This window comes from Lycium barbarum, chromosome 2, assembly GCF_019175385.1.
Source record: "Lycium barbarum isolate Lr01 chromosome 2, ASM1917538v2, whole genome shotgun sequence".
NCBI lineage: Eukaryota > Viridiplantae > Streptophyta > Magnoliopsida > Solanales > Solanaceae > Lycium > Lycium barbarum.
Window position 1 is genome coordinate 119291697 of NC_083338.1, and position 72089 is coordinate 119363785.

At 36.4% G+C, this 72089-nt stretch overlaps 4 protein-coding genes and 1 long non-coding RNA gene across 13 annotated transcripts; 3 read left to right on the forward strand and 2 right to left on the reverse strand.

Moving 5' to 3' along the window:
* Positions 1-17056: 17056 nt before the first annotated feature.
* On the reverse strand, positions 17057-18642 carry LOC132628815 (uncharacterized). The gene is made up of 4 exons (XM_060344579.1): positions 18028-18642; positions 17926-17946; positions 17749-17846; positions 17057-17609 (listed from the first exon to the last, which is right to left on the reverse strand). The coding sequence occupies exons 1-4, from the start codon at positions 18640-18642 to the stop codon at positions 17057-17059; spliced, it is 1287 nt and encodes a 428-aa protein (XP_060200562.1).
* LOC132628816 (uncharacterized) lies at positions 18639-21181 on the reverse strand. Its single transcript, XM_060344580.1, has 4 exons — positions 21125-21181; positions 19696-19903; positions 19391-19558; positions 18639-18931 (listed from the first exon to the last, which is right to left on the reverse strand). Exons 1-4 carry the CDS (start codon positions 21179-21181, stop codon positions 18639-18641), a joined length of 726 nt encoding a protein of 241 aa, XP_060200563.1.
* On the forward strand, positions 19074-26290 carry LOC132626919 (uncharacterized). 9 transcript variants are annotated; one of them, XM_060341950.1, is made up of 6 exons: positions 19074-19996; positions 20662-22723; positions 23193-23267; positions 24316-24862; positions 24942-25492; positions 25591-26290. In XM_060341950.1, exons 4-6 carry the CDS (start codon positions 24817-24819, stop codon positions 25936-25938), a joined length of 945 nt encoding a protein of 314 aa, XP_060197933.1. In that variant the 5' UTR covers positions 19074-19996; positions 20662-22723; positions 23193-23267; positions 24316-24816; the 3' UTR covers positions 25939-26290. The 9 variants fall into 9 exon arrangements, with proteins under 9 accessions (XP_060197933.1, XP_060197936.1, XP_060197931.1 ...); XM_060341953.1 differs by having other exon boundaries at positions 20662-20688; XM_060341949.1 differs by having other exon boundaries at positions 19075-19631; positions 20662-20688.
* Positions 21254-22030, forward strand: LOC132628817 (uncharacterized). The gene is made up of 2 exons (XM_060344581.1): positions 21254-21778; positions 21857-22030. The coding sequence occupies exons 1-2, from the start codon at positions 21254-21256 to the stop codon at positions 22028-22030; spliced, it is 699 nt and encodes a 232-aa protein (XP_060200564.1).
* A 13314-nt stretch (positions 26291-39604) lies between the features above and the next one.
* LOC132621631 (uncharacterized) lies at positions 39605-52436 on the forward strand. Its single transcript, XR_009575626.1, has 3 exons — positions 39605-40033; positions 50802-50852; positions 51842-52436. It is a non-coding gene; the product is annotated as an uncharacterized LOC132621631 (long non-coding RNA).
* The last annotated feature ends 19653 nt before the right edge of the window (positions 52437-72089 follow it).

A 72089-nucleotide genomic window follows, 5' to 3' on the forward strand; every position in this document is an offset into this window, starting at 1 on the left:
TACTTCTTTTTATATTGGAAGAGTTTTATATATATGTTGTAGTATGTGGGAATGAATGTAGAGTATGAAAATTTTGTGTCATGGGTATGTGTGTGTGTGGCCGAAAATGGGTGTTGATGGAGAGGAATGATCAAAAATTTTATTTACTATGTTAATTGTGTTGTAATGACCTTTTAATGCAAATGGAAGAATTCTAGTTCAAGTTGGCATGAAAATTTTTGTTAAGTTGTTGTAGGAAATTTGGTGATTTTATTGTGGATTTATGTAATTATGGAAATGGAATTGTTAAAGTGTAAATTGTGGTTGTTGTTGATGAAATGGGAAGACGAAAAATGTGTTGTGAATGTTGTGTCGAAGGCTGGAGATTTCAGATGAATTCTAGTCTTGGTGGATTTTTTGTATATTTTGTAAAATGGTATGAAATGCTTTGAATTGCACTTGAATGGTCTTGAATTGGTAATGAATGTGTAAGTGTCGATATTGGCTTGAAAAATTCGTAATTGAATGGAATGTCGGTGAATTATGTTGAAAGGAAGGGTACTAGTGTTGGAATGCATTTTAAATTGGTTTTTGATGTTATTGGTATGGTTGTTGGTATTGTTGGTATGGTTGTTGATGAATTTGGCCAAGTTTAATTCTCGGGGATGTTGAATTTACAGGGGAGGTGCTGCCGAAATTTCGGTAGACAAATACTAATTAGAATTAAAATTCTAAGTACTTGTAGCTAATTTTTGGAAATTGATAATATTATTGTAGATATTGGAGAGCCCGAGACTTGAGTCGGGATTTGTTTGGCGAGTGATCGAGATTTGGTAGTGAGCGATCGAGGTATGTAAAACTTACCGTTCTTCCTTTTTGGCATGACCTTTATGAAATAAATGAATGACATATATGTATGCTCCAAAGAAAAATTCTACTCCTAGAGCCACTAGGATGGCCTATGTCTTTGATTTCCATAAACTATTCCATACGACTTGTCACATGCCTATGATGTTTGAATATTAGTCGATACGTTTCCAGATGTGGTTTGAAAAATATTTGATATGGCTTAAGTTTGGATATGTATATTTCGAATATGTGCATATGATTCTAAGACTCCGTTTGAAGAACCCTATAATGTTATTTGAAAGTTCCTCAATATGAATGATACTAAATTTTCAGAAAATGACCTATGATGTGTTTTTCGAAAGTTTTGTAATTTGGAAGTCCGTAACTTTTGTATACTAATTTCCGATGGACTCGATGCCTACCTTGAGCCTTCTAATATTAGTATGTATATGTATTTATCCGTCGAGTCTTGGATTTATTTAAATATGTGTATGCATATGGTTTCCGCACTACTCCGCTCGTGCCTACTACTATGATATCGTTCGCCGGATCCCGGGCCGGTTTTGTGATCGTGCGCACTATGTAACATTCGGCAGTATGATGTGTTACGGTTCCCGAGGCCTCGCTATAGGGCCGGGTACTGCTTATATACGGCGTTATGATGTGATATGATTTATGACATGTTCTGGCGTTGTGATACGTTATGATGATACGATATGTTCGGGGTTTGTACGGAGATCTGAAACTTTCTGGCGTATGATGTGTTGTGGCGCCAGCGTCGGAGTGGCGACCACATTCCTGAGCCTTATGCACGATTTTTATTTGCATGATATATATATATGTCTTCTGCACAGATTTTGATATATTCTTTCGGTATCCATATTCTGCACTCCTCACTTCGGTTATGATTCTGACTTCAGTATTTCATGCTTTACATACTCGGTACATATTTCGTACTGACCCCCTTTCTTCGGGGGCTGCTTTTCATGCCCGCAGGTACGGACGTTCATTTTGGTGATCCTCCAGTAAAGGATACATATTCTGCCACTTGGATTGCTCCTTTTGATTCAGAGCTCATATTTTTGGTACATATCTTCTGTTATACACATTCTGTATATATGACTATTTGGGTACGGCGGGGCCCTATCCCTGTTATACCCCGTCCATTTATACGACGAATTATCCGCAAGCAAATCGACTCAAGTTAAAGGCGGAATTATTTTCGGATACGAAATAGAAATCGTTAATTTTCAATTTTAATTAAAACATAAATTGTGTATAAATTTTATTGGTATAAAGATATTATTGGAGATTAGGGGCAAATTAACTATGATTAGATTATTAAGTGGGATTAAAATTTAAATCACTTCATTAATTAATTAAGCTTAAGGGGCCATGTGGGCCCCACCCGAATAAAAAAAAAAGGGGGGGGGGGGGAATCAAATCTGAAAATTAACAAAACAAGGTGGAATGTTGAATCATCAAGTGGGGGTGTACGTGTAACATGGTGGGAAACCATATACATAGAATAAGGCAAAGTGCAAATGACATTTTCCAATGCATTTGTTGGATATCAACTTTCAAGAACAAGAAAGCATATGCATGACTTCTCACGGCCAGATTGAGTTTTTTTTTTTTTTAAAAAAAAAAACAGTTTGTAGCTTAATAAAATTCTAAGGAGAAGACAAGGAGAGAGAGGTGGAAAAGCAAGAACAAGTATAAAGATTTAAGACACAAATTGGGGTCAAGTATCCAAGGTAAGAATTGGTTATTTCTTTTACATTTAGAATGAGTTGGATGCATTGTGAATATGTATAAAATGGTGCATGTTGGTATTGAATGTTGTTGAAATTTAAAGTTAGCCGTGTGAAGGGCTTATGTGAAGTAATGTTTGAATTTCTTGTACATGTATTAAGGATGGTTTGAATGATGTAGTGTGTTTGAAAGGAATGAAGATTATGGAATTTTGTATGTGGTTGTGTTGAAGCCGTGTAGGAGTTGATTTAAGGAGTTAATGGACTGTTTTATGTGATACTTTAGTTGTTGATTGTTATGGACATAGTGGTGTATTGTTTGCATTTTAAATATGTGAGTTAAGTTGTAAAAGAAATGATATATGTGGAAGTGGGAAAAACAGTCCAACCGTGGACTGTTTTATGTAAATGGATGGGCTAATTTAGTTTGAATGTTGATTGTTGTTGTCATGGGTTCTAAAATAAGAATGAAGACATCGATGGTTAAAAAGTGGAGTTGAAGTCGTTATGGGCTGTTGTAGGAGTTAGTATGCTATTAATATAGTCTCTTGCGGTTATATAGACAATGTTGCTAAACGTGTTATTGTTGTTTAGTTGGAGTTGGACAATTGCAAGTTATTGCGATTTTTGTAAACTTGATAGATAAGTGTTGATCACAAGAAATTGTAAATGGTAATGTTATGTTGCTGTTTTGGGCCGTGAGCAGGAGTTATTTTTTATCAAGCATGATAGTTAATTTTAAGTAGAATTATAGTTGTTGTTGTCCCGAACTATATGGCGAAAAGATTGGAAAGTTAAAGTTGGAATTGTGTTGATACAATCATATTGTCGCCTTTTTTTTTATTGGATTGAAGGAATTGAAAGTATAAGTGTGCCCATGTATTGTTGCTGGTATTTCTGTGTCTACAGGAACACAATTGGAGATTTGGATAGGTGAACCTATAAGGGGAAGTGCTGCCGAATTTTCGCCAAAATGCTAGATAATAGAATACTTAAGTGAGAACATATATATAGACTGGAATGTAGGTCCTATAGAAGAATGAACTATAGAGTGGCGAACTAGGAAATATAGTTACTAACGATAACGTCACTTTTATATAAATAGGCGAAAAGAGCAACGAGGCAAAAGGGATTCACAGATAGTCGTCGACAGGTATGTAAAGCTATCCTTTTCTTTCTCTTGGCATGTCCTAGATGTACTGGGTTTGAAATTGAACCTCGGGGGATATTCTGTTTATAGCAAACTAAATCTGAAAATGTCCATTTTTCATTCAATAGAATTGAATCCTATAAGTACGTTTTGTTGAAAGAATTTGGTAAGTTTACACAAATTGCTTGGAAAGTTAGGAGATTGTTCGAAGATCTCCAGGGATGACTCTATAGACTTAATGTACGTAAATTGAGCCTATCACTTTAGTTGACCCGAGGTGGGCCCACTATGCTCGATTTCACTCTTATTGCATTTTAACCTATTTTGAGAAGTTTTAAAGGAAACGTCTTAACTACTCTTCTGACTACTAAATGACACTTGTTTAAGTTATTCTATTAAGTCTTATAAATTATTTTGGAATATGGAAATGATCCCAAGAAGACTATTATCACATAATCTATTTTTGTTATCCGAAATATACGCACCGTGACTATCGTGCGGTTTCATTAATACGGTTGTTTTTCGGAATACTCCATCGAGTCCTTGTAAAATGTATTATGTCTCATATTGCATTAGTTTCTTACTACTCCACTCGTGGATGTCTCAATGTTTCCTTCACTGAGCCCGGGCCAGGTTATGTTGTCAAGCGTATTCCTCTGCATTGTTCGCCGTGCCTCGATGGTGAGGGGGAAGGTATACGTGTACATGGGTTGTGGAGTATGCTGTGCCATATACACTATTTTGATATGATATGATATGATCCGATATGGCCATTTGACATGACATGCTATGTTATGGGGTTATCTCCTATTCTGATCCTTATGTGTTGTGGCACCAGCGTCGGGAGGGTGACCACGTTCTGTCTACCGAGTCCCTTGGCGGGGGCCGGACATGATATGGCATATGTTTCTGTACACATTCCTTATGTTTTGAAATATGCATTTGGTATTCTGGATTTTTGCATTCCTTTCTGTTCGTTCTGTTTCCGGTTATGATTTTGGTTTCTCTACTTCACGCTTTACATATTCAGTACATATTTCGTACTGACCCCCTTTCTTCGGGGGCTGCGTTTTCATGCCGCGCAGGTACATACGACAGGTTCGCTGATCCGCCCGCTTAGGATCTTATTCCGCTGTTCTGAGGCGCTCTCTTATCCTGAGCCTATATTTTTGGTACAGTCTCCTGCTATTGTATAAATGTACGTCACTCAGGGGTACGACGGGGCCTTGTCCCGTCATATGATTCTGTCGGTCTGTTTAGAGGTCTGTGGACATGTTTGTGGGTTGGGGGTCTTCCTGTATGAATGCGTGTATATGTTGTGTTTGGGCGATCCCATTCGCCGCGGCGGCCGGTCCGCATATGTTTAAATGTTGCTTTGTTGGCCCTGTGTGACCTTTGTTGGTATTTTCTGTGCGCAGGGTATATTGGATAGTCCGTAAAACAAAGGAAACTCTACCAAAATTTTTCTGGAAATTATCTAAATTTAAAATATAGTCTTGTCGGCTTCTACTATATACTAGAATGCGGTTAATAAAATCTGAGATAGCATCTGATAGATGTGTCTGGGTGCCCAGATCGGGCACTAGTCACGGCCTACGGGGTTGGGTCGTGACAGTCCCGTCATATGTTTTGTTATGTTTTGTAGAGGCTTGTAGTCATATATGTGGGTCATGGGTCATGTTTGTTCGTTGTGATTATGATCTGCGTCTTAATGCGGCCCCGTTTACTATTATGGCCAAAACGGCCCATTTGTCTGTATATGTGTATATATCTGGCGATGTGTATTCTGCCAATCTATTGGATTTGGATATGATGTTTCTGTACGGGCGACCGCTTAAGATGATATTTGCTTTCAGTACTTGCTTAAAATGACGTATGTTAAGTTTGAATGAATTTTGGATATGTCGATCTGGTACGTAAGTCTGTTTGGGTGTCCAAATAGGGCACCAGTCGCGGCCCACGGGGCTGGGTCGTGACAGAACATCATCAAACATTGTTCTCGTCTCTTGAGGACAAAACCATCGTTTCTGGTAGGATTGTCGATCTTGACCTTATGCTCTCTCTAAGTTGTAAGGTTAAACAATTATTTGTCTATCAAAGATGGGAAAACTTTTTTAAAACCCCTCCTCATGTGTATGAAATTCCTGTTCGTATGTTCTATGCCAATATTAGGTCTTCTAAAGCTGATGAACTCGAAACATTGGTTCTTGGCACTCACATTGTGCTAAATTGCTCTATTCTTGACTCTATTTTTGGTTTCACCTACTCTATTATTTCCGAACTACCCAAAATTTTTTGGCATGAATCTCTTGAAGTGTCTTTTGACGATGTTAAGAAAACCCTCTCAAATTCCACCTCTGTTCCTGCTCAAATTGGTCCGTCCAATATCTCGTTTGAAGCTCGTGTGCTTGCTCATATGGTTGCCACTACCATTGTTCCTCGTGCTGGGTCCTACTCTACTATCTCCCAACGTGATGCTATTTTTGCATTTTGCCTTCTTTCCAAGAAAAAAATAAATGTTAGAACCCGTATTTTTGTACAGTGGAATAATCCGGATTTATTTATGATAAGCTAAGGACAAAATTATTTTGGGATACAAAGTCGGGATTCTTGACCTTCGAATTTATTTTGAGATATAAGTTGTGCATGAATTTATTGGTATGGAACAATTAGGAAAATTTGGGACCAAAGGTGATAAAATTTGAAGTGGAAAGTCATCCACAAATTCCATGTGGTGCCCACACAACTTTGTGTCACCTTCTAAGTGGAACAACTCATTATGTGGGCCAAGGCACCCTTGACTAAGTCTTGCATTGTTAAAAAGATGACCACTTCATTTCACTTCACCCCAACTCTTAAAAAAAAGAAGGAATTGAAGAGCACCACAATAAGGGGGCTCTCGGCCAGCCCAAGGAAAAATCCACCCCCATTTCTTGCTCTTCCAAAATTATTTTCTTGGTACAAACCCACTATTTTGAGGTCCCTAAGTAGCGTGGGAGTGTCGTTGGAGCGATCAACCCATTATTTTTCATCCATTGGAAACCCTAGCATTTTGTGGAATTGAAGAGGATAGGTAAGAGTTGATCTTGCTTTTGTGTTATAAAGGTTGTTTGTATCTTGTAGTATGTTATAATGGAGGAAAATCATGAAATATGAAATGTTGGAGGTGAGTTGTGTATGTGGAGCTTGAGCCGTGTAAATGGATGTTGTTGTGCTGTGATTGAAATTATGAATTAATGCCTAGTTAGTTGATTATGATCATTCTAAGGTGAAGAACAATTGAGAATCATCCATATATGTATATGTGTAGTGTTAGCCGAAAATGGGTCACCTTATCTGCCAAGAATTGAATTAGTATCGCTTATTGTTTAGCCGTCGTCGCCATGAATTCTATGTTGGAAATGAAAGTTTATTGACTCAAATTGATGTTGTAAATATTGCGGACTGATTTGGAAGTTGTTGTACATTTAATGTAAATTGTGTATTGATGAAAATAACATTGTTAGAATGTAAATTGTAGATACGAACCATGATTTGGAAATGAAGAAAAAGTTAGGGGGGCTGTCTCGGTTAGGGGCTGTTTCGGGTAGCTTTGGAAAATTTATGGATTGTTGGAAAAATTGTATAAATTGCTTAGAATGTCTTGAAATGTTTTTGGTATGGGTTCGGGTTAGTATGTGAGCGTATAAGCGTCGATTTTGGCTTGAAGGTAAGTCGTCGAATTGAATTTATGAAAGTTGATGAATGATGGAAAAGAGAGCTATTATTGTTGTATTACCTTTCGGATTGATTATTAATGTTGTTAGGTTGGTTGTTGTTGTTGTTGTTGTTGTTGTTGATTGATACGGCCGAGTTAAATTCTCGGGGTAGCCTATTTACAAGGGAAATGCTGCCCAAATTTCTGTAGAATTAAGGGCGAAATTGGAATTTAATGCCCAAAGAGTCTTTAGCTAATGTTTGGCATTTTATGGCTTGTTTATAGATCGTGGGCAGCCCGAATCATAGGTTGGATTTAGCTTGAGTTTGGATCGTATTGGAGAGCGTTTGAGGTATGTAAAGTAACCTTCCTTCTTCGGCATGCCTTAGTTAAAATAGGCTATGATATAAGCCTCGAGGAAACTCTATTCTCACAATCCGAGCATGTTTATGAATCGCATTTGTTCTTTGGCATCCTTGCCTTGTCATGGCAAAACATTGATCCTTATGTTCTTGGAATCCATAATTTGTAAAGATTACATGAAAGCTGATTTTTGTTTTAAAGTTCATTCTTTAGCGATTCCAAAACTTCAAACGCCCATAATTTCCTCAGAAAAGCTCGGATTGCTTTGAAATTTTCGTAGGAGTTTGTATGATATAAAATGAGTATGCTTTTCATAGGCGGGCTCAGTTCGGGTCTATACTCGTCCGTGGGTCCCGCGACGCCCTTTTTGAAATTCGACAACTTTGAAACAAAAAGTGATAATTATTATTCCGATTTCGAATATGACTATTTTACTTATCCTTCAGATTTATAATAATGATTTTATGCATATGATTCCTCACTACTCCGCTCGTGCTTACTGTGACATCGTTCACCGGTTCCCGGGCCGGTTCTGTTGTCGTGCGCTTTGTGATACATTCTGGTGTTATGCTGTGATTATGGTTCACCGTGCTCCTCGCTCGAGGGCCGGGTTCCACTTATGTTTGGCGTTATGCTGTGTTTGGCGTTATGATGTGTGACGGGGATTCGGAGATTTGAAACTTTCTGGTGTTATGCTGTGTTGTGGCGCCATCGACAGGCGGGCGACCACATTTTCCTGTGCCCTATGCATAATTTATACTTTGGAAATAAACATTTTGATATTTTTTTTTGATATGTATTATTTTCTATATATCTGATTCGATTATTGTTCAGATTTATTTCTGTACCTTCTGCTTTGCATACTCAGTACATATTTCGTACTGACCCCCTTCTCCTGGGGCTGCGTTTCATGCCCGCAGGTACGAACGCACAGCCTGGTGATCCACCTGTTTAGGACACCCTTTCTGCTATTCGGAGTGCTCCTCTCTTTCCGGAGCTTATACTTTTGGTATATATATTTATTAGTGCATTTGTATATATTCGTTCATGGGTACGGCGGGGCCCTGTCCCGTCATATGATTCTGTCGGTCCGTTTAGAGGTCTGTGGACATGTTTGTGGGTTAGGGTCTTTCTGTATGGATAGGTGTATATGTTTTTTGGGCGATCCCATACGCCGAGGCGGCCGGTCCGCATATGTTTATACGTTGCTTTGCTAGCCCTGTGTGGCCTTTGTTGGTGTTTGCTGTGTACAGGGTTATTTTGGATAGTCTGTAAAACAGAGGAAACTCTGCCGAAATTTTTCTGGGAATTGTCTAAATTTAGAATATAGCCTCGTAGGCTTCTGGTATATACTTGAATGCATTTGATAGATGGGTTTGGGTGCCCAGATCGGGCACTAGTCACAGCCTACGGGGTTGGGTCGTGACAATAAATTTGTCCTCCATCATTATCAATTACATGATTGAGTGTGCTTCAAATCCTTCTAGTCTACCATATGGCATGCTTATCTCCCGCATACTAGAAGTCCACAAAATCGACTTAGTCGACTATCCCGTCACTCTAGTTAAGCAATGCTACAACTCTAGGGCGTTTGGTAGCATGGGATACATCTTGAACAATGATTCCTGTTTGTTAAAAGATGTATATGAGGCATCTCAACCTGGTCCCTCCACCAAAGGGAAAAAAATCAAATCCTTCTGTTGTCTCCACTGAATGCTATGAAGAACTTCTCGCCAAACTTTCGTCTATGGATGAAAAAATTGAGTCCATCAAAGACTTAATGGCATCCATATTGTTACAAGTAGAGAAGATTCATGATGTGACTAAGGAAACAGGTGCTGATGTCTCTAAGCTGCGGCTGAAACTGGATGTTGTTATTAAGGAAGCGGTCAAACTGTCCACCAAGCCTCAAGCCAGTGTTGCCGCCATGCCTGAACGTCTTACTACTCCGTTGACTGAAATGAAGGATGCTATTGTGAATACATTAGCTTACTTTCTTCGTCGTCCAGTCTTCCGCCACCAAGAATAGTTCTTAGTTGGCTGTTTTTTTTAACTGTTTAAACAATGTTTTTGTGGGACTTATGTTTGGTTATGCTGCTAGTTGCTATTTGCTATTTCCTAGTTGTTCTTTGTTTTAGTCTGTTTTGTTGTGTGGTTCTTTGGTTTAGCCTGTTTTGTTGTTGGTTGTTTGCTGGTTCTTTGCTTTTGTTTTTTGAGTGATGCCAAAGGGGGAGAAGGATCGTCAACTGCTCAAGGGGAGCCTACAAGGACTAGTCGACTAGTCAGGGGGAGCCTCCACCCATTCAGGGGGAGCATCCGCTACAGGGAAGTTGACTACATACTTTCTAAAAATTGTCATCCTAAAAAAGGGGGAGATTGTTAGTGTCAAGTTTTTATGATGACAATTTTACTTGTGCAGGTATAGTAATTAAATCACATAAGGAATATATGTGAGCCCACAAAATAGCACCAACAAAATAGAAGCCCACAGAACAGCCCCAACGACCTGGGCTCACTCGAGAAATGGCTCCACAGCCCTAAAGGTGCAACCAGCAGTACCTTTCAGCAGTACAAAATCTTTCAAGAAAGGAAAAGATATTTGCAAAATAAAGAAGCAATATTCCAACAGCATCAAATCGTTTCAAAGAAGGAAACGTCATCTTCAATATTAAAAGGCATATCTCATGAAGAGTAATAAATCTGATGCTGCCCCGACGCACAAGGAAAGCAACAAAAGCTCAGTCTTATTTTTGTAAATAGGATCCTTAATTCCATTTCCAAGGATCAAATCCCTTGGGTTGATCTCTCTGCGTGAAGAGCCTAAAACACTATAAAAAGGGCTGCCTCACAAACACAAGCTTTTATGCAACAACCTCATTACCTCCTTGCTCTGCTTTACTTTAAATAAACATTGTTAATCTGAGTGATTCATAGTGTAATAAGAGAGAAAAGAAAGTTATAGTTTGTGAGGCTTTGTATCAAAAAGAATAAGAGTGGTTTGAGTGTAGACGTAGGAACTTCATTTAAAAACCTTCATTGTACCAAACCTTATAAAAGAGCTGGAGGGATCACCCTTTCAACCCAAGGGGGCTGGACTAGGATTCACATTAAATCTGAACCAGTATAAAGTAGGTAGTCGACTGCTGGCTCAACCTAGTCGACTAACAGATCGAAATTTTTGAACAATTCACACCCCCCCCCCCTCTCTTGCACTTTCATAGTTCCCTAGAAAATTTCGAAATGTTTGCAGGTCATTAAGAAGTTCAACACATGCTAACTAAATAAAATGTGCATGTGAACGAGAGATAATGATACGAAGTGTTGGCATAGGTACACGGGACTATTGATGATTGACAAAGTAAATGTTGGCACAGGTACATGTGAGTTTTGATGATTGACAAAGTAAATGAACAAGATACATATGCAAGACCAGGGTGATTGAAATAGGTCTATGGACATGTTCCATCTCAGACCCTGAGGCGATTCAGAGATGGATGAGACAGATGCTTGAACCAGGTCCAAGAACATATTCCAACTCAGAGTCCTACTGTGAGTAGGGTTTGTGATTTATGGTAAAGACTTGGCGGACAAGTTTGCAGGATTTCTGTCCATAATTATCAAGATACTTCATACTCCTACAAGGACATTGAAGCCCCATGAAGGCAAAAATCTCAAGTCAACTCAAACTCTAACTCTCATAATGGGCCTTACCATGTAGGGATTGAGTTCTCAGCCGACTTGATGTAAACCTAGTACTACATATATCCAAGTCTTGCCATGAAGAAGTTTGACGCACTCACAAAGAGAGAAAATCAGAATATCAAGAAAACACCGTCAATGCAATAGTTGAGAGAATTCTGATTACTGAAGTGCGCCCTAATACAAAGAAGAAAAATGAAACCTATTCCACAGAGTTTATGTTTTACAATCTTAAGTCTAGATTCGTATATTAAAATTTGCTTATCGAGTTGTACCTTTATCAACTTTTATAGAAGCAATTAGCATAGGCATAAGCGTTCGTTAAATTCAACTTCAAGTTGGTATAACCTAGAGTGGCCTCAATAGTCTGGGGGATATTGTTGAGATAGGAATTAAAGTTTAGTTCCTAGGCTGCAGAGTTTGTAACTTGAATTTGCAAGTCTCACAGTTATAGTGGAGCTTTGAGAAAAAATCTTCAGAGGTTTAGGTTATGGTTTTTTCACCCTTTGTGAGCTGGGTGGTTTCCACGTAAAAATCATTGTCTTGACTTTTACTGTTCTTTATTATTCCGCAACGCTAGCTTGAAACAAGTAATGTAACGTGGTCCATCCTTAGGAGAAAATCTGGTATAAAGTAAGATTGGCAACGAGTAGTGCAACATATCACGAAGAATATCACATGGACATGATGATAAGGGTACAAGGTATATTTGATAAGATCTTAGAGTAAAGGAGAGCCCTAGGGCGAAACCAAGTTGGAAGTATACTATGGACTAAAGTTTCAAATGAGTGTGCACAATTATAGTCTAATTTGCAGAATATTTTTGCAATGCAGTAATTAATTTTAGTGGCGACTAAAGTCGCCACATTATGGCAACCCATAGAAGTTGTCATTAGACGCAGTCAGTTCCGAAATTACTTGTAGCAACCTAATGTCGCTAGTAAAAAGATTTAATGGCAACTTTCATGGCTTTGTAACGACTTTAGTCGCCACAAAAAGTCAAAGATCTTGCAGTGCAAGGCCTAACTTTAAACAAACATAACTCTCAATATATAAGGTGTTATGATTTTTACTATATATCAAATTAAATCCCTTTGGGTTAGGTTCCAACGCCGTAAATCATCGCTATTTGGAAATTTGTTCACAAACTTATGGCCTTTTTACTGAAGGGTAGTAATATAATGAAGTAGCAGATGTTCTTACCAAATATGCCACACCTATTCAAGAACAAAAACTATTATACCATGAACATGAACTTCCCAGTGAAGCTAGAGGTTCCTTGAGGATGAACAAGCTTTAACTTCCCAACTTTAGAAAGAAAACAAAAAAACATTCCACTTTCATGGTTCTTTGAACCCCCATGATTCAATATATAAGAGTTGTTTTGGTGGCTGGGTTGGGGGGGGGGGGGGGGGGGGGGGGGAGGAGGAGGAGTCACAAAGATAGATTCATCGGGAAAATTTTGAAGTGCCATGAGATCCTCATTCACACAGTTAGATTCTATCAAATAGTAATTTTTAACTGCCCCAATATATGTTGCCATCATTGGGATCAATATGGTTTGTGATATCGGTTATATCACTGGTTCATTGCTGATTTGATTTGAAAAAGTTGGTATTGATTTGTATGAAAGCTTAAAAAGCTGAAAAGAGACAGATATATAATGCTAGTCATTTCTTATTTTACGCCTGAGGCAGAGGAACTGTTTAGGATGAGAATTCATTGTTCACAAAAATTTACTTCTTCCTGCTTTCAGTGTCTTGAGCAAGGTTTCTAGGGGAAATCCAAGCAAAATGCCAGAGAGTTGATGAATAAGGTACTTATCTAACTATTGTCTCTACTGCCTTCGAGGATATACTTGTTTTTTTGTACCTCACACCAGCACTACTCTTTTAGCTTCCTTGATTAGAAGCTATCTCTTCATTGTTCTGGTCCAGTCACCAAATGCAATGTTACTATCTGTTAGTAAAACTTTAGGCATGTTAGAAGTCTAAGGTGCTATAATTTAAGGGGTATAGTAACATCATCTTGCATTTTTCTGTTAGCCAGATAGATCACGGTCACCTCCTTCTTTATGTGTGGCAACTCCTTGAGAGGAATGCTTCTTACATAGGAAATTTTGAAATTAGAAGTAATGGAAATGATTCATGAAAGGTACTACTATATTGATTGTAAATTAAATGCAAACATAAAATGTATAGCAATTTGAAGATGAATATAATTTTATAAGAATTTTCAGGATTGTGTGATAAGTTATGTAAATTCAATGTGTTTAAAGATTTTTTTTTTTTTTTTTGTAAAGATACATGCAGAGGTACACCTATATGATAAACTCATTGTCTCACTTTGCTCATATATCAAGTGTGGAACGTATTGAAATCAGGGGAGAATTTATGTATAAAAAATGGGTAACGTGAACACATGATCATCCGAATAAACTCGGTATATTATGTGTAAATTTTTTATAAATATATCTAATATAAACTGAAGGAACACATGGTCAAACTAAACTGAATGGAGCACTGGTTAGGCAGTAGGCTCAAGTTTGAGGGATCAAATCCCTATTGACCTTTTGTTGCACGTTTTGTTCCTTTTATTCCTTCATTTCCCTTCTTCTAATGCAAATAAAATGTAGTGCTTGAGATTTGAACTTGGAACCTCCTCAAGGTAAATTTTGAAGCTCCTAAACCACTGAGCCAACTTCTAGTCTTGGGCTTATAGGATTTTTTTTTTTTCAAATTTCCCCAATTTTCCTGGGAGTGTTGTATTTCATTCCTTAAAAGTTCAAAATTACAACACAAGGATAGAGACTATCCTACAAAAAAAAAAAGGGCTACCAGCAAAACCAACTTATTGCCCATTCTACTACTATACAAGAGGTTAGCCTAACAACATAGAAGTTTGCCTTGTCAAATTTAGATCTAATGCTAGGAACTTGTCTCTTATCCATGAGAAAAGGACCCTTTGCACCCTTTGGTAGTTGTTGGGCTGAGAGATATGTGTTGCTAGTCTGTGAGTTCATTGCCATTTTTGCCAGCCAATTGGCAAGTTGATTGGCTTCCTTATATCAATGTGTGAACTTGACAATAGCATTGCTTAGCATGACAGAAATGTCTTCAATAATTTTGTTCAATTGGAAACTGCTAGCTTTCCTATCTCTGAGCATTCCAGTGATAAGCAAAGAGTCCAGTTCTATGTTGAGATTGTTATAGCCATTTTGAATGCACCATCTACATCCATACCATGCTGCCTTTGCCTCAGCTATATTGTGACCAGAACACACAGCTAGAACTGAAGTTGAACCTTCCCTTCTTCATCTCTAAGAACCCCACCAAGACCTACCTTGCCATTACCCAAGTTGAAGCTTCCATCCGTGTTGAGCTTGAGAAGGCCTGGTTCTGGTTTCTGCCAGCATACCACTTAGGAATATGTTGTAGGTTAACCAGATTGTGACAAAAGTATTTCCAGGGGAATGTTAATTTGCATCCGGGATGTGGTTGCTTGCACTGTCCAGTTCACCTGGTGCTCTAGTTTGTATCAACTGAATTTCTTTTGATTTCCAAGTCTGTAAGAACAAGTTTCCTTCCAAATAGCCCAACAAATAATAATAGGGATTATATGCAAAATTAATTTATGAACATCATTTTTTGCACTTTCCTGCCACCATGAGTTAGTTACATGTCAAATAGGGTGATGAAAGTGCTTAATACCAAGAGGAGCACCAACAAAATTCCAAATATAACTAGCTGCTTTTCCTTGACTGAAAACATGATTCAGAGTTTGTTCATGCTCAATTGGACAACAGTTACATTTGGAATCCATATGTTTAATAATATCCTCAAAAGGAAGCTTTTCTTTCCAAATTCTCCAAGTAAGAAAAGACATTTTAAAAGGGATAGAAGAATGCCATACCTTGTTGATTAGAGGTTGTTTAGCTCTTTTTGTTCTTACCAAATTCCAAGCAGTTTGTTAGAATACTTACTGCTTTCTGTGAGATCCCAAAACACCTGATCATCCTTCTCAGAACTGCCAATCTCTATTGTGCAAATATGTGCACAAATATGACTCAGCAAAATTGTCCTGGGTTTTTCATAATTCCAGTTTTCATTATTGATGAACATTTTGATTTGAAGTTTAGAGCTCTTAGGAGAAGCTAGAGCTGGGTAAGCTAGAGGACCCTTACAAGTCCAATTATCCCACCAGAAAGAGCTAGTACCTGAGTTGACCTGCCACAACATATGTTTCTCTGCTTCTTCTCTGACCTGAAGCATATGCTTCCAGGCATAAGAATTACCTGAGGCCCATTTCTTACTTACCACATGAGCTCTGATGCTGTACTTCTGTTCTGACAAAGGGGGCCTGCAGAGAATTTGAGGTTCTTAACCTCCACCACCTTTTCATAGCTAAAGTATTGCTAAAATCTTGCATGCTTCTAATATCAATACCCCCCCCCCCCCCCCCTCGTCACAAGGAACACATAAGTTTAACCAGGAAATGCAATGGTAGTTCTTATGATCCTTGCTACAGCCCCAAAAGAAATTAGCCAAATGCTTCTAAATTAACTTAAGGGTACCATGGGGAGGAGTTAAAGCAAAGAGAGCATTGATTGGAAGAGACTGAAGCACGCTTTTGATTAAAACAATTTTCTCACTACATGAAAGTAACTAACCATGCCAACCATTCAGTCTTTTAGCAACTTTACTAACCATATAATCAAAGTATTCTAATTTTTTCCTACCAACATACAAAGGGCAGCCAAGGTAAGTAAAAGGAAAATTCTTATCCATGAAGCCAGTGCATCTTCTAATCCTATTAATCTCGTTTGCAGAAGTTTTAGGAGCAGGAAAAAAGAAACTCTTATCTCTATTAACCAGGTGACCAGAACTAGTTTCATACTCATTGATCGGATTCATAATGAGTCTCATAGTAGAAAATTTACCACTACTAAAAATAACTATGTCATCAGCATAAGCCAAGTGATTAATAATAGGGCAATTAGAGGGAATAGAAAAACGGATGAATCTATCATGACTAATCAGATTATTTAATGATCTAGATAGCACCTCAGTAGCCAAGATAAAAAGGTAGGGGGAAAGAGAATCACCCTATCTTAAGCCTTGAGAAGAAGATAAAAAATCATATCTAGAGCCATTAATAATCACAAAATACCAATTTTCATAGATAAGACTATAGATCATGTCAGTCGACAACTTAGAGAAACCAAACTTAGTCAAGACTACTATAACAAAATACCAAGACAATCTATCATATGCTTAGCCATATCGAGTTTAATAACAACATTGCCACTCCTGTTAGTCTTTGAGATATTTTGAATAATTTCCTGGGCTAACAGAATATTTTCAACAATTAGTCTCTTGTTAACAAAATCACTTTGATTTGGTGAGACAAGATTTTTCAACAAAGGATTTAATCTCAAAGAATATATTTTGAAAAAAAAAAAATTGTTTGTGAAATTTGATAGACTTGTAGGTCTAAACTCACCAAAGCAGCTAGGGGTGTCAATTTTAGGAATTAACACTAAGCAAGTGTGAGAGAAGTACCTGGTCAACGTTTTTCCTCTAAAGAAATCTTGAACAAAGGCAATGATGTCCTCTTTGATAATATCCCAACAGCTCTGAAAAATGTTCCATTATATCCATTTGAACCTGCAAAACTCAAAGCACTAAGGCTGAAAACAACCTCTTTAATCTCTAATCCATCTGGCATAACACACAATAGAATGTTAGAGTTAATAGAAGGGTGTGGAAGATTGAAAAGGGAATGAAAATGTTTTACTGCTGCCCTGGAGATTTTCTCGTCTCCCCTGATCCATTTGCCTCTCTTGATCTTTATTCTGGACAGAATCAGTGTCCTCCTCGTCTCCCGGAGTATGCTATGAAAATATCTAGTGTTACCGTCTCCTTCTCCAAAATATTTGCCTTGAGATTTCTGAACGAGGATGGAATCTTGCAACTTCATCCATTGTATGTATTCAGCATGGGCTCTGTTAACTTCGTGCCTACTCTGATCAGTATTCACTTGAATATCTATTTCTACTAGTGTCTGGAGCTTTGCTTCCCATTTGGAAGCATTTTCATATAAATCACCAATTTGCTCTCTTGACCAAAGACTATCTTTTACTCAGAATCTTCAGTTTTGACTGCAAAATCAACATAGGATTCCCTTGAATATTAGTTCCCCAAACATCCCGAACAATGTCCATGGATCCATCTTAGTTCACCCAAAAATTAAGGAACCTGAAGTAAGTGATATGAGTAGAGTTGAAGCTTTGGTATTTCATTGACAAAGGCTTGTGGTCAGAACCTGTCCTAGCCAAATGTCTAATAGTACAATTCTGAAACAGTTGATCCAGAGATCATTGATACAAACTCTATCTAGTCTCTTCCAAATTCTCTTTCTGGGGCTTCTATTACTGCACCATTTGAAGTTAGAGCCTGTGAATCCAATGTCTGTCAAGCCACAGTTGTCCAAACAGTTTTGGAACTCCAAACTCTTGATCATTCTATGTGGTTTGCCCCATACTTTTCAGTTGGATCCAAGATAACATTAAAGTCACCCTCAATGCACCATGGACCATCAACCTTCAGACTGTCTTCTTCCAAACTATCCCAAAGATCTCTTCTTTCAGCTGCAGTGCATTTAGCATAGATAGCAGAAATAAAGATGTCCTGATTATCATAAGCCTTTTTCATATTGATAATGACATGCTGATCATTCTCTGAAATAAGATCAGCTTGAATGAAGTTTCTACAAAAACACCAAATTTTCCCATTTAAATTAGACAGGCAATGTTGATATCCAAGGAATTTTCTGTAACCATCTATGTTTTGCTTTGCAACAAAAGGTTCGAAAATAGCTACAAACTGTATATTGTTGATGAGAACCAAGATTTTTGAGTCTATGAGTGGCCTTTTTTTAGACCTAACACCCCTTATACTCCAAAAGAGTGCACTAATCATAATAATTGTTTGAGGTGTTACCATCCTTTTGTTTCCTCTTTTGAGAGGGTTGATTTTTGTTTCTTTGTTTTTTTTTTCCAACTTTTCTGCCCTTGCTTCTTCCTCTATTTTCAGTGGCTGGTTCATCGGAATCTGATTTTCCAGTAGCACCACTGTTCTGGCTGTTATCATGTTCTTGAAGGGTGTTTTTTCTGTCTGTGGGCTGTTCTAAAGTGCTCTTGCATCTTAGACTGCACCACTGATTGTTCTTCCACATTATTAGTTTCCGGATGAGTGTCTGGAGTTTCTTCAACATGTTCAACAAATCCCAAGTCAACTATCAGATTTATACCTGACAGTTCTCTTATTCCAGTAGGAACTCTTGATGAGCCTGATGCACAGTCTGGCTGATTGGAGCTGCTTCTCTGTTTTTGGCAATCCTTGTTGTTCATCTCCTCGCTTGAAGCCTTTGTGTAATGATCTGAATAAATGAGCTAAATGGAGAATACAGAGAGGACGAATAGAATTATAACACGTGGACGCACGAGATTAAATCTGAGTTAATGAAGCAGACCGGTTGTGATTGCACGATAAAATCTCCTATAACTAAAGTCTGGGAAGGTGAAACAGGGGTATCGATCAATTTGGGTTTTTCTCACCTCTTCAATTCTCTCTCAACTCCTCTCCTCTTTCCTCACGTGTTCTTCTCCTTCCTCTTCTCTTCTTCTTTATCTTCTAAATCTTAACTTCTTCTTTCTTCTTCAAGGAGATTCATGATGACATTGGTGGATTTTCCATTTATCTAGTATCATTTTATTAAGCTTTCAATGTCGTTGTATTTGAGTACCATTTAGTGATATAAAACTGAATATTGTCCCAAAATTCATTTACTTTTCGCAATTTACTTAGTTTGAGTTTAGATCCATATCTGGATCATTACACTTTGTTTCCAGATTTTGATCTTTATCCTGCTTCATGGTCTGATTTCTGAGTTGATAATTAGCCAACTTTTCACGTTCATCTGTCTCATTTGTTTTATCCTTTGGAGCCTGTTCCTCATGGCTCTCCTCTTGATGAACATCGTCGATTTGGAGAGTCTCCTTCACCACTGCAATAGTTTAATTTGTTCATTTTGAACTGACTCTGATATATTGCCTTGCTCATCCTGCCAGGAGTATCAGGTTTGAAAGTAATCTTGTTTCTTTGGCATCTTCTTAGTTTTTCTTTTCTTGGTTTTCCTCTTACTGGTATTTGTGTGTTTGGATGTATAAGCTTTCTCCTCTTTGTGTTTGATATTGTGTTCCTGATCATTCATTGCCTCTTTTCCCTTAATATTGTTTTCATCTTCTTCACGATTCTCCTGACTTGCCTCCTTTGCAGCTTGTTCAACAGCATGTTCTTCTTCCTTTTTCTTTTTTTCCTCTTTTGCCTTTGTCAAAATTTTTCCATAATTCTGCAGTTCAACAAGTTATGTCCAATCTTCTTGCAATGTTTGCAGTATTTTGGGATACCCTCGTATTCCAACTTTCGAGTAAACCCTTTAGAGGTGAGTTTTCATCCTCCAATCCCACCCAAATACTTTCCTGGATTCGCCTCTGATTGAAATTATTATTCCCTCTGTTTCAATTTATGTGAAACTATTTTCTTTTTAGTCCGTGTCAAAAGGAATGACTTCTTTCCTAATTTGGAAACAAATTCACTTTAATAAAGTGATTTACAGCCACACAAATATTCAACACTTATTTTGAACCACATGTTTCAAAAGTTTTCACTCTTTCTTAACACTCTGTTTGGAACGTTGTTACCCATTGTATTGTATTGTATTGTTACCACAAAAACAATGTTTGTTTTTATTGTTATATAAAATGTATTATATCATATTGTTAAATTCCGTCGTTACGTAACAATGAAAAGCCCCATTTTATGTAACAACCGATTTGGTGTTATCCCATTGTTACCTAATTTCTTTTTCCAATTATGTCCTTACTTAATATTTCATAATCCTATTTTACCCTTTACCTTATATTATTTAACTCCACCCAAAAATCCTATACCCTAAGTCTTCTACGTAACTCTGTCTCCTTCTAGGTTTGGTTTATCTGCTCCCTACGTCTTCCTCCTTCTTCTATCTCATTCTACGTTTTTTTTTAATTGTCCTGCTCCCTGCTTTTTCTTCCTTCTTTTAATTTTATATATTTGCTTTTTGTTTAGGTTTCTGCCATAGTTTCAAAGTTACAGGTACTTCTTGTTCTCCATGACCATCTTTTTAAAACTTCTTATCATTCTGCCGTTTTTCAAAATTGTAAGTTATTATTTGTATTGCGCTCCTTATTCACAATCATCATTAATTTGCTTGCTTTCTTGTTTTATTTTTTTGCATAGAATATTTTGCTTATTTGTTGTGCTTTCCCATGCTTTTGTTAAACCATGACTCTAGAATTGTATAATACACCTGTATGTGAATGCTGGTTTACTTTGTGGAAATTTCTCGTATTGTTCATGTTGAGTTAAATGTCAATCTGAAATTTTACTTGTTGAAGCTGCTTGTTCATTGTTCATCTATGTGAACAATGTATTTCTTTTTAAAAACCGAAAAAAATCGAAAAAACCAAATAATCGAAAAAACCAAATAATCGAGAAAACTGATAAATCCCAAAACGATAAGCTAGAGTACGTGATTTCTGTGAACATGTTGTTGCCTCCTCCTAATAAAGGCATTTTCTGTAAACATGTTTATATTCATATTTATTTTAGCATCTTACGTAGTTTAATTAGTTGTGCATCTCACTTAATTTTGTTATAGATGGCTGATCAGAATAATCAAGATAATAGGCAAATATTGGGACAAGTGAGCTCTTTAGCATCATATAATGCTCTCTTAGCATTTATTTGGTTTTGGAATTATGCACGTGAAATTGAAAATGATCGACGTACGATCACACATGCCATACGCCCTGAAAGAGAGCAAGTTAGAGATGAGCTATTGAGTCATCTATTTTCTTCAGAACTTTGTCGTAATATTTTAAGAATGACCCCTTCGGCTTTTACCAGTCTCTGTGAGATGTTAGTTAGAGATGGAGGTCTTAGACCAACACTTCGAGCTACAGTTGAAGAACAGGTTGCGAAAACACTTTACCTGTTAGCACATAATGTGACAAATCACGAACTATCTTTCATCTTTCGACGATCGGGGGAGTCGGTCAGTCATCATTTTCATGTTGTCCTACGAGCTATATTGGGGCTATACGAAATATTTATTAAACAACCTGATGGATCCCAAGTTCCTTCTGAAATTGCCAGCAACCAAAGATTCTACCCATATTTTAAGGTGAATAGAGTTATGATTTTACTCAAACTTTAGCAATGTCAAGATTGTTTGCATGTTCATTGATTATTATAATATCAGGATTGTATTGGTGCAATTGATGGAACACACGTACGTATTAAATTTTCACAAAGTGAAGCCCCAAAATACCGTGAGAGGAAAGATTATCTGTTGTACCTCGCGTTTTCAGAGCATGAGTATGACATGTACCTCACCATAGTAATGGGGTGTCGGAGACGTCCCATGACGTTTTGAAAGGCGCAAGTCATGGAAAGTACGTAACAACAATGAAAAAGGGTGAATTACGATCTCGTAAGTCGTAATCGGGAAAGAGTATTTTGAAACACGAGAACATGGCCATTATTAGTATAATAAGTGATAAATATCATGTATGGAGAGTTTCGGAATATTTCGAGATCGAGCAAATTGAAGAAAATAAGTTCGACAAAAATTTGAGAAATGCTGGAAGGATTTTTTGTCAACTTTGGAGGGTATATCTCCATGTATATTAGGATTTTTAATGTGAAACAAAAGCCTAAAATGTAGTTCGTCGAATCTAGTTTATAATGCAACAAACCTCTTGTCGATAGGACATCGGAGTAGAGAATTACAGACGTTACAAACTGAGCTGTCGACGCAGAAACAGAACTGCTACAGTACTGCTACAGTGATGCCGACCCAACCCACTATAAAAGGGATTAAAATCCCATTTTCTTCATCAAAACTTGTCCAAAACTTTCCAGAAAATTCAGCAACAAAAAGGGGCTTAAATCCCACATAAAAGTGAGGATTTTGAGTGAAATTCAAGCTATGGAATATCAATCGAGGTCCAGGCAACGCGTAGACGCGATTATAAATTCGTTTTGTGTTGAAGTGAGTTTGGGAACAAGTGGGTATTGAAGATCTTGTTACTTGAGTAAAAGATCTTGTTACTTGAGTAAATACAAGGTATGAATTGTTGAATCTCTTTCTTTATCAATATGGATTAAGGAATAATTGCAAGAATAAAGTTTATATTTTGTTGTGTTGATGTTGTTGAATTATGGATTGAGGTTTGAAGAGAATTTTGGATAATATATATATATATATATTTATCTTGTAGGATGTTGTTATTGATGTTGTTGGTATTAATTTTGGCTTCTTTACGGAAATAAAGTATTCAAATAGTCGTATCACAAATTGGTTAGTTGAGAAATTTATAAAATATCGTGTGGGATGTTTTAGGAGATATATTGGCATGGATAATGGTATTGAGGATGTTCGTATTGTTGTTGTTGATATTATGATTTCGGGCTAGGCATATAAACAAGGGAGATGCTGCCCGAATTTCGACAGAATCTAAAAGGATTTTAATTAAAGTTTCGAGACGAGCGTATGATGATGATTCTAATAATATTATGAATGGTTCTATATGTAGATTACGAGGCTATGAATGATCTTAAGTGAATTGCAAAACTGGAAGTAAGTCGGAAGTCGAGAAATTATTTTTCAGGTATGTTAAGGCTAGTCCCCTTCTTTCTAAAGGCATGATCTTTCCGTTATAAATCTCTGTGTCGTATCCCTAATATCATTGATCCCGCAAATGCTAGAAGCCCGCGAATTTCGTGATCCTTATGAGGTTCTTGAATTTATAAAAGCATGATCTTTTCCTACCAAACTATGTATGAATCCCATAAAAATTTTCATTTCTAAGAACGCTAGAAATTCATGATTCTTAAAGTTTTTATGATGGCAAAGATGAATAATTCCTTATGATAACCATGATGATGATTATGAGAGATTTATTTATCCAAACTCCAAGGTATACGGATTTCATGTTATTATGAGATAATTTTTCATTCATAGAGATTTCCATGTACACGAGCTTTACATTATTATGATGACTATGATGAGAACGATTTTATGTTCAAAGGTTCCAAGTTTATGATTTCAATGACGATATGAGAATATTGAGCTATCTTTTGACCTTTCTTAATTTTACTCATTGTGGTTGATCTCACCTTATAATAATTTTTCTTTCAAGGTGAGACAAAGTGACGCTGATTATTCCATAACACAATCGGAGGTTACCGACCTTACGTCACTCCGATGTATTTATAGCTTTTACTTGGCTCTCATGCATGCTTTATATATATGTATGTATTTTCTCACACCACGCCGCGCTATAGTCGTCCGGGAAGGCACGTAGATGTGCACACCACTGCAGTGGGCATGTTATGATATTGCCCCGAACGCGGGAGGCCTGGACGCTGGCTAATGATGATAACACCGAGCCTTGATGGCCGGGCATGATATTATATATGACACCGCTCCTTAATGGCAGGGCATGTTACTATGTATATATGTAAAAATGTTTTTTTTTTTTAAAAGGCTAAGCATGCATGACATTCGCCTTACGAGGCATTCAGATGTACATGTTATCTTTCTTATTGTTTGTTACTTTTCATATCTATGTTATGTTGTTACTCATTCCTTACATACTCAGTACATTATTCGTACTGACGCCCCTTCTTGTGGGCGTTGCGTTTCATGTCACGCAGGTGTATACAGATGAGTAGAGGATATTGCTAGAAGATGTTCCAACGGGATTGACGAGCTCCATTTCTTTCCGGAGTGTTGCCAAGTCAGAGCATGTGCGTTATGATATATTGATTTATGTTAGAGACTTTGCAGACAGAGTCACGTATATAGCCTGCCAGTCTAGCAAGCAACTATTTGAGCCGATGTATTCAGTATGCATTAATTTACAGATTTCATATGATTACAGTTTTACTTGGTTTAAGAAAGACGAAAAGAATATTTTTCTGAAAAACTTCCATTATGCATTTCAATTCATGACCTGAAAGTCTAGTGAGATTATGAGTATAATGAGAGCCAGTGGGTTCGCTCGACTCTAAGTAAGGGTCGGGTGCCCATCATGCCCTATCAGGATTAGGGTGTGACATTATCTAACACAGAATGTATTAGCTGCATGATCATTTGATTTAAAATTCACATATGTGTTAGCTGGGTGGGAAGGTACAACATCTGATTCAAGAATTATGAAAGAAGCACTAAATGGACAAGACCCATTAAAAATTCCAGAAGGTAAACGTTATATAAATTTGTTTAGACATAGATATACGTGATGAACAAATAATTGAATCTTTTATCTATTTATTTTTAGGAAAATACTACCTTGTTGATGCTGGACTCATGTTAAGAAGTGGGCTTATTACACCTTATCAGGGGGAGCGATATCACTTGAAAGAGTATTCAAGAAATCCACCTCGAAATGCTCGTGAATTATTTAATTTGCGACACGCTTCTTTGCGTAATGCTATTGAACGAGTATTTGGAGTTCTTAAAAAGAGATTTCCTATAATTTCTAGTTCAACGGAGTCCTCATATTGTACTGACACCCAAAAGCTTATTATCTTTGCATGTTGTATTTTGCTCCACTACTTAAGAGGTGTAGATCCAAATGATGAGTTACTTGCTCAAGTTGATGCGGAGCATATGAATGATAATGATGTGCATGAAGAACTTCCAAATCATCCTAGGGAGAGCACTGAGGAATATAGAAGAGGGGAATTGATTCACAACCGAATGAGAGTAATTAAAACTAAATTTGCCAAATGCTATGACACATTTCAAATGGGGATGAGCGGGTTTTCATGGGATCCCATAACAAATATGTGGGATGCTGAACCTGAAGTATGGGACCAGTTAATTCAGGTAAATTCATGCATTACTAGTTTATTAGTTTTGTTCTTATTTTCGTAAGATAATGTTCATATCATTTTCTTTAGTTGTATTCTATTTTTTATATATAGGCTAAGCCTGCAGCTGCTGAGCTGAGGACCATGTCAATTAGAAATTATGATAAACTAATAATACTGTATGGAAAGGATCGAGCTACTGGAAAGCATGCTGAGACTGGACCAGATATGTTAAAAAGAGGTGCTCGTAAAAATTTGAAAAGATCAAGTACTAGTTCGTTGACTATTGATGAGGTAGATGAGATGATTTTAGTGAATGCTGCTTCGTTGGAAAACACCGAGGAACATGGACAGGATAAGCAGAATCAACCAACTAATGGTGAACCTACATCGAAACACCGACTCCTACCAGAAATAAGAAGTCTAAACATTATCATCTTGACGAAATGGATGACATGTTGAGAGGTGGGACGGACAATTTGGCTCATGCAATTAACCGACTTTCAACTATGCCTCCTATTCCTGCGAATGAGATATGGCAAATGGTAAAGGAGATGAATTTGGAATGTCACATGAGCAATAAGGCTTATATAATTTTTTGTAAAAACGCAAATATGTGTTGCACACTGATGGGATGTCCGCAAGAAGACTGCAAAATTCTTTTATTGACCATGATGTCACCCGAAGATTAAGTTTAGAATAATGTTATTTAAATTTTAAGTATTTATGATTTTGTGGACCGCATGAATACTTCGTTATTGACACTTATTTCGTTATGCATTTTAAGCTATGGATTATATGAAAAATATAGGCATCGTGAGAAAATCGTTTGTGGCGTGTCTTCAAACTTTCTATACCAGTGAAATTTTAAAGATTTTGAGTGGTTAATGACGTTTCTTAATTATTTAGGATTGAATTTGAAATCTGAATTTGTAAACTTATAGTTTAGGGCATTTTAGTAAACTTACCAATTAAAATACAGCACGATACATTCAATCCAAACAAAAAATATGTTATTACACAGCAGCAAACAATACAGTCTATCCAGACATTGTATCTACAAAACAGCACAGTACAATACAATACAGTACATTATGAAACAATGCGTAACAACGTTCCAAACAGAGTGTAAATGTCATGCCCAGTCAATTTGGTTCACATAATTAAAACGGAGGGAACATATGTTTTCTCAAATGATTTAGGCTACTGCAATAGGAATATGCGGTAAATGTCAAGAATCTCCAGGTCATTATTAGTAGCTGCATAACGATGAGTTAGATGGAATAAGATTCATCAAACATTCAAACTAGAGCTGCTTAACTTGGCCTTTGTAAAGATAAAACTGATGAACTGAAAAGAGGAATTAGGGGACGTTTTAATATAACTATCAAAAAGCAGGTAAATGCCAATCAACTTACAATGATGGAAGCATCTACTTGTATATATGTGTCGGATCAAATATGGTGTAGAGAGAGGATCACAACTAAAAGAATCTGAATCTCATAATTAGTGTATGTGCTTATTAATTAACTAGTTTCTGGATACGTGCATTGCACGTGTATTTCATATCAATTAATACAAATATGATAAAAATATTTTATTATTTAAAAATATGTATGATGTATAACACGAGATTTGGAGGGAAAAAAAACAAGGTCAAACATAGCAAAGCCTATTTGATCTCCCAAAAATGATATATTGTTACTTCCAGATTAGTGTATCTTATTTTCTTAAAATTATATGGAACAGTTAAGTTCTGCAAATGTCCCAAAATAGCTTTAATACTCCCCTTAATGTTATTCGAAATTATTCCCATTTATCAAAACGTTAGCTAGGTTTCTTGTACTATGCATTCTACATAGATATCATTTACACAGAGGTAGCATCAAACGGAGTTAGTACAAAAAATCCTAGTTGTGGAAGTACATAATTTGAAGAGAAAAGTCTCCAGAAACTCCACCTATTTCTGTCCACAAATTAAGCTGCGCGTACTTTATATGCGGAGAGAAAGACATGAGACCAGCGGCAAGTTGGTCACCCTTTGTTTTCCTGCTCTACAGAATTGCATGTGTTCTACAAAATAGATAATTCTCCCCATCTTTCTCATCTTGTTAGCACCTGCAAACTTGCAATAATATTTGTTACATTAATTTGCTTGAAGAACGATAATTTACATGATAAAATGTATATATGTTACTACAACAAGAAGGAACTGTGATGTATAGCACGAACAATAACAATAAACTTCTTGAAAGATAAGTAAGACCTACTGCACGTTGATCGAGGAGGGAATTGGGATTGAACATAGGAGTCTTAAGCAACATCACTAAGGAAAGAAGGAAATGGGGAATAAGAACACTAACCTTCGTTTTTTTCGGCACATACTACACTGGCATCTAGGTTGTTTCAATCGTTGGCAACATCACTTGCTTCTTCTCCGTTTTCAAACAAAAAAAAAATTGAACAAAAAACACTAGAAATATCAAAAGACAAAACTCGTTGTGTATTGGCATTATATACATATAGATAAAATATTTGATATAAATGAGTCATATATTTACCTCACAGAACTGGTAAAAAGTAGCGGACATATACTTTGAAAATATCTCATTTTGGTGAAAAGATATTCGTTTATTTTTCTTTCTGATACATTTTCTAGCGAAAGAATGACATAATCAACAAAATTCTAAAGAGTAATATTCTCAATTTAAATGTAAAAAGGCCTGAGGTAGGAGAAGAGTCGCTTTGGAGGTTTGAAACTCTTTAATATCATTTAATTAGGCAGCACAAGTTCATGAACAAGTAGTAGAAAAAAACGGTTGAAGGAGGGGAGCAATTTCAGGAGAAGAAATAAATGATGATGATGAGGAAGGAGAGAAAATGACTCTTGAATTAGGCAACACATGTTCATGGACACTCTTTTTGATCCGGAGGGAGTACTACTTTAGTACCTGAATAGTCGTGAAATCTGATTCCCTTGACAAAGTATCTTCAATATACTTTCATCAGGACATCTGATAATTTTTCTGTTCCTCAATTGCTATCGACTAGCATGCGATCTCTTCATCCATGACATTCGTTGAGAATGGATACAGGGAAACATAAAAATGCTTCTATTAGTCTCTTTAGTAGAAGTTGTAGAATTGAACTTCCTCACAGTACTCTCTCTTTGTTCCGGTGGAAATCTCCAACCAGTTCTCCTTGATGCATTGCAAAGCTGTTTTCTGTTGCTTTAACACCTGTGGAATTTATACTTCGTGCCAGTACTGTAAGTCAAAATAGGAGATTTTTATAGTGTTGCACTTTCTGTGTGGATAGCAGAACGCTACGCTTCTGTTCGCCTCCTCCTTGTGATTAGTGCTAGATGCAACTTATTTCAAGTAGGACACTTCTAGGCAGTGATAAACTTTGTCGATATTAGACTTAATCGTCGTCTTGATCTATTCTTCGTGCCTATTCTCTGTTGTCTTCATAAATTTATTTCAATGCTTGGTTGCTTACTTTAATGGAACATACATGGTGTGGATTTATCTCACTTTGCTTTTATATTCAAGATTAGTTTGCATTGGTCTTTCATTTTTATGATGTCAATAATTGGTATACCAAAGTTCATGGACTCCCCATAATGTTGTGTAATATATTTGAGGAAATTCAAGGTAGACAATTTTGAATTCCTCCATGTACCTTTACTATTTGTGTTCCCCCTTAAAGAAAATTTAGCACGTAGCAATCCTGGGATTGTTGGGCTAAAACAGCTCAAAGATACTCTTAACATGATGTGATATTATCCGCTTTGGGCCAAGCCCGCACAGTTTTCCCCAAAAGGTCTCACATCATTAAGAGTATCTAACTCCTTATAAGTAGCTCCTTTTTCTTTCAGCTACCAATGTGGTACTTTGTTCGCACATCCAACAATCTTTCGCTTGAACTGAGTTCCAAATGACTCAATCTCCCTCTTGAACTGAGTTCCACGTGACTCATTACGGGTCAGAGGTTACAAAGGGCAAAGGCACGAAGCCAGGCCCCACGCCACTCTCCGCCATCTTTATACTCGTCCCGCCAAACCATTGGCTCTGATACCAGTTGTTGGGCTAAACGACCCAAAGTTACTCTTAACATGATGTGATATTGCCTGCTTTGGGCCAAGCCCACACAGTTTTCCCAGAAGGCCTCACATCATTAGGAGCATCCAAAACCTTATAAGTAGCTCATTTTTCTTTTCAGTTACCAAGTTGATACTTTGTTCGCACACCCAACAGGTATTACGTCCTATAAGGTTGCTCTCTGATTCCAGTAGACTTCCTACTGATGCTTCTTCTCTATTTTATTGACATTTCCATTAATCTTAGTACTTTTTCCATACTGCAGAGTAAGCTCATCAAAGACTCCTGTCCGACCACGTGCTTCTAGCTCGCTGGTACACTGAGAAATCCGTTTGTGTTCCTCATCTGATCTTATATCTAAATACATATGTAGTTACATTCATCACCGACTAATACCTTGTGCCAGTTTGTCTTTTAGTTTATTGAAGGTGTCTTTTGTTAAATCCCTGAAGACGGTAATGGTGCTCCTGGCCAAATGTATTCAACTGCCTCTTTATATCTAAAACTCCAACTATGAGGTGATGGGGTATCGTAGACAGTTCATGTGGTTAATAGCATAAACTTGACACTTTAATTTCAGTAGTTTGGTGCTTTGAAGTTGCCGACATTCCAATAATTAATTTAGTTTGTGCCCATTTTAGTTTTTTTTTTTTTTTTTTGGGCGCAAATATAACACGAGCGGAAGTAGATGTTACTCTCCCCTAGAAAATTAAGCTGCAGAAATACCTACAGTTGAGATATTAAAAATTCTGCATTTTTTCCCATTAAACCTGCGTTTTGGGCTTCTGAAATCTGCATTTTTTCTTATTAAACTATGTGGCCTTAGCATTTACAAATATGCGTTTTGATATGATTTTGACAAATCTAAAAGGAAAACACTGTTAGGAAGCGGTTAACTTTAACACAGAGTTTTCCAGCTTTTATATTTTAGTTAAAAAACATTTGCAACCCGAAAGAAGTGCATAAAAAGCTGAAAATCATTTGGCAAGTATCATTCTAGGCACCTAAGCCAAAATCATTTACTCAATTTGCTATCTAAAAGGGAGTGGGGAAAGCAAGCTGCTATACTTCCAAACTTGTGTCTAAACAATTTATATAGTCACAAAACACACAAGAGTAGAGCACCACTTCAAATATACAAAAAGTTCGTTATAAGATGAACTATATACATATCAATAAGAGAAGGGTACAAAATTTTGAAGAAGGGATCGGATAGGAAACACTGGACACTTTAAACGAAAGTCGGGGACGGCTAGACACGAGCACATGACACTGCTACTGTGTGCTCGTGATCTGGGCAGACTTGAAGTTGTATCACAACTACAATGTACTCCCAAGTGTTCCCATGAAAAGAAATAAAGAAAAGGAAAGGATTAGAAGCAGCCTCAATTCTAAGTAAATGAAATACCAGACATGAGTAGTAGCACATATTGCAGACTTAGAAAAGTACAAACTATTGACCATATCAGATATGGTTTTATTGTCAGATACTCCCTATGTTCCAATTTATGTATCACACTTTCCTGTTTAGTCTATCCCAAAAAAGAATGACACATTAGAAATAATTTAACTTGAAACTTCCTTTTTTATTCTTAATGAAATGATTTAGAGTCACACAAATATATATGATTTGTTTTAGACTATAAGTTTCAAAAGTCTTCCTTTCTTTCTTAAACTTTGTGTCTAGTTAAACTATATCACATAAATTGAGACGAAAGGAGTATGATTTAATATAATAAAGTCATTCCAAAGATCTGGCAGAATATTCTCTCAGTATTGTGCAAGATATACTGCTTGAATAATGCTTGTAATCATATAGGCTTTTGTGCATAAATAGTCTCTAGTTCAACAATTGTAAAGCAGAAAATACTGAATACTTTTCCATCTCTTATGTTTCTTGATTTATCAAAGGTTATCACAAACAGTTTCAGTTGTTCCCAGGAGGAAAGGGAGAAAACTGGCTTTGGCATCAATCATATTTCTTACTAACAGCAAGATCTCCTAGGCATATATTGAAATACAGAGTCTCATATAGCAATTTGACATTTATTAACATGAATAAACCTGTAACTGCCTTGGTTATCATGTGAAGGCTGGGGATCTTTAAACAATCATATAACTTTTCATGATATGAGAGAAATCATCTAAAAGGGAAAAACTGGACATAAACTGATTTTGACATGTAAACAGCTGAAAATAAATTCTCTTTTATTCAAGCAAAAGGGTTAAAACAAACGGTCACAACACAAACTGTATTAGCATATGAACTTTGGTTCCATTAGTTTTAACATGTACTTGATGTCAATACTCAGCTTACAAAAATTTCAGCATGTTATGGTTTAAGCAGCAAGCAGAACTAAAAAGGAGAAATAGAATCAGGTTCTTAAGTATTCCTAAAGCTTTAGACAAAGCTCAACAACTTAAAACAACTTATACCTTTGGTAGTTAAAGGGGACAAGCAATTAACCTACAAATATGTATACGGTAAAAATCGGATGCGAGGCAAACCGGTGGAGCAAGGGGGCCGACTGATCTGCCTTCTTCGTCATTGGAACGACCAAGCCCGGTGACCCGAGCATTCGCGGCTGTTGGTCCGAGTAGCCGTTGGTCCAAGTAGCCGTTGGTCCGTGTGCCGTTGGTCCGAGTAGCCGTTGGTCCGTGTGGCCGTTGGTCCGAGTAGCCGTTGGTCCGGGTGGCCGTTGCACGCGGGTCAAGCGCCAGTAACGTCCTGTCCTGGTCAACTACCCACCATGCGTGTGTCAGACGGCGCCGTCAGTCTAATCCCACCAAATCCGTGCAGAGTTGTCCTTATTGCTATTATTTTATTAGCTCACATCATATGAGACCCATGGAGGTCACACTATAAATAGAGCACATCCCCCTCCTTTGTAGGGGCTGGCTCCCTCGGATCAACAACATTTTTGTACTAGAAGATATACACAAATCTCTCTCTCAATATTAGATTTTGGTCCGGAATCATTGTGTTTATCTCTATTACTTGTTCAAACAAATAATACTTATATGTTAGTAGATGTATAAATCCAGAGTGGTCCTCCAAGCATCATCGTTCTCTTCACATCTTAACCATACAAATCTTGTATCCATCAAATATATCGAGATTTAAACACATATCCTATACCCGCGTATAAATTCAATTGATTTACCAAATTCGGGGTAAACAGTTTGGCGCCCACCGTGGGGCTAGGATAATAGTGGTCTTTGATCTTGATCCCTATCTTACCCATCAAAATCGGAAACATCTGCTGTCCGTCTCGGAAGAAACGGACCAAATGGCTAACAGTGGGCAATCTGGTCACGTCAACAACAACGAGATCGTGGCCGAAAATGAAGGCAGCGGGCCGCGAGGATTGCCAAACCCCACTGACCCTTTAAATACTAACAATTCGATTACTTTGTTCGGGACACAAGTCCGGAAAGAACCGGATACCCCGAATGATAATATTGACTTGCGTTTAATTTTTGAAATGTTGCAGGAACAGAGAGCGGCGATTGCTGAACAGGGAATCGCAATAGCCCGGTTGCAAAACGGAGGAGATGAAGCGACCCCGGGGAAGATGAAGGGTGTTGTCGAAATCGGAAGAAACGAGCCACGGATGGTCGAGAGTAACGGTTCCGGAGCCGGTTCCTCCACCGAGGTTCTAAAGATGCTCGAAACTTTGGCAAAACGGGTAGACTCGACCGAAAAGAGGATCGAGACGTATAACTCTCGGGTGGATCAAATACCGGGGGCTCCACCTTTGCTAAAAGGGCCAAACTCGAAAAGGTTCATTCAAAGGCCTTTTCCTCCGAGTGCGGCCCCGAAATTAATCCCGAAGAGGTTCAAAATGCCGGATATCCAAAAATATGACGGCACAACGGACCCTTGCGAACACGTGACCTCATACACCTGTGCTATAAAAGGCAATGATATGGAAGAGGATGAAATCGAATCCGTGTTGCTGAAAAAATTCGGGGAAACTCTGGCAAAAGGAGCATTGACTTGGTACGATTATCTGCCCGAGCATTCAATCACTTCTTTCGAAATGCTCGCCGATGCCTTCATAAAAGCACACGCCGGAGCCAAAAAGGTGCAGGCTCGGAAGGCGGATATTTTCCGAATTGCCCAAAGAAACGATGAGTTACTGCGTGAATTTGTCAGCCGGTTCCAAAGGGAACGAATGGAGCTTCCCCCGGTTCCGGAGGAATGGGCTGCACAAGCTTTCACAAAAGGGCTCAATGTTCGGAGCTCGACGGCTTCGTTCAAATTAAAGGAAAGCTTAGTGGAATACGAGGCTGTGACATGGGCAGATGTCCATAACCGGTACAAGTCAAAGATTCGGGTGGAGGATGACCAACTCGAGCTTCCCCCGGGGCTCGTAAATATGAACAAAAGTCTGGAGAGACCAAGGAAGAATTACGAACCGGAGGCCAGATCGTCGAGGGAGAGGTACCGGCCATATTCTCATCCGGAGAAACCAAGCTTCAGGTCGGACTAAGGTATGGACTCCTCGTGTTTTTCTATTGACCTCTTTCTTTTTTTGCAGGAAGTCAAGTACCGGATAAAGTTAGAATCTAGGTCTGAAAACACGTGTTGCACTCTTTTCCTTAGTACGGTTTTGTCCCAAAATGGGTTTTCCGACTAGGTTTTTAATGAGGCAACAAGTACAACGTGTTACTCAACAACGATAAGGGACCAGCACCCGGAAACTCGAGGTCACACCCTCCGAAGTGGGGGCTTGATAGCACTCACCCGACCTCGCAGCTCGGATAAATACTAGGGGACTTATACCCACATCGAGGTTTACCCCGGTTAGTGGAAAACGGAGAGGCTCAACAAGTCAAGACCGGACCAAACGATCATAACGAATCGTGTCCCATTCAACATTTGCTACGGCAAAATTAAGGCCCGGCCACCGGCCACAGCCTCCGATGTAAGGACCAAACGATCATAATGAATCGTGTCCCATTCAACATTTGCTACGGCAAAACTACGGCCCGGCCACCGGCCATAGCCTCTGATGCAAGGACCAAACGATCATAATGAATCGTGTCCCATTTTTCATTTATTACAACAAGGGAGAAGGAATTAAAATTCTCATATGTACAAACATTTTGCAAACACAAAGTCATCAAAGGCTGGTATAACAAAATCTTGGGTGTCTTTCTGTTAAAAGGACTTCGCCCCGATGGTAACCGCCGTATTCCGGCACTGCCCCACTCACATACTCTATATCGAGGATTGTGCCCGAAATTCGACAAAGGCGACAAGGTCACAATGACCCAAGCCAAAGCTCGGCAAATTCTCCCAAAACGGGGATTGCTACATCAAAAACTTTGCCAAGGTTGAAAAAATACCGACCCTGAAGAAAATGCCTATCGTAATTCGGAGACATCTGAACTTATGAAGCATCGGATAAGTCCCACGGGCACGGTGAATTAACGACTATGAGTCGACCTGTCCTAAAACGGACCAACGATCATGACCAAAATAATGGCAAACATTCAAAACGAAGAAATAAGAAGGTAACGACGAGCTGACAGGGCCACCGGTTTCGGAAGTTATCCACTCCGCGTTACTCCGATAGATCGGAGATCCGGGAAGTGTGGGGCTATCTGTATACGGTAAAAATCGGATGCGAGGCAAACCGGTGGAGCAAGGGGGCCGACTGATCTGCCTTCTTCGTCATTGGAACGACCAAGCCCGGTGACCCGAGCATTCGCGACTGTTGGTCCGAGTAGCCGTTGGTCCGTGTGCCGTTGGTCCGAGTAGCCGTTGGTCCGTGTGGCCGTTGGTCCGAGTAGCCGTTGGTCCGGGTGGCCGTTGCACGCGGGTCAAGCGCCAGTAACGTCCTGTCCTGGTCAACTACCCACCATGCGTGTGTCAGACGACGCCGTCAGTCTAATCCCACCAAATCCGTGCAGAGTTGTCCTTATTGCTATTATTTTATTAGCTCACATCATATGAGACCCATGGAGGTCACACTATAAATAGAGCACATCCCCCTCCTTTGTAGGGGCTGGCTCTCTCGGATCAACAACATTTTTGTACTAGAAGATATACACAAATCTCTCTGTCAATATTAGATTTTGGTCCGGAATCATTGTGTTCATCTCTATTACTTGTTCAAACAAATAATACTTATATGTTAGTAGATGTATAAATCCACAGTGGTCCTCCAAGCATCATCGTTTTCTTCACATCTTAACCATACGAATCTTGTATCCATCAAATATATCGAGATTTAAACACATATCCTATACCCGCGTACAAATTCAATTGATTTACCAAATTCGGGGTAAACAAAATATATCCTTAGGAATTTTTAGGACCCTTAGATGAACTAATCAAGACCGAGAACTTTTCAACAAAAAGCAAATTCAGGTCACAAATATGATTTTTGATTCAGAACAGGTACAGTACAGTACTTAATTCATGTGTTATCGAACTAAGAGAAATAGACAGCCCCAACAAAACAGCAATTCTCAACCATGTCAACAAAACATAACTAGTTGTTATGATTTGGCACGCTTATTAAAGAGCAAAAAATAAAATGACAATTTTAGTATATCATCCTTTGAATATAATAAATGTAATTTTTTGGGAAATGCATTGAGAAGTGATTATAGTAAATTAGGAACTAAGTGTTAAATTTTGTCTTGTTTTCTCTAATCTGGACAAGTAAAAGTGAACATCTATTTTTAGTTTAGAGGATAAGTAAAAATGGATGGAGGGAGTATTTTTTTTTTTTTTTAAAAAATCTTAAACTGATATATAATTTACTCCATCCGTTCCAATTTATATGATAAATTTTCTTTTTTAATCAGTCCCAAAAAATGACACATTTTTATATTTAGTAGTAATTTAACTTTAAACTTCTCATTAAATTCTTAATGATGTAATTTATAAATACACAAATCTCTATGATTTATTTTAGATCACAAGTTTTAAAAAAATTCATTTCATTCTTAAACTTTGTATCCTGTCAAATATTTCACAAAATATATTGCTAAGGAGGCAAACCTTATCATGTCCAACTGGATTTTCTTGAAAAGGTTGTATTGCTGGCCTAAAAATCTCTTCGTAGTCATTGATTATTCTCATTAATGTTGGATTTAGGAATGAAGAGTCACGCATTACACTGTATTATTAGCACATGACTGTACATACCCTCCCACCTACCTATAAGTACCAATGTATTTTCATGTCATTTTCCTTTTCCACTAATTAAAAGTGAATTTTAGTTGCCTACCTTTCAAACATGTCACGTTCTTTCCTTTTTTGCCATTGTCTATTAACATAGGAAGTGGTACTACAAACTACAAAGTTATAAACAAGCACAATCAATAATTATTTTTAAAAAAAAAGGAGGAAGGGATTGGATTCCAATTTCCTTAAGTTGGAATAAAAAGTTCATAAGTCAAGGCCTTGAATTCTACTAAATCCAAGCAAAGCTTAATCAGATCTTACACAACTCAAACATGATATGATTCTCTATAGTGAGTTAGGTATGCTTCTAAGTGGAGGAAAATCTGCCATTCTTTTCGGAGCCTAATTTGATTCCACATGTATAAACACATCCGTTTGTTAATTTTTACTTGTTTTAGTGAACAACTTCATATAAAAAAATACTGAGACATTTAGGAATTACAAACTACACATGAACTAATTAAATGAAATAGAGTTGTACCGTCTCGGAATAATTTTCTTACTAAATATATTAATTTGGTACAAACATTATGTACGGGTAATATCTCAACTTTGACAAAATACTATGTTCTTTAGGGAGATCATACTTAAGTGGCCATCTTTTCTCTAGTTTCAATTCTCCCTACCCTCATATTGTGATTGAGATTTAAAACAAATTTTTATTCCTCAAAATGGAAATGTGTACAAATTAACCAGAAGGAAATTTCACTCTTTTTTAATATTGCAATTTGGAAAGGATATGAAATTTGAACCTAGGGCCTGTTTGGAATGCCACCAAGGTAATTGGAATTGGATGTAATTAGGTGTAATTACACAGTTTGGCCTATTTGTTTGACCAAGTAATTACACAGTTAGGTGGGAATTGAGTGTAATTGACAGGGTGTAATTACACTCTCCAATTCTCAAGGGGGGGGGGGGGGGGGGGGCTGAGAATTGGGTGTAGTTATACCCTGTAATTATAGGGTTACTTTTTAGTTTGTTTATTATTTTACTTTAATTTATTTTGATTTTTAATTTATTTTATTTCTATTATTTTGATTATTTTGATTTTTAATATTTTTTATTTCTATTATTTTAATTTATTTTTTATTTTTAATTTTTTAAAATGTATTTTTCTTTTTATATTATTTATTTTTCATTTTCTTTCTTTTTATTCCCAACCTTTACTTCTTGGAATTAATGTAATTACTACCCTAGTAATTACATCAATTCCAATTACCAGGTGACTTTCCAAACAGGCCCCTAAGAAACCCTTAAATTGGGGCTACCTACCCTCCCAACATGTCACATGCATATTTTTTCCCTTTTTTTTCTTTTGCTTGTCTCTAGATTGATAATGTAATAGCTGTACAAAGTTATATGAAACACAACCAATAAGAGAATCTCATTGAACTCTCATTCCTTGATTTGAATTATTTTTTTTTAAAGGAAAAAAGTGGGAAAATTATAGGTTACTTGCCTTGCTATCCACTCTATCCAAACAAAGCTTTAAGTCATACACAACCAAACATTTATGATTAAATTATCGAGAGGTGCGGTGGATGATTGAGAGTGACTTATGAATTATTTTTTGCTCTTATAAGTGAAGAAATCCATAGACAAAGAGATCCACCATTGAGGAAATTAAAAAGTCAACGTAAAATTTGAAATTGTCATGTTCACGGTAACTAAGGTACCCATACGATGGAAAATGTAAATGCAAATAAATGTCCTATCTAAGGAAATAATAATCCCACACATTAACAGTTTTATCACCTTAAAACGTCGCCCATATATGAAGATAGTGAATTTGGAGCCTGTTTGGATGGGCTTATGTCTATAAGCTGTTTGCAGCTTATAAGCTAAAAAAAATTAATTGGGGTAGTCTAACTTATTTTTTTTGGCTTATAAGCTGTTTTCAACTTATAAGCTGCTTTAGATAAGCTAAGTCAAATGGGCTCACTTATTTTTTTGAGCTTATTTTAAGCACAAAATGACTTTAAGCTGGCCAGCCAAACACTAAAAAAAAACTGAAAACGACTTATAAGCAACTTATAAGCCAATCCAAACGGGCTCTTGACCACGCGAATTAATAAATTTAGAAATTGTTATAAAATAATAAAGCAAGCAAGAAGAATATTTCAGAGAAAGAGAGAAGAGAGGGGAATTCTTTATGTCTTCTTGTTAGGGATTGATTTACAATGAAGGGATTCTCTATATTTATAGGGGAAAAGTGACTTGATCCCAAAGTCACTAACCCTAATATTTCTCCTAAAGATAGACATCCACAATAATAAATAATATTTATAACACTCCCCCTTAGATGTCTATTTGATAGATAATGTGCCTCGTTAAAACCTTACTAGAAAAAACCCAGTGGGAAAAATCTAGTGAAGGAAAAAGAGTACACATTTCTAATAATACACTATTTTGTTGCCTCATTAAAAACCTTACCAAGAAAACTCAATTGGGACAAAATCTTGGCTAAGGGAAAAAGAGTACAACACATATTAACTCCCCCTGATGGGTACATCACTCCAAAACTTGAATCTTCGCATTCCAATCTTGTGCACCATCTTCTTGAAAGTTGTACTTTGCAAAGACTTGGTGAATAAATCAGTCATATTATCGCTCGAACAAATCTCTTGCACGTCGATATCACCATTCTTCTAGAGCTTGTGTGTGAAGATGTTATATCCCGTACTTTTTACATATTCGGAAAATTCAAAATAATTTTGACTTGTAAGAAATAAGACCATATTTTAATTTTATTTAATGTATATGTGTTGATCGTGAAATGTTGATGTGGAAATGTGGAAGAAGACCAAGGGCAAAATTGGAAATTTTGAAAATTAGTTTCGGGAATTACAAGTAAGACCCATAATTAATTGGGCTCAAATGAAATGAAAAAAATAATAATACAAAAGGCCCAATTCATTTAGGTGGTGGCCGGCCATGTGGAGGAAAAAAGGGGCCCAAGCCCATAAAATTTTAAAAGCCTTGTAATAAATAAAGAAAAGGGACCATTCATTCTCATTCTAGAACACTCAAAAAAAAAAAAAAAAAAAAAAAAGAGAGAGAGAGCAAGAACAAGAGAGGGGTTTCGGCCCCAAGGAGAAAGAAAGATTTTTTTTTTGAGGCCATCAATCTTTGATCCAAAATTATAGTTTTCTAGTATTTCTATTAAGTTCAAGACCCTCTTCAACGTGGTATAATTTTTGAGGCAAGAAAGTACTTTTTTTATCAAGTGAAGAATTTGAAGAAAAGGGTAAAGATTCTATCCTTTTTGTCTTGGAAGAAATTATATATATATATATATATATATATATATATATATATATATATATATATATATATATATATATATATATATATTGTAGTATATGGAAGTGAATGTAAAGTAGGAAATTTGTGCGTTGTGGGTATGTGTGTGTGGCCGTGTAGGGTGGTTGATGGAGAAGGATGAACAAATTTTATTTATTATGTTAATTGTGTTGTTGTGACCCTTGTGATGTAAATGGGATAGTTTATGTTGGCATGAAAATTTGGTTGTTATGTTGTTGTAGGAAATCATATGATTTTATTATGGTCTTATGTAATTATGGGAATGGAATTGCTAAAGTGTAAATGGTTGTTGTTGTTGATGAAATTGGAGGATAAAAATGTGTTGTGAATGTTCGTGTCGAAGATTGGATGTTTCGGGTGAGGTATGGTGTCATACCCCTTTTTAACCCGGGTTAAATTAGAAGTACGGCATATTGGGGATTCCTATTTTTTGTTTGTGTTTGTTTTAAGGAGTCGCCACCTAATTATTTATGGTGAATTAGGACACCTAAATTTATTAAAGTTATTTTAAAGTTAACTCTGTTTAAGGTCTGCGAAACTTAAGATTCTGGGTAAGGGTTCAATTAGTCTAAAGGGAAGGTATTAGGCACCCTTTAAGACCCATTAACAATGGTTAACCAACCGGACTTGCAATTGATTAGGCTAAGTGTAAATATAGTATTATAAAAAGAAAATAGTTTTATAAATATGACTAAAGTTATAGATAGATATATAGGATTATTGTTTGAAAAACAGGATTTGTAGAAGGTAATAAATTTATATAAAAAAAGTATTTCCGATGACATTTAAAAATATGACTTATACATGTTATTAAAGCTTTAAATGAAAGTATAATAGTATTGTTTAAAATAATACTTGTAGAGGAGATTCAACAAACGCGAATTTTAAGTAAAGATGATATTGCATGAGTAGTGTGATATAAAAATCTAGACTTTTTTTTTTTTTTTGTAAAATGGGATGTAAAATAAAAGGAGTGAATTTCTTTCTCTTTTTATTAATTCTTACTTAACCATATTCAACTAAAAAATGTGTAATTGAATAAATCTTGCAAATGTTTATAAAGTCTAATCGGATTCTTATTTTGTATGTTAGTGACGTTTTGGAATTATGAGATAGTAAGAATGAAAAATGATTCCTTTAACCCAAAATATGTAGTCATATTATTTGAAAATCAATTACTCGAATAAATGTTATAGATACTATAAATAGTTTAAAAAATAGAAGTGAATGCAATTTGTGGAATTAACTACCCATTACTAAACTAAAACCCTTAATGTCACTAAGGTTTATCTAAATTAACAAACAAAAATGTTAGTCATACATTAAATGCACACAAAAATAAAAATAGAGGAGTAGATATAATGTAAATGGGCTCAGCCCATTTTCTTGGACTGCTGTGGTCTGTTGACTGTTGATCTCGCGATTTTAAGTTCCTGCACTCAAAGAAAAATTCTTAGTTTGGGAGGGGGAAGTTGATTCGTGTTGACTCGAAGCTTGACGTTGTTGGCTGCTCCATTCGTCTTATTTGTTTGGATCTTGTGACCTCCGTTCAAACCTCGGTAGATGAACAGTAGTGAAAATGATTGAAAGAAAGTGTTTCATTTAAAAAGTGTATATGTAAGTGTATATATAAGGAAAGATATATATGTAAGTATATGTATATAAGGAAATATATATGTGTAAATATATGTATGTAAGTTGTAAAATATTTCTGCCAACTTCAGATTGTGACACTTCTAAAGTAATTGGTCTATAATACTTCCTATCTGGTAGCCTCAATCTTGTCGATGTCCAACCGTTCTTTTGTCTATATATATTTTCAAAATATGCCCCGGTTTTGGGTTCAGAAGGGTATGTTAAATTTATGTTGTGGTGTGACCGAACCTTGTATAGGTTGCCTACGCATCCCTCCAAGGGAATCAGGTCGGAACGTAGTTCGTAAGGTTCATAAAATATGGTTTGAGAATTTAATAAAGGGACCGAACCCGATGTGGATTGCCTACGTATCTCACCAAGGGAATCAGGTTAGCGTAGTTCTGTTGTGTAAATGGTAAAAGGTTTGTTGGTTTTCTATCTAAATATGACTAACCCGTATGTTGAAAGTCTACGAATCCCGCCAAAGGAATCAAGTCATGTGTAATTCTCCTTACATAAGGATTTATGTTATAATGCAACCGAACCCTATGTGAGCTGCCTACGTATCCCGCCACGGGAATCAGGTCAGCGTAGTTCGTACCGATTATTAAAGGAAAGCTTGCAAACTAGGATGTCTAACCTAATGTCGTACTTTGATCTCTTCTTGAATTGCTAGCTTTTAGGCTTATGTTATCACCTATTAGCTATTTCAATTTCTCGAGTGGAATCTTGTCTTGTCCCCTAGTTTTGTTGTTACTCTCTCGGGATGTATGTTGTCTATTCGTTCATTTTATGTCACAATCGTAAAGTTGACAGTTTTGATAAATAAAGTAGAAAATAGATGATTAAGGAGAATCAGAAATGCATTCATAGTTTTTGCAATTCAAACTTCCACAAGATGAAGCAAACCAAATAAAATTTTGGGTACGGTTCAAGCATCAATAAAAGAAAACAAATTCACTACATGTTCATGCTACCAAGACTCTCGGCGAATTGGGGACGGAGTACGAGTCCAATTCTTTAGAGTCTCCCCTGGTTCGGCACCTCGTGTGGTAGGTGTTTCGATGTTGTGAGTAGTTGTAGCAGTAATCTTCATGTGTGTTTGTCTTTGGATTGTTCACGGGAACGACAAAAGTTGATGACATGTCCCTTTCCGCACTGGACTCCTTCAAATCTTGGCACCTCCGTGAGCAGGCAAAGGATTGTTGACCACATTGGGCTTAGCTTCAGCGAGCTGGATTACTCCTTCCTTAATCAAGTCTTCGATTTTGTTTTTAAGTCCATATCAATCTTCAGTGGCGTGCCCAACAACTCCAGAGTGGTATGCACAGCGTTTGGAACCATCAAACCATTTTGGGATAGGTTCGGGAATTTTCCCTTCAATCGGTTGTATTATGCCTGCTGCTTTCATTCTTTCGAATAGTTGAGCCAAGGGTTCAGCGATCTGAGTGTAATTACGGGTGTTTTTGGTGTCAGGGCTTGGACGGGCTCTAGGTATAGTATGTGGCCGATTTTGGTAAGCTGGAGCTTGGTTGGGTTTATACGGACGTGGGTTTTGATGTGGAGACGCTCGGGGTTGGTAGTAGTTTGCTTGGGCGTTGTAGACAGGGTAAGGGGATAGTGGAGCTTGGTAGGGTTCAGGGTAGTGGTAAGGGTAGAAAGGTTGTTGTGGGTGGTTAAAGTATGGAACGACTTGGCTCGGCTCATGCCCTCGGGCGTTCATGACTGCAGCGACATCTTCTTTCTTCTTTTTAACCCCGTTGATAGAACCAGATTGAATAGCTTTGTTTATTGCTTGTAAAGCAATAAGATCCTGAATTTTCCCCGATTTGATTCCTTCTTCTAAGGCTTCTCCCATTCGGACAACTTCTGTGAATTTTTGTCCCATCATACCTATCATTTTCTCGTAAAATATGCCAGCCTGGCATTCAATGAAGGTAGCAGTCATTTCTCTATCATTCATCGGAGGTTGAACCCTGGCCGCTTCTGATCTCCAACGTAACGCATACTCGCGGAATGTCTCAGCTACTTTCTTGGTTAACTTAGTCATGTAGACTCTATCCGGCGTGATATCGGTGTTAAAACTGAACCTGTCCATAAAGTCTTGCGCCATGTCACTCCAACCACGCCATTTACGGACATCCTGTTGTGTATACCAAGTAAGTGCTTCGCCAGATAAGCTTCTTATGAAGAGTTTCATTCTTATGTTCTGGTCTCTACCTACTCTAACCAGTTTGTCACAATAAGCCCTTAAGTGTGTATGAGGGTCGCCTGTTCCATTGAATGTATCAAATTTCGGTGGTTTGTAGCCTACGGGTAATTCAACGTCAGGTTGAACACAGAGATCTTCGTATTCTACACTCTTGGTTCCCCTAGCAACTTGAAGGTTTCTCATTGCTTCTTTGAGACTGTGGATCTCTTTTAGCAATATGTTATCTGCCCCTGCCTTTGCATCCTTTTCCATTTCTTCGTATTGATCTACTTCGGGTTGGAACCTGACCGTTATTGGATTGGTAAAGGCTTGTGTTTCTGCGGCATATACCGGAGGAACGCATTGTGCATTAGGGGTGACAAAGTGTGCCTCGTGTATATGCTGGGTTGGATAAGTTTGGGCGATGGGAGTGATTTGGACCGGAGGTGATGTGTTATAAGTGGTGTTTGTAGGTGTTTGATTTGGTGGGTTTAGAGGAGTGGTTGTGGGTAGTGGATTAGTGTTGGTGGGCAAAGGAACATAGGGAGTGTGAACTAGCGATTGATTTGGTGGGTTGACGGGTGGTGGATTATGAGTAGCATAGGTAGTGTAAGTGGGTGGTTGATTTTGTGGAGGAGTATAGGCGGATGATAGATTTGGTGGATTTGCGGGGGTGATCGGAGGTAAGTCGTTGTTGGTAGATGCATTGTTTTGGGGAGGAAAATGCTCAGGAACTGGGGATTCGAGTGATGGGAAACGAGGTGGGTCTGGTGCAGTATTTCTAGGTTCAGGAGGTGAATTTTGGAGTGTGATGGATAAATTGGTCAAGTCCTTAACCCGATTTAGTTCTCCACGTAGATTCTCAATTTCTTGAGTCAGGCGGGCGATATGTTCATCATGTTGAATAGTAGTCCTGTGTTCAGAAATCTCGGGCTGATCGCTAGAGATCACGATGTTTTCCACACCAGTTGAAATAGATGCGGTTGGATCAGACATAATAACTTCTTTTCCTTGAATAGCCCAACTACGTCGCGGTAATGATGATGTCTTTGACCTTGTGAGGTAAGGATGGTCAGCCAGCTCGAGTGTCAACACGAATCAACTTTTTTTTTTTTTTTTGGAATAAGATAAAAGAAACATAAAGTATAAATTATGTTAGTCTCGTGAACATCTCTAGGTAAAGTCAAGATCACGTAAAGTCAAGTAAGACATGTAGCAAATAATTTATCAAATAAAGTCAAACAAGTTGTCAAACAAGCATATCAAACAATAACGCGTCCTAATATGCATGTGACCTCTTTGTGCCAGAGGTAGGCCTATCGTTTGTTTGAAGGGTAAAGTGTGTCATAATACGTCATCCCGTTGCTTTGATTAATTAAACAAATTCTATTTCCCCAAAATAAAGTACAAAAGTTGTGTAATATTTATTACATGTCAAATGAATACAACATAAAGTATTTCCTAATCTGAGTAAAGTAAATACAATATCTAAATTTCAGCTCCGTTTTGTGATGTCATTGATCTTCATCATTCATTGTACTCCAATGCAAATCCATACCTGTCACAGAAACGTTAGTCATTCCCTCTCTTCTAAAGTTTAATTAACTAGAGCAAATAGTCAATATTTAGGCACAATTATCCTTCAAACATGCACATAAAGTATGATTGGTGTCACTCGGGGTCGTGAACCCGCTTGGACGTTTGGGTAAAGTCGTCTAATGGGTTTAATACACCAAGGGTATTAAACCTCCTAGGTCATAAAATGTATGCTCTTAATAAAGGGTGTTGGTTTAGCTCTATCTTAAGCTGACTAAGAGTTGACTTCCTATGACACAAGGTTCCCCCAAGCGGACAACTTGGGAGTGGAAAGTCCGTGGCCGTCGACTGCACCGCCGATCGACTAAATCCACAAGATCGATCCAACTAAAAGGTAATTTAATAGTGAACGGGCGCGAACCGCGAAGCCGTTTTGAGTGTGTGAATATGTGTGAGTTTTCCAGGAGTGGAAGAAATATGAACGGAATGACAGTTTATCAAAGCAGTAACACATAAACAGTTTATATCAAACAAACAGTTTATATCAAGCAAACAATTAATAGCATGTAAAAACAGTTAACAAACAAATAAAGTAATTAAAATAAGCACACAAAACCTATTTAAACTAAGTCCGTTATGGTTAGAACCTAAGTAATTCCCCAGCGGAGTCGCCAAGCTGTCATACCCCTTTTTAACCCGGGTTAAATTAGAAGTACGACATATTGGGGATTCCTATTTTTTGTTTGTGTTTGTTTTAAGGAGTCGCCACCTAATTATTTATGGTGAATTAGGACACCTAAATTTATTAAAGTTATTTTAAAGTTAACTCTGTTTAAGGTCTGCGAAACTTAAGATTTTAGGTAAGGGTTCAATTAGTCTAAAGGGAAGGTATTAGGCATCCTTTAAGACCCATTAACAATGGTTAACCGACCGGAATTAGGTGAATTAATCAGGCTAAGTGTAGATGTAATATTTTATAATATTTAAGAAAATATCTTGCAAGTATTGCTAAAGTTATAGATAGAAATAGAATGTTATTTAAAGTAAAAACTTGTATAAAAATAGTGATTTAATAAAAAAGGAGTTTGATTATAAATAAATTACTCATACGTGTTCTGAATATTAAATTACTCCAACTAGTAAATTAAAATGTATTTGTAAAGTTATTGCAAGATTAATGTTTTAACAAATGTGTATTTCAAATGTTCTAAGATAAAAGAGTAAATCTTGATTCTTTTAGCTCGATGTGGTCGTGCCAATTTGAAAAAAATCAATTATTCCAATTAAATGTTATATATACTATTGAATAGTTTTAAAAATAGAAGTGAATGTAATTTGTGAAATTGACTACCCATTACTAAACTAAAACCCTTAATGTTACTTAAAGTTCATCTAAATTAGCAAACAAAATGTTAATCATACAATACACGTTAAATGCACATAAAAAAAAATAGAGGAATAAGAATGATGCAAATGGGCTCAGCCCATTAAAGAATACTGTTGTCCGCTACTGTTGCTGTTCACATTTATTGGGATTTGGCCCAAATTTTATTTCCTTGTTTGGCTGTAGGTTGGCTGACTTGAAAGAGAAATTGCGTTAGGTTTTTAGCCCAACACCGAATGCGGGAGATGACGGGTCGCTTGGACTCGTGTGCGATAGTCATGCATAATAACGAAAGAAAAAGAATTAGTATCTAATCAATGAATAAAGTTAAACATGTAGAACATAAACTCAAAAAAAAAAGATCAGTAGATTGTGTGTGTTCTGTGTATATTTAAGTATATCTCGTGTATACATATTCATAAGGATGTATAGAAGGTTAACACCAGGGAAGGTTTAAACTTATACCAATGAGACCCTATTGCATTTATCTATTGTGTACATCTTTCTCCATTTGCACACTACTATCAAACACTGCTACTATACAGTGAATAAAAACACTTAACATACAGAATCATAAGAGAATGGACAAGGTAAGACTTATATTGGATTCTGACAAATAGCCATAGAAGCAACTAGTATAGCACACATTTAGAAGACATGTTTTTGCAACTATATTAATCCAGAGTCCCATACTCCAATAAGTACCTAACAAAGTTCCTAAAGATCACAACAAATAAGCAAATATCACCATGCTATAATAACATCTATTATAAGTAAACAAATAAGGTGGGTTTCAAAGAACTCAAAATCAGTTTAAACCAGACAGAGAGAGAACCAGATAGTATATGTTTATACAGAGCCATGCTAGGCAAAACAGACAACAAGAAGAGGCACAAACTCATACAGATTTTCATTACTCAAAAGTAGACAGTTTGGAGGTGATAAGACCAGATTCCATGCGGTTTGGGAGACATGTATGACAGTTATTTAACCTTTGCATAGAGTGTAGGCAAGTTCAAGAAGCAAATAAGCTCAGGATTAAGAGCAAGCAAGCAAGTAGTATTATCTATAGAAATAGGACATGAATATCATGCTTGGACTTAGACACTTAGCAGGCCACAGTGGAGCTAAAAAAAAAACAAGTGACAAACAAAAAGCAAACTCAGAAATTGCGGCTATGATAAGTTCAAGACAAGGGCATCCTATCAATACTTAAGTCTTGGCAGCAAACAAACTCCCAGGTAGATTCACACTAAACAGTCAAGCCTCAGTCAACACAAACTAAAACAAATAGCTTTATTATGCAAAATTCATACTGCCAGGCTCACATATTATGCATAATAACTATAAGAATGATGGGTAGTGACCTTAGTAACCATACATTGGTCACGAATTCATTGCAACCAGAGGATAAAATTAAGCAATGGTAGCATAGACCAATCAAGTAAAGTAAATTAACACATCGCAGAGTGTGATAAGCATAGATAGAGGGGTAAATCAACTAAACAAGCAGGCTGGTTTAAACATGGAAGGTTTACATGTTTTTTTTAAACGCACTGATTAAACATGTTGAGAGTAGAGTAACATTTAAATAAGTCCTTTTCACACACAGAACTTTGAAATGAGTCATGTGACAGTTAGCATGTGTCCAGACAGTTAACCCAAATAACTACGACAATCAAGTTTTAAATTAACACCAAACACTTATGCCTTTGAAGGCCAAACCATATAATCTGAAAAAAAAAAGAAAAAAACAATCACACCAACTCATTTGAACAGATAAAAGCACATCATTATCTCTTAACATCAACCAGATTCTATCTTTTAACAAACACAATCACGATAATGCAAGCTGGGGAAACCACAACTAAACAGACAGACGACTATCCTCTAGCATTAATCGAATTCGACTTAAACCATGCAGTAATGACGTAGTAAGCTAACCTAAGTCTCAAACTAACCATTCCACATTAATCTTATCAGCTTAAACAAAACAGCCACGACTTTGTAGACAAAATAAAATCAACAACCAATATCGACATGTCGTATAATCATTTCGTCCTATCTCAAACCAAATAAATTACATTCATGACCGAATACGTTATTTAGAACAAATAGAGCAAAGAGGAATAATGCCGATCTGCTTTAATTATATACATAATATACCTAAGATATACATACCATGGTGTGTATATCAGATGTATATCGAATGTATACATTCTTCTTACCTTGATAACCCACTGTATATCCTATGTATATTCGACTTTTAAATAAGTTCTAAGTCCTGTAAATTCCATCTAATCATCCCGACTACAACAGACATCTTTCAAATTTCATCTTTTAGCGATTAATATCCTATCCTAACAGCTCCCAAACATTGAACAAGCGATACAACAACAAAGAAAATATATAACTACTCAAGACGGCAGAATAACTTAAATTCTTAAAACGAGCATAAATTAAAGACGATAAGCGATGAACGTGTCGAAGTTTACCTTTTTTGTGCGCAGTGAAGTGGGTGTCGACGTCTCGAATCTACGCTCGAATTTTAAAGTAACAACAGAAGGAATAATCCACTTAATCCTTCAGAGTATTTCCAGGGATAGTAAAAAATGTGAATATTTTAGAAAGGATTCAGGCGTCTGAAAATGATTCCGAAAACAGAATGGAATTTTAACACATCTCCGATTTAGAATAGCAGTAGGGATACAGAAAGAATGTTGAATATAGCAAAGTCTTCGGTCGTCCCCCTTTCAATTGAGTAATTCTTCATTATTTATAGAGTTGAGAATGAAGAGGAGCGTATGAGAGAGAGGAAGCGGGGAACAGGCGTGGTGGGAGTGTCAGGGAAGATGGCAGAGGCGTGGGTGTGGGGAGAACGTGAGGAGAGAGACGAAGGCGTGGGGGGACAAGGAGATGTAGAAGTGCAGAGAGAGAACGTGGGTGTGGGAGAATGGAGATGACGATGAAGGAAGGAGAAAGGGAGGCGGGTGAGATGGAGGAGAAATTAGGGCAAAGGGAAAGGGAAAAGGGAGAGAGGACAGAGGAGGCGGAGAAGATGAGAGGAAAGAAAGAGGGAGATAAATTAGGTTAAAGGGGAAGGAGAAACGGGTTGGACCGGGTCGAGCGTTGGGCTGGACCGGATATTGGATTAAAATAGTGGGCTGTGGAATAAAATTTTGGGCTGATTATTGTATTTGTATTTTGGGCCATTAATTTGGCTGAAAATTGTTGATCCTTCCTCCTCTATTTAATTATTTTTGGGCTTCTAATTTAATAACTGGTACAATATATATTATGTAAAGATAATAAATAATTAGTATGTAGAAAAATAAATATTTTGCAAAGTGTTGTCTTGTAATTAATTTAACGGTTCCAAACCCGAAAATGAAACGATGACGAACATTCAATTTGTGATAAAGTAATGCTTGTAATGTTGAAGATAAAAGTAGTGATATTAATAGTAGTAGCAATAAAATATTGTAAAAAATAAAGTATTTAGTTCGTCAGTAAATTTAGAAAACCGAGTAAGTTAAATAAAAGAGGGACAAAATTGGGTGTCAACATATGGTTTTTGTGGGATTGTCGGAATGTGGTGTAGATTGTTTGAAATGTCCTTGAATTATGTTTGAATAATCTTGAGCTAGGAAATGAATATTTAAATGGTGATATTGGCTTGAAAAGACGTAGTCGAATTGAATATGATACGCTATGTAGAGAAGAAAGTCATTATTGTTAGAATGCGTTTAAATTGATTCTTGATGACTATTATTATGGTTGTTGGTATTGTTGGTATGGTTGTTGATGAATTTGGCTGAGTTAAATTCTCGGGGATGTTGAATTTACAGGGGAGATGCTGCCGAAATTTCTGTAGACAAGTACTAGTTAGAATTAAAAATCTAAGTACTTGTAGCTAATATTTGGTAATTGATAATATTATTGTAGATATTGGAGAGCCCGAGACTTGATTCGGGACTGAACTAGCGAGCGATTGAGGTATGTAAAGCCTACCGTTCCTTCTTTTTGGCATGATCCTTTTTGGAATAAACAAAAATGTATATGTATGCTTATAAAGAAATTCCTACTCCTAGATGCCACTAGGATGGCTAACATCTTTGACTTCCATAAGCTATTCCAAATGGCTTGATACATATTCGTGATATTCGAAGTTCTAGTCGATACGTTTCCGGATGTTGTTCGAAAAATATTTGATATGGCTAAAGTTTTGGATATATATATTTTGATACGTACATATGATCTTGAAGGCTCTATTTGATTTGTTCCATAGTGGTAGTTGGAAGCCCCCTAATATGAATGTTACTTAAATTTCCAAAAAGTGCTTCTGAAATGCTTTTAAAAAGTTTTGTACTTCAAAAGTTTGTAACTTTTGTATACTAACTCCGATTGACCCGAAACTGATTTCTGAGCCTTCAGATGTCGTACATATATTTGTTCATTGAGTTTTGAAAATAATTTATTTATTTATATGCATATGGTTTCTGCACTACTCCGCTCGTGCCTACTACTATGACATCGTTCGCCGGTTCCCGGGCCGGTTATTTGATCGTGCGCACTATGTTCTATTCGGCAGTATGATGTGTTACGGTGCCCGAGACCTCGCGATAGGGCCAGGTACCGCTTATATACGGCGTTATTATGTGATATGGCATATGATATGTTCTGATGTTCTGATATGATATGATGATATGATATGTTCGGGGATTGTACGGAGATTTGAAACATTCTGGAGTATGATGTGTTGTGGCGCCGGTGTCGGAGTGGCGACCACGTTCCTGAGCCTTATGCATGATTTTTATTTGCATTACGTATGTTTTTTTAAAACAGGTTTGATATACTGATTTTGTAACCGCTTCCATACTCCTTATTTCAGTTCTGATCTAGATTACTATACTTCCTACTTTACATACTCAGTACATATTTCGTACTAACCCCCTTTCTTCGGAGGCTGCGTTTCATGCCCGCAGGTACAGACATTCGTTTTGGTGATCCTCCAGTATAGGATACATATTCTGCCACTTGGAGTACTCCTTTTGATCCGGAGCTCATATTTTTGGTACATATCTTCTGTTATACACGTTCTTTATATGTATGGCTATTTGGGTACGGCGGGGCCCTGTCCTGTCATATGTTTCTGTTATGTTTTGTAGAGGCCTGTAGTCATATATGTGGGTTATGGGTCATGTTTGCCCGTTTTTGTTTATGATCTGTGCCTTAAGCGGTCCCAGTTGCTGTTATGGCCAAAACGGCCCATATGTTTGTAAATCTGGGCGATGTGTATTCCGCCAGCCTACCGGATTTGATATGATATTTCTGTACGGGCAACCGCTTAAGATGACATTTGTTCTTAGTATCTGTTTGAAATAACGTATGTTAAGTCTGAACAAATCTTTGATATGTCGATCTGGTACGTAAGTCAGTTTGGGTGTCCAAATAGGGCACCAGTCGCGGCCCACGGGGCTGGGTCGTGACAGAAGAACAACTTTTGTGAAATAAGCTTTATCCTTTTATGAATGCACTATTTAGTTGGGCTATGTATGTTGCTACATCTTCAGTCTTTGGATAAAGTTGTATCAACATATAATATTGTTGAAATCACTCCAAGTGCATTCCTGAATTGCTTTATAAATAAATGTTATCTTTATATGATTTGACTGTCATATAGAACAACATCGTATGACTGTAATCCCTCAAAGTCATAGCAAAATATATAAATGGATCAATTGCATAAAGATATAGCACTTCAGGGCCAACGAGTTCTGCAAGTTTCTCATTTCAACTTCTTTTGATAGATAATCTATTTCTTTTGAAAACTCTTCAAGAGTTTCAATGATATTCAAGTAATCAACGTGCACCAACAATATGACAGATTTTGATTTTCACAAAGACATAAGGATAAATAGAGTCATTTGTGCCCTTAGTCAGTAAATATTCATTAAGGTGATAAAATCGCGTTCACCTTTCTTAACTTAATTCATATAAGAATTATGAACAAATTTCTACAACTTGTATATGTTTCAGGCATTTAAAATTCTTCAGGAATTTTCATATAATTTTGTCAAGTTATTCATATAGGCTGCGACAACATCTATTTCTATTTGAATATGTGACATCTTCTGGTGTCTGGACAGCAGGTCCAATAAGCTTTACGCTTATCAAAATGCGTCATTTCACTTGATAATAATTTCTACGTTAGCATGTTTTAATAGACGTAGAATTTAGATCCTCACAATCTTTTACAATATTGCGCTATATTGTACCAAAGATATCGTAAACGATATATCATTTATATCGGTTCGCAATGTGACATAACTTCTTGAGATCTCATCATTTCAATTATTTTTAGGTGACTAACCTCTCATGAGGTTTCATGAAGTTTTATGTTGTAGGCTCTTCAAGAGCACACTGGCTCCTTATAATGATCATTGTCTCCTTATAATGATCATTGATCATTTTCCTCCTCTTTCTTTTCAATGATTATTGCATTTGAAACCGATTAGTCTACCACGCTTCATCAATGTTGTAGACTCTGCCCTTCAAGGACATGAATTTAATAAGAGCATTTTGCAGCTGAAATTAGAAATTAATTTTGGGTCAGCAAGTGCTTCTAGCATTTGAGTTGAATTATCTTTTGAATGAGGATCATACTAATGATAATTCATAACATATTTCTCAGCTGCTTCTTCTCTCCCCCTTATGTTAGAAAAACTAATATATATCCCATCTTCTTTAGGGGAATCCATCTTTGTGCATCACAGTAGATTAATTAATCATGTACCACACATAAAAAACTATTAGATGGAAATATTTGGTTCCTAACCCTGAACCAATTGTGAGGGGAGAATTTATCATAATTTATTGGTCTGAAGCATACAAGTGATGTTGTATACAATACATCGTATCTTAGACCAGCACATGAAGCTTTGTTCTCATAAGCAATGGTTTAGCTATTTATCGGAGACATTCAACGCCAAACCAGCTTTGATATAAACCAACATTAACATGATGAATTATCTTGATTACATAATCTGAAAATTGTGCTCTCAACTCAATTATTTTGAGTAAGTGACTTTGCATATGTCAAACTGCGGGTTGAAAACTGCGGGTTGACAATAAACACACATGTGACCGTCTTATGGATGCATCTATTTAAGACATCACATAATAGGTGAACGGGCCCATATTCACCTTTTATATTTTTTCAGAATTTAGGGAACTCAATCCCAACTTTAGCCAGTATAATCAACTTATCATGAGAACAAGCAACAATAATAAATTCTTGAAGAATCTTCTAGTTCTTCAATATATGTCAAATACTCAATCTGCACATCATATTTGAATCGGGATCAAATCGCTCATGCCGAATAATAAAATTATAATACTAGTAAACTTCAGGTTTACCATACAATGTGATATATGTTTTAGTAAACTTCTGGTTTACAATGACATGAATTATTTTTTGTACCAATGAACTTCTGGTTTACCATGTGATTCATCGTGCTTATATTTGTTTAATACAATTTGGAGAATAAAGAGGGTAACCATTCATATACATATTTCTTACCCACTATAATTTTCAAGATATTTAATCCTCCAATCATTTATAGCTTTAATATGATAGCCATTTACTTTAGTAAACTTCAGGTTTACTACTTGAGTTTCAATCATAAGAACTTTGTATATTACAATTTACAACGAATGACATAATACTATATAAGCTCTTCAGGAGCCTTTAATTTATTCTCCATAATCACATATATTGGACAATACTGGTGCCATGATCTTCTAGCTCTTCTGGAGCACTTAATTAATTTTGTACGATCAAATATTACTTAGACACTGCAAGTGTCGTGAAAGAAAATTTGATTAGATCTTTCCGATGTCATATAAAAAAATTAGTAAATGAATTTACATTTAAAGATAATAAATTCATAAATGATGAAAAGTAAACATTATGTTCTAAGCTTTAGTTTTTCAAACATCTCCTTCAGGAAGATTCGCTATTAATGTATGAATATTTTGTATCTTAGTAGTGACTACATAAATATTACATCCTTGGTCAAGAAAAATGTCACACCCCAGTCCTGATAGGGCATGATGGGAACCCGACCCTTTACTTAGAGCCGAGCAAACCCGCTGGTTCTCGTTATATTTACAATCTCACTGGACTCTTCAATCACGAAATGAAATGCATAATGAAAGATTTTCAAAAAAAAAAAAACATTCTTTTCGTCTTTCTCAAATTAAGTAAAATCTGTAATCATATGAAATTTGTAACATAACGCATAAAGATACATCAGCTTGCAGAGCCGCTTGCAAGACTGACATGTTATATACGTGACTCTGTCTGCAAAGTCTCTAACATAAATCAATATACCATAACAGAGATACTCTAACTCGGCAACACTCCCGAAGGAAATGGAGCTCGCTAATCCAGCTGAAACATCTTCTAGCAATATCCTCTATTCATCTGTATACACCTGCGTGGCATGAAACGCAGCGTCCACAAGAAGGGACGTCAGTATGAATAATGTATTGAGTATGTAAGGCATGAGTAACAAAATAACATAATTATGAAAAGTAACAAGGAATAAGAGAGATAACCTATACATCTGAATGCCTCGTAAGGCGTATGTCATCATGCTTAGCTTTTAAAAAAAACATTTCTATACATTTACATTGTACCATGCCCGACCATTAAGGCTCAGTGTCATATATAGTATCATGCCCGGCCATTAAGGCTCGGTGTTATCATCATTAGTCCACGTCCGGGGCAATATCATAACATGCCCACTGCAGTGGTGTGCACATCTACGTGCCATGCCCGGCCGACTATAGCGTGACGCGGTGTGAGAAAATACATACATATATATAAAGCATGCATGAGAGCCAAATAAAAGCTATAAGTACATCGGAGTGACGTAAGGTCGGTAACCTCCGATTATATTATGGAATAATTATCGTCTCTTTGTCTCACCTTGAAGGAACAATTATTATAAAGTGAGACACCCAACAATGAATAAAATTAAGAAAGGTCAAAAGATAGCTCAATATTCTCATATCGTCATTGAAATCATAAACTTGGAACCTTTGAACATAAAATCGTTCTCGTCATAGTCATCATAATAATATAAAGCTCATGTACATGGAAATCTCTATGGATAAAAATTATCTCATAATAACATGAAATCCGTATGCCTTGGAACTTGGATAAATAAATCTCTCATAATCATCATCATGGTTATCATAAAAAGAATTATTTATCTCTACCATCATAAAAAACTTTAAGAGTCATGAATCTTTAACATTCTTGGAAATGAAAGTTTTTATGGAATTCATGCATGGTTTGGTAGGAAAAGAATCATGCCTTTAGAAACTCAATAACATCATAAGGATCACGAAATTCGTGGCTGAAGCAATGATATTATGGTGCGACACAAAGGTTTATAACGACAGGATCATGCCTTTAGAAAGAAGGGGACTAGCCTTAACATACCTGGAAGACAATTTCCCGACTTCCAACTTACTTCTTGTCTTGCAATTCACTTAAGATCATTCGTAGCCTTGTAATCTACATATACAACCATTCATACTATTATTAGAATCATCATCATACGCTCAATCCATAAATCTACAACATCAACACAACAAACTATAACTTCTATTCTTGCAAATATTCCTTAATCAAAGTTGATAAAGAGAGAGATTCAATGATTCATACCTTATATTTGCTAAAGTAGCAAGATATTAAATATTTACTTGTTACCAAGCTACTCCAACACAACAATGAAATCATAATCGCGTTTACGCGTTGTCCAGACCTCGATTGATATTCCGTAGCTCGAATTTCACTCAAAATCCTCACTTTTAGGTGGCATAAGAGCCCTCTCCTTTGTTGAATTTTCTGGAATTTTATGGAGAGTTTTGATGAAATAAAATGGTGTTTTAACCCCTTTTTATAGTGGCTATGTCGGCAGCACTGTAGCGGTACTTGTCGCGGTACTGTAGCAGCCCTATTTCTGCTTTGCCATCTCAGTTTGTAACGTCTATAATTCTCTACTCCGATGTCCTATTGATGTGCAGTTTGTTGAATTAGAAACCAAACTCGACGAAATTCATATTAGGCTTTTGAAACACTTTAAAACTCCTAATATACTAGGAGATATGCCCCTCCGAAGTTGACTAAAAACAATCTGCTCAACATTTCTCAAATTTTCGTCAAACTTATTTTCTTTAATTTGCTTGATCTTGAAATCTTCTGAAACTCTCCACACATGATATTTAACATTTATTATACTTAATAATGGCCATGTGCTTGTGTTCCAAAATTGAGGTAGACTTCGCTTGAAATAGATGTCAATGTTCTTACCTGTATTTGTCGGTATTTACTTTACTTACTTGCCGTATTACTTGCTCATTTAAAACTGAACTTATCCGAATTATGCAGTTTATCCTTCCTCTTTGTAGCCAAAATTTACGCCTGTACTCAAGGTCATCCATTTTCTTGTTATTTGTCTACCGACTAACTCTCCATGCTTTATCGCTTTCATTGTATCTTTAGCCTTCGTTGTTTATATTCTTGTATCCCCTTTCATCCCGGGCTTACCACATACTTTTATCCAATTTTGATCTCATCTTCTTTTTATTCAAAATTCTTGTTCTCTTCGATCTCCATGTATCTTTCTTACGTTTCACAAATGTCCCAAGCCTTTATCTCCTTGGAGTTGACTTATTCTTATTCTTACTTCCTTAAAGATAACCTCAAGGCTGATCACATTTAGCATCCTTTGCTTTTTATATCAGTCAAATTAATCTTTGCGATACTTTATCTTTCAACTAGCTTAACACCGAAATGTCTCGCTTAATTTCTCTTTTCTTCAATTGGACTTTTGGACTTGGCTAATTAACGACAATTCTTGTGCTTATATAGAAAACATCTCAAACCTCCTCTTTTAATGATTCATTTCCTTCAATTTACGCTTAAAGTTTTTGATCCTTAGTTAGGCTAATAAATTAGGGGTGAATTCTGAAGTTTGTCGAAAAATACCCAAGATTCTTAGTCATGCAACGAATTTGGATCTTTTCATTCTTTATTTTGTCTATAACCTTCATTTCTTCCCTTTGCAATAAGATCCATCATGTTGCTTGTTCTACGAGGTTTCATCACCCGATTGATCTAATCTCACGCAATATCCTTTAATCACTTCCTTTGGGTTTCCCCTTCTACTTTTAACCTTTGCCCGATTATCACTTAATAAGGCTTTCCCATAGTTTGACAGAATTATCTGTCATTTCACTTTACCAATCAAGCGGATCTCTTAATTCCTTAAATGTCCATCTCCTTTATTTATGTCCTTGAATTCTTTTCCTGCAATCTTATCTTCACGACTTCACCTTCCATTGATTTAGTCCCTCCTATTTCGCAGCCCTCTTTTTCTCTACTAGTGGGCAACTTTCTTATTTAGCCGCAGAACTTTTCCTTGCTTGCTTCTCTAGTGCTACTTTAGATTATGCTCTTAGTATTAATCAATCTTATATACATATCATTCCATCTCCTTTTTAACGCTTTTGTCGAGCTTCTTAATTCCCTTCAATGTCATCATGGTTCCACCTACGGTAGCGCCCAGATGGCTTGCAATAACATTTCTTTGCTAATGGCTTATTATTCTCATTAACTACTTTACCTCAGATTACTCATCCAATGCGTCAAAAATACATAGCCAAGAGATATATATTCAAATGGGACTCCATTCGACCTATACAACAATCCTCAGCACCATTCCTTATACACTTGTATACAATAGTTTCTTATCATCGTTGTTATCCCTCATTACAAAATTATACTCACAACATACTAATGATCGTATCTCAAAGTAATTTACTATTCAAAATATCTCCAGATCTATGTTTGAATCTTTCCTCCAATTTTTTCTCCTCTAATCTTAACATCATTACAAAATAACTCATAAGCCGGAGACTAAAATAAAATCTTACTTAATCACAACTTCCTTTCAATACGAGTGTTCTTCCCTCCTTAAGTCCTTGGCTCTCCTATACTAGCAGCTAATCCATTCTTCTTCAAATATTTATCGTCGTCCCCACACCATTTTACTAGCCATTTCATCAGGATGATTATTTATATAGTCCTGTTATATATACTCTCACGATTTAATATAAGCGGTGACTTATGATTTCACGACGCAAGAGATATTTTCTAGTTTCATGTACTACTGTTGTCATGCTATTCATAGGCATACTGTCTTTCTTTATTTTAACGATCATTGAAATTCCTATAAATATTCCTCTTTTAAAATTCTCACCTCTTACAGCACTACAATTTCTCTTTACTAATCACAACTGTCCCTGATACTTATCCTTGGTCACTTGTATGCCTTCTTACTTCTTTTTCTGTTACCCTTTTGGGGTACATTTGCTGCATATTTACTTGTAACAAAATTTTCTCTGGTACGAGCGATTCGAATCACAGTCCGGGACACCACGTATTGCATTGACAAAAATTATTTCCTTTGATTTGCTAAACCTTCATTATCTTGTCATGCCTCCTTTCCCCTGTCTGTCTCATAATATACTTGCATTTAGTCCATTTCCACTTTTCTTTAGCACATTCTTGCTATATTAGTTCATCTCGAATTTTGAATCCTTCAAACCAGTACATTTCCTTCTTCTGTACTAGGGAATATTCTAATTCTCCTAAGAATGTCCTCATATACCAGAAACATTCGAGTATTGACGGTTTTTGGTAGTTAATTGGCCGAGCCTAGCGATCCTTCAACTCCTCTAGTCCATATAATGCAAGAGTTACTATCATCGCATGGTTTGACTTATTTCTCTTTTGCTAATTGAATTCTTATATCAAGTCAAATGTCCACACATATTGGACACAACTCTAACCACTTCCTTCCTTTATGCCTAATAGTCCCCTAGGTTAATGAATCAATGGTGACATTAGAATTCATTAGGCTCCTTATATAATGCCTGACTATACCATGCTCCTTCAGCGGTGGAATCGTGCATTACATTTATTCATACGTATATACCATTATTGGTCTGGACTGAAAAAACTATGCAGGATTCCTCTTTTCTTCCGCGATGCGGAAGGAAAGCACAACGTTCTGAGACCTTCCGCTTTCCTTTCGCGATGCGGACGGAAAGCACAATGTCCTGAGGCCATCTGATCAGGACTCCGCTTTCTTTCCGCATCGCAATGTTCTGAGGCTAATTTTTGAATGAGAAGTCAATAATATGATCTTGGCCTTTCGGAGTGACATGAGATCGATAGTATCCGAATAGCTTATGGAATTCGTATCGAGTCCAAAGGAGTAATTGACGACGAGTAAAATAATATTTCCAAGAATCAATCTAATAACAAGACATTAAGATTTGATATACAAAGCATCAGAATGAAGTGTATTTATTACGCAACGCTCATGTCCATGTTCTAGTTGAGTTCGTGCCAAAGAAAGAAGGAAACGAACACCTTACATCGAAGCTCGCCCTTCGCCCGAGCCTACATATCGAGAAATATATCATTAATCATACTTTCATCACATTTCCATCAACTTATAAGTACTCGTAGACATCCTTTCCCAGTACCCTTGAGATTTCTCTTACTCTTGGTTCTCGATTCTGAGTTGGTTTATATCATACTAGTAAAAGGCGATACTTTCTCTCATATTCTCGCGATTCTTCCTTTTCTTAATTTAGCTCATAGTGTCCCATGGTTTCTCTTAACTGATTGTTTGTATCATAATCATGCGTCATAGTCCATTCTAATGTCCCGCCGATTCTTGTTCTCATCTTGCAATTTTAGTAAAATACACCTTTTTCTTTCTTCCTTCGTTTATCTCTTGTTTCCCTTTATGATAGCATAGCTTGCTCGTATGTGTGTTTATTTCTCGTATATTCGTCTTGTTTCCTTTATAATCGTATCTCTATCCCAAGTCCACTGTTGTATGCCATCACTGTCTGCCCTTGGCCAACCTTATTAATTTATTAAACTTCCTCTCATAGTCGCCAATCACATAACTTCCTTTAATCAATTCATAACCGCACTTTCTCGTAGTTCTGTCCTGGAGGTCCTCCTAGATTCCCGTTGCTCTTATAGTCCTCTTTTCCCGTTTGCCACTTAATAGTATCTACTTAGCAGTTTGCAGAACATTCCACTATGAGTACAAACCCATCTTGATCTCGTATATATATACTTCAAGGGTGAAACTTTCCCGTACTCGTTAACTTCCTTCCCATATCAATATCTCTTTGTTATCACTTACTAACCAATCGAATCTATAAATAGTAATACTATATTTGAGTTTCTAATGTCAACTTTCTTTATGTTTCCAATATATCCCAATCCGTCGAAATCTCGGATGCAACTCATCCCAGTTTCTTAGCTACTGATCATTTTTCCCACCAGGATTCCTCTCTTAAATTAAATTAAGATCATTCTAAAACTTCTCTTTGAAAGAGTCCCATAATTGTTCCTTCAATCATGACTTACCAAACGACTGAGGGCTTTTACTCTTTCTCTATAAACATGCAAACAATTCAATTTGCAAACATTTCGACAGAGTTTCCTCTATAATTCTTACTACCTCATTCCTGCACACAACCCAGAAAATACATCCAATGCCCCACCGAGCAATCACAAATACCATAATATCTTGCTCAAGTTCTTATATCAACATCTATCCATATTAACAAAACAGGAAACATACCTTTCGAATGAACAACTTCAATTCGAAGAAATTTCCTTGTAGCGACATAATCAACTGCTTATCCATGATCAAAACATTTGGCTAGGATAAAGGACGTCATATCCTATGATTTTTAGCTCTATGGCACGATCTAAGATAAGAAAGAAAGGTCAATGGTTCCTAAATGCCCTGCAGCCTCTCGTTTATAAGCGTGGCGCGCTTCACACCCATAAACAAGACTCTACTGGACACAACTTTGCAAACAACCACTAGGACGAACAGCTCTGATACCAATTTGTCACACCCTAGTCCTGATAGGGCATGATGGGCACCTGACCCTTTACTTAGAGCCGAGCGAACCCGCTGGTTCTCGTTATATTTACAATCTCACTTTACTCTTAATTCACGAAATGAAATGCATAATGAAAGCTTTTAAAAAAAAACATTCTTTTCGTCTTTCTCAAATCAAGTAAAATCTGTAATCATATGAAATTTGTAACATAACGCATAAAGATAAATCGGCTTGCAGAGCCGCTTGCAAGACTGACATGCTATATACGTGACTCTGTCTGCAGAGTCTCTAACATAAATCAATATACCATAACATAGATACTCTGACTCGGCAAAACTCCGGAAGGAAATGGAGCTCGCCAATCCAGCTAAAACATCTTTTAGCAATATCCTTTACTCATCTGTATACACCTGTGTGGCATGAAACGCAGCGTCCACAAGAAGGTACGTCAGTACGAATAATGTACTGAGTAAGTAAGGCATGAGTAACAACATAATTTAATTATGAAAAGTAACAAGGAATAAGAGGGATAACATGTACATCTGAATGCCTTGTAAGGCGGATGTCATGCGTGCTTAGCTTTTTTTAAAAAACATTTCTATACATATACATAGTACCATGCCTGTCCATTAAGGCTCGGTGTCATATATATAGCATGATGCCCGGCCATTAAGGCTTGGTGTTATCAACATTAGCCCGCGTCCGGGCCTCCCGCGGCCGGGGCAATATCCTAACATGCCCACTGCAGTGGTGTGCACATCTACGTGCCATGCCCGACCGATTATAGCGCGGCGCGGTGTGAGAAAATACATACATATATATAAAGCATGCATGAGAGTCAAATAAAATCTATAAGTACATCGGAGTGACGTAAAGTCGGTAACCTCCGATTATATTATGGAATAATCATCGTCGCTTTGTCTCACCTTGAAGGAATAATTATTATAAAGTGAGACCAACAACAATGAATAAAATTAAGAAAGGTCAAAAGATAGCTCAATATTCTCATATCATCATTGAAATCATAAACTTGGAACCTTTGAACATAAAATCGTTCTCATCATAGTCACCATAATAATATAAAGCTCATGTACATGGAAATCTCTATGGATAAAAATTATCTCATAATAACATGAAATCCGTATGCCTTGGAACTTGGATAAATAAATCTCTCATAATCATCATCATGGTTATCATAAAAAGAATTATTTATCTCTACCATCATAAAAAACTTTAAGAGTCATGAATCTTTAACATTCTTGGAAATGAAAGTTTTTATGGAATTCATGCATGGTTTGGTAGGAAAAGAATCATGCCTTTAGAAACTCAATAACATCATAAGGATCACGAAATTCGTGGCTGAAGCAATGATATTATGGTGCGACACAAAGGTTTATAACGACAGGATCATGCCTTTAGAAAGAAGGGGACTAGCCTTAACATACCTGGAAGACAATTTCCCGACTTCCAACTTACTTCTTGTCTTGCAATTCACTTAAGATCATTCGTAGCCTTGTAATCTACATATACAACCATTCATACTATTATTAGAATCATCATCATACGCTCATCTTAAGCGCTTAATTAAAATCCTTTTAGATTCTGTCGAAATTCGGACAGCATCTCCCCTGTTTATATGCCTAGCCCGAAATTCCAGTTCAACAACCAACAACATCAACAACAATATCCTCAACATTATACAATATAATTATATGTATTTTCATCCAAAATTCTCTTCAAACTCAATCCATAAATCAACAACATCAACACAACAAACTATAACTTCTATTCTTGCAAATATTCCTCAATCAAAGTTGATAAAGAGAGATTCAATGATTCATACCTTATATTTACTAAAGTAGCAGGATCTTCAATATTTACTTGTTCCCAAGCTACTCCAACACAACAATGAAATCATAATCGCGTTTACGCATTGTCCAGACCTCGATTGATATTCCGTAGCTCGAATTTCACTCAAAATCCTCACTTTTAGGTGGCATAAGAGCCCTCTCCTTTGCTGAATTTTCTGGAATTTTATGGAGAGTTTTGATGAAATAAAATGGTGTTTTAACCCCTTTTTATAGTGGCTATGTCGGCAGTACTGTAGCAGTACTGTAGCGGTACTGTCATGGTACTGTAGCAGTCCTGTTTCTGCTTTGCCAGCTCAGTTTGTAACGTCTATAATTCTCTACTCTGATGTCCTATCGACGAGTGGTTTGTTGCATTAGTAACTAAACTCGACGAACCTCATTTTAGGATTTTGAAACACCTTAAAACTCCTAATATACTAGGAGATATGCCCCTCCAAAGTTGAATAAAAAAATCTGCTCAACATTTCTCAAATTTTCATCAAACTTATTTTCTTCAATTTGCTTGATCTCGAAATCTTCCGAAACTCTCCACACATGATATTTATCATTTATTATACTTAATAATGGCCATTTTCTTGTGTTCCAAAATAGTCTCTCCCGATTACGACTTACGAGATCGTAATTCATCCTTTACTTCATTGTTACATACTTCTCATGACTTGTACCTTCCAAAACATCATGGGACGTCTCCGATACTCCATTACTACGGTGATGTACGTGTCATGCTCATGCTCGGAAAGTGTGGGGTGTAACAAAAAAATGTATGAATTTGTTATTTCCTTCAGGGAAATCAATAACAATTAATCATGCTATATCAATGTGATTATAATAGACATTTTTCTACAAGATGTATTTTCATTTGCCTTGGAATGATTCATATTTAAAATATTTAATATATTTCCCTTGCCTTGGAATGATTCATATTTAAAATATTTAATATATTTCCCTTGTTATTTGCTCTTAACAAAGTATGTGGGACAGTGGACAATTCAAGTAGGAATGCAATTAATTTTTTTATGCATGACGGAACAACAAATATTAAAATATTTAGTGAAAAGCATAGTCCACTTTTAATTCAACTCAACTGTATTCATCTAAGATAAATTTTGATCCATTACAACAAAGACATAATAATCTGACTACAATTAGATGTAATTAGTAATTATTAGAAAATTCATTACAATTTGGTCTGATCTATCATATTTGTTTACTAAACTAATAAAGATGTTAAATGCTACATGAAAGATGATTACTCAAACAATATACTTTCAAAACCCATTCCAATTCGATAGAGGTAAACATAATGCAAAGTAAACATAATGCAAAGTCCTTCATCGAAAAGTAAAAGACCATATTAACATGCAGATATACCTATATAATATCATAAAGCAATTTATAGTGGTAAATATTTTCTCTGTTCACCTAGGAGAATGAAACTAGTAAAGTTCAAAATCTTACTATTTCGGGAGTGAAGCTTAAGGACTTACTCCTTCAAGAATAATTTCTAAAGTTTTACTACAACAGGGGTAAATTTTAAAATTCTACTACATCAGGAGTAAACTTTAGTCTTTTACTACTTCATGAGTAAATTTCAAATTCTTACTAATTCAGGAGTAAATTTTGATTCTTACTACTTCGGGAGTAAATTTTGAAGTCTTACTACATAAGGAATAAGGCATAGGATATTCAGAATTCTTATCAATTATTCTACCTCTTCCGAAGGTGAGTGGTGATATCTTCACAATCAAATAAATATATGTATTTATAAGCTTCACTAAATAATATCACATTCACTTCAGGGAATGAATCTGTATTCATAAGTTGTTACATTCACTTCAGGGAATAAAACTTTTATGTATGAGTTCTTTGGAAATATTTATCACTCCAGGTGATTATAGGCTTCGTATGAAAATAACAGTAAGATATTTGATGCTAGTGATGACAAATCCTATTGTAACTCACAAGAAAATATGCATAAATAATTTTAAGGTACCCATTCATTGCATAGATAACAAGTAAATAATTTTTCGTGTTTCTAAATATCGATTAATGACACATAAGAACGTAATAGTTATAATAAAAAATGATTACTACTCTTCGTACCCAGAGTCTTTGTATGACTTGGATGAAGTTTCAACAAAAGCTCTTTTTTTTCTTTTCTTCTTAAGCCATGTGAAATTAAATCTAAAATAGCAAGTTTTACAAATTTATTTGCATCTTCCACAAGATAGAGAAACAAATACCACTGTTAGGATGGCTTTGAAGAGAACATACCTGGTAGTGAACCGGTAATAACGTGAATCAATGGAAGTGGATTTTTTTTTTTTTTTTTGCTATAGCGTCGTATATAAGTTTTACTAAATATTGTCACATTCACTTCAGGGAATGGACCTGTATTTATAATATTTATCAAAAGTTCTCATTCTTCAAGGAGGGAACATAATTATCTGAACGTGGCTTAAGCATATCAAATTGTGATAGCTTAAAACCTCTTTTAAGATATTGCTACTACAGGAGCAAATCGAGTCATGTGTATAACATAAAGATTTTTTTTTTCTAACATATCTTCAATTAGTAATCACAACAAGCCTGCCGTAATATCCAATGATTTAAAAAGAATGGGCACAAACAATAGCTTTATCCTTAAACCTTCTATGCAACTGATCATGTAATGAACAATACTAATGTCCTTGACGTGTAGTAACATAAGCAACAATATCTACCAAACTGATCTGAAGTATATAGCAATAGATAAACGAGATAGAAAACTACGTACCTTTGGGTCAGCAAATAAAACTATAAATTTGGAGTTCAAAATTTGGGACGATTACGTAGCGAACTGGAAACGTTCCACAACTTTACATTACTATTCAGTTTCTCGATTGGTTAGAGCATCGTGCTGATAACGTGTTATAAAATAATAAAGCACGCAAGAAGAATATTTCAGAGAAAGAGAGAAGAGAGGGGAATTCTTTATTTCTTCTTGTTAGGGATTGATTTACAATAAAGGGAACCTCTATATTTATAGGGGAAAAGTGACTTGATCCCAAAGTCACTAACCCTAATATTTCTCCTAAAGATAGACATCCACAATAATAAATAATATTTATAACAGAAATGATCTTTTACAAAGTAAGTCGATATAAATGAGATCATTTGTGTTGCTTAGACCCGAACTTCTTCTCCCTATTAACAAATGATATCCAAAAAAGAAAAGAATCATCACAATAAGTTGAAACGCCATAAAAATTGATCAGCAGGAAGAAGTGGCGGAGCTAGGTTTTTCATCTAGGGGGTTCAAAAATTCTAAAAGATAAATACACGAAGAAGTCACGGGGTTCAACATCTGCTATATATATACATAATAAAATAATTTTAACTTTAAAAATACACTGTAATTTTTCACCGAGGGGGTTCGGATGAACACCTTGGAGCCAATGTGGCTCCACCCCTAGCAGGAAGGATGATGATCTTTTTGGATTGGGTGTGCCCAGTCAAGAAGGAAAATACAAATTCATAAAGGAAGTGATAAAATAGTTGAAAGCGATCATCCTTTATTCTGAAACATAAGTATCATTCTCTTTATTACACAAAGATAAATGTTGTTAAGTATAGTTTTGACTCTCAATTATATGGAATCAAATTTGAAATAGAACATTAGCGCACCTAAACTATGCTACCACACGGAACTATAAAAGACAAAAGGTGCAAATATACTCTTCAACTTTGCGATTTAGAGCAGATATTCCCCCGTTATAAAAGTGGTGTAAATATACCCCTGCCATAATAAAATGGTACAAATATACCCTTTTTGTTGACGATTTTTTTAAAATCATTTAGTTTATTTTTTAATTAAAAAAATATCACGTGGCTTTAAAAAAAAAGTCTACCCATTTTTTTTAGTAGACATATTTTCTAAAGCCACATGATAATTTTTTTCTAGTGGGTCGGGTCTGGTTCATTTAAAAAATGGGTAGAATTATTTATTTTAAAAGCCATAGAGAACCACTCAATAATTAACTTAATCATAAATTTAAGTGGCCTTTGACTTGCGCTGTTCATGAATGATTTTCTTAAAACAAAATGTCTTCAGGCACCATTAATGGGGGTCTCAATAATAATAGGTGTTGATTGCCATGGTGAATGGATCGAGGTGAACAATCGATATATTTGGCGATGGAAGGGTAGTCACATGTTAGAGACGATAGCGATGACTGTCCCAAGAGATGTTGAGTTTGATGATTTTGTGAACTTAATCATTAACTATTGTGAATTAACTTGTGAACCGAAAGACCTTGTCATCACTTACATGCATAGCTCTTTTGAAAACTAGAGGGTCTTACCTTTTAAGATAACCGATCAGAGCCGTTTGCTTACTTATTTGAAAGACGTAGCTAGGCCCATTTTAAGGGTATATGTGGTTGGAAGCCCGATCGAGAACCATAATTTAGCTCAAGACCAACAAGATGTATTAAATGATAAATTGGAAGGGGTGGATATGGATATTCCAGATAATAGAAGTGCGAAGCCCTATGGAAGTGGGGGTAAGCCGATCCCTATACCCGAACTTGCGAGTAATACACCGTGTGCTGCACAATCATCACAGTCCAGCCATGTTCAAGATGATGAAACAAGTTTTTATAAAGGAATGTCATTCAAATCGCGAAGTGTGTATTGCTTTAGATGTGAACATCTAAAGTGCAAGTGATGGCCAAGGGATGTGAAGCTTTTAAGTTCTAGCAAACACGGAAGAAGGTGGACAAAGAGGGCTATGCCGAAAAATAAATGCTCCTTATGTAAAACAGTTAGTCACAAAAAAACAACATGTCCAAGCCGAAATGCTCCATAGTTGTAGATTGCATTGTGTTGTAATAATAGCTATATGTTGGGTCTTTATGACATTTTAATGTTATTCTTTCTTAACATGGTAATTTATATTCTTGGTGATTATGAACTTGGTTTATATGATATGTTGTTCATGTTCAAATCACTAATATAATGTGTATATTTTTGTTAATAAATTATTGTACAGTTTCCAACTCGTAATGAATTTGTTGCAACAGCTCTGTAACTTGTTGGGTTTTATCGAACAAGTAATAGGACTTGTTGCAGCAACTAGTAAGTCGTTGAACATATTACAAAAAATCAGAGTTTTTAAGCAGATGCAACTAAGTTATATGTTGGGTTTTTTCTAACAAGTGGAGTGACTCAAGTTTTAATTATTGAGTAGAGGGAATTAGCCACATTTAGTGATAAACAATTGGAATCAACCATATTTAGTGATAAACAATGGAAATCAAACAAGTGGAGTGACTTATTACATAAAATGGGTAAATTGTTGGGTTTTATCGAATAAGTAACAGGACTTTTTGCGACAACTAGTAAGTCGTTGAACATACTACAAAAAATCGGAGTTTTTAAGTAGATGCAACTAAGTTATATGTTGGGTTTTTTCTAACAAGTGGAGTGACTCAAGTTTTAATTATTGAGTAGAGGGAATCAGCCACATTTAGTGATAAAAAATTGGAATCAATCATATTTAGTGATAAACAATGGAAATCAAACAAGTGGAGTAACTTGTTACAGAAAATGGGTAACTTGTTGTGTTTTATCCAACAAGAGTAAAGACTTGTTCAACAACTTACTCAGTTTGCTGCAACAGATACTACACTTGCTGCAACAGATACTAAACTTGCTACAACATATACTATAGCTGTTGCAACAGATACTACTTGGTTCACCCATATTTAGTGATCAATAAAGGGAATCAACCATATTTAGTGATAAACAATGGATATCATCCACATTTAGTGATAAACAATGGAAATCAAACAAGTGAAATGACTTGTTATAGAAAATGGGTAACCTGTTGTGTTTTTATCCAACAAGAGTAAGGACTTGTTCAACAACTTACTCAGTTTGCTGCAACAGATACTACACTTGCTGCAACAGATACTAAACTTTCTCCAACAGATACTACATCTGTTGCAACAAATACTACTTGATTCACCCATATTTAGTGATCAATAAAGGGAATCAGCCATATTTAGTGATCAATAAAGGGAATCAACCATATTTAGTGATAAACAATGGATATCAGCCACATTTAGTGATAAACAGTGGAAATCAATCATATTTATTGATCAATATATATACTTAAGCAATTCATGGTGTTTTGGGTCAGGATAGATGATCAACTTAGTCCAATACGCACTAAGTGGAGTGATCATTGGAGTGAATTGATGTGAACTTCTTGATTCACCCACATTTAGTGATAAACAATGGAAATCAATCATATTTATTGATCAATATATATACTTAATCAATTTCATGGTGGTTTGGGTCAGGATAGATGATCAATTAAGTCCAATACGCACTAAATGGAGTGATCATTGGAGTGAATTGATGTGAACTTCTTGATTCCTCACATTTAGTGATAAACAATGGAAATCAATCATATTTATTGATCAGTATATATACTTAAGCAATTTGATGGTGTTTTGGGTTAGGATAGATGATCAACTAGGTCCAATACGCACGAAATGGAGTAATCATTGGAGTGAATTGATGTGAACTTCTTGATTCACCCACATTTAGTGATAAACAGTGGAAATCAATCATATTTATTGATCAATTTATATATCTACTACAATCATTAGTAATTTGTTGCAACTTCTTTCCACAACTATATGATCTTTTGCAACAGATTAGTAACTTATTTCAGCAGATTATTTGCTTGTTGGAACGGATTAGTAACTTATTGAAACAGATTAGTAATTTGTTGCAACTTCTTTCCACGACTGTATGATCTGTTGCAACAGATTAGTAACTTGTTTCGGTAGATTAATTACTTGTTGGAATGGATTAGTAACTTGTTGGAACAAATTAGTAATTTGTTGCAACTTCTTTCCACGACTGTATGATCTGTTGCAACAGATTAGTAACTTGTTTTAGCAGATTAGTTACTTGTTGGAACGAATTAGTAACTTGTTGAAACAGATTAGTAATTTGTTGCAACTTCTTTCATAAATGTATTATCTAATGCAACAGATTAGTAACTTGTTTAAACAGATTAGTTACTTGTTTGGAATGGATTAGTAACTTCTTTGGAACGGATTAGTAACTTCTTCAACAATTGTATGACCTGTTGCAATCATTTAGGCAACTTTTCTAAACAGATTAGTAGATTAATAATTTTTTGTAACTTTTTCAACAATTGTACTATCTGTTGCATTTGTTACAACACCATTCATAAATAATAACAAGGACAAAAAAAAATGTTCAAGTAGTAATTTGTTAAACAGCCAGCTCAGGGCTCCAAAAATTTATCTATCACACCCACTGCCCACCGCCACTGCATCCTTGCCACTGAGTTGTCGCACAATAGAGTCTCGGGCTTCATCATGTTAGTGCCGGTAAGCAAATGTTCAATAAAAGCAAGTGAATATGATCCGCATGCTATTGCAGTTTCATTGCGGGGGAGATCCTCCTTTAGCACAAATTTCCAAGCTTCGTTGAGCAGCTTTTCAGGCAAGCGTTCAAACATGTCACTCTAATTCAGTAGTTTCGGCGATAATTCAATGACTGGCTGGATATGGATGAAGAACTCATCCTCTTATTTTTGGGACGTTGCAGTAATAAATATTTATCAACCCCTCCTCAATTATGAATTCGAGGGTGACAAACTGTCTGACATTTATGTTCATGATAGTAAGCACCCTTTTGGCACCAACCCACTCGAGACCACCTTTGGCTGGTACAGTCCTGTACAGTAAGTGATAACATCATCATCCCATATAAAATCATCAAGCATTTGATTGAATGGAATAGCTTCCGGCCGAAGCATAGTGCTCAGTGAAAGTGCTTTTTCTCACACGCATTAAGAGCATAATTTCATCAACATACTGCATTAAAAGTATAAGGAATGTCAGTCACCTGAACAACTAAGTGAGTTGTTGCAACAAGTGTTCACTTGTTGCAACAAGTATTGGTCTTGTTGCAACAAATCTCCTAGTTGTTGGAGATTGCTTACAGCAGTTGGGTCTATCTCACCAACTGCTGTAAGAAATCTCCAACAACTAAGTGAGTTGTTGCAACAAGACTAATACTTGGTGCAACTAATACAACCAAAATAAGACTTGTTTTAACAAAAATTATTGTTGTTTTCAAACTTACACTGGCCAGCCACCAATCTTCCATGCTTGTCATTATCCTGAAGTCATCGACCTTAAATTCATGCAATGAATACATCGTACCCTTGCTCTTCTTGGCATTGACGAATTTTTCAAGCTTTTTCATTTTTTGAGCATCTGCATGCTTATACACATTTACCTTTTTA

What these genes read in the sequence shown, in the direction of transcription:
- LOC132628815 (XM_060344579.1), bottom strand. Translation starts at nt 18,642, where the DNA reads ATGATAACAGCCAGAACAGTGGTGCTACTGGAAAATCAGATTCCGATG. An exon ending in ATCCAACTGAAAAGTATGGG is followed by an intron (nt 17,947 to 18,027) that starts GCAAACCACATA and finishes TTGGATTCACAG; the next exon opens with GCTCTAACTTCAAATGGTGC. An exon ending in CTCTAACTTCAAATGGTGCA is followed by an intron (nt 17,847 to 17,925) that starts GTAATAGAAGCC and finishes CAACTGTTTCAG; the next exon opens with AATTGTACTATTAGACATTT.
- LOC132628816 (XM_060344580.1), bottom strand. Translation starts at nt 21,181, where the DNA reads ATGTTTACAGAAAATGCCTTTATTAGGAGGAGGCAACAACATGTTCAC. An exon ending in AACATGTTCACAGAAATCAC is followed by an intron (nt 19,904 to 21,124) that starts GTACTCTAGCTT and finishes GTTGAACTGCAG; the next exon opens with AATTATGGAAAAATTTTGAC. An exon ending in ATCCAAACACACAAATACCA is followed by an intron (nt 19,559 to 19,695) that starts GTAAGAGGAAAA and finishes AAACTATTGCAG; the next exon opens with TGGTGAAGGAGACTCTCCAA.
- LOC132628817 (XM_060344581.1), top strand. Translation starts at nt 21,254, where the DNA reads ATGGCTGATCAGAATAATCAAGATAATAGGCAAATATTGGGACAAGTG. An exon ending in GATTCTACCCATATTTTAAG is followed by an intron (nt 21,779 to 21,856) that starts GTGAATAGAGTT and finishes TTATAATATCAG; the next exon opens with GATTGTATTGGTGCAATTGA.
- LOC132626919 (XM_060341948.1), top strand. Translation starts at nt 24,817, where the DNA reads ATGAAAGAAGCACTAAATGGACAAGACCCATTAAAAATTCCAGAAG. An exon ending in CCCATTAAAAATTCCAGAAG is followed by an intron (nt 24,863 to 24,941) that starts GTAAACGTTATA and finishes ATTTATTTTTAG; the next exon opens with GAAAATACTACCTTGTTGAT. An exon ending in TATGGGACCAGTTAATTCAG is followed by an intron (nt 25,493 to 25,590) that starts GTAAATTCATGC and finishes TTTTATATATAG; the next exon opens with GCTAAGCCTGCAGCTGCTGA.